This window comes from Amblyomma americanum, chromosome 11 (genome assembly GCF_052857255.1).
Source record: "Amblyomma americanum isolate KBUSLIRL-KWMA chromosome 11, ASM5285725v1, whole genome shotgun sequence".
Classification (NCBI taxonomy): domain Eukaryota; kingdom Metazoa; phylum Arthropoda; class Arachnida; order Ixodida; family Ixodidae; genus Amblyomma; species Amblyomma americanum.
In genome coordinates this window covers 117,580,644-117,648,512 of record NC_135507.1, presented here as the reverse complement: position 1 = coordinate 117,648,512, position 67,869 = coordinate 117,580,644, and the positions used below count along the sequence as shown (strand labels likewise).

Here is a 67,869-nt window from a genome sequence, read left to right as displayed (position 1 = left end):
GCTTTCCGCTGCAGTGAGGCCCTTCGCGGTCGCTTAAAATAAGAAATTATTGAGACCACTTGAAGATCAAACGGCTCGCTAAAATCCGCCATTTGGGCTGAATAATGGTATTCACTAACTCCCTGAGTCTGGAGCGAACGATTCATGTGGTTACCATTTTAGTGCTCTAGACAGACAACCGAAATGTGGTTGTCTGTCTGTCCGAAGCCTCCTTCTAGCTCGTGGGCCACATTGGTCACGTGACGTTGTGACGTCATCATAAGCTGCCCATCGGATTATGAGCAAACTGCAAACCATGTCAAATCAATTTAATGATCAGTCGCGAGATATTCCTCACGGTAAGAAGAAATTGGGCTTTCGCACTGTCTGTACCGATCGGCTATTTCTGTGCTTATATATGCTGTGTTTACCATCCCTTTTCACGCTGCCTGAAGATTTTTAAGAAGAAACTCTTGGAACGTTAGGAATTTTTGCACGTCCCTGACGGCAGGAAAAAAAAAGAAAATATTTGAATAGCGCACAAAAACGTCAACCGCTGTGGTGCAATGTGAAGAACAAAAGGCGCGTGGCCGTAATAGCGAAGTGCAACAATTGTAATTAAGAGTAGGTCCGACTGGCAAAAGTTAAATAAAAGAAAACAGAGAGCAATGTACATAGATCACTTAGAGGGTGACAGGTGACAAGGCTAGTATACAATACATTTTTTTATGCACTCATAGAATATTCCCGTAGTGCACCTTCAAAGCCCTTAGTCTCAGAATTTATAACTTCATTGGGTAGTTTGTTGCAGTCATCTATTGTCCTCACGAGAAAAGAATAATGAAAAGAGTCTGTCCTGTAAGTCAATGGTTTGATATGTTTACTGTGTTTTGTCCTTGACTGGATGGAACTGTCTGCTACAATGTACCTTTCGAGGTTTACTTCGTAATAGCCACGTAAAATATGATAAAAGAAAACAATCCTATTGTGTTCCATTTTCTTCTTAACAGGGGTTAATCCAGCCTTTATTCTTAGTTCTGAAACTGACTGCATTCTAGAATAAGCATTATAAATGAACCTAAGAGCTTTGTTCTAAACACGTTCACATTTCAAAATATTCTGCTCAGTGTATGGCTCCCAAATGGGGCTTGCATAAGTAAGTAGTGGCAGGACTGTCATTTTATATGCTAACAATTTGACATCTGGCGTGGCATCAGTTAGCTTCTTCCGCAGCGTCCAAAGCTTTCTGATCGCCTTATCACAAACTTGATCTACATGCGATGACCAATTTAGATCATAACTGAGACACAAGCCCAAGTACCTGAACTCAGCGACATCTTTTAGAATGACATCATGAATTTTATAAGAAAATACAAGGGGTTGTTTTTTACGCGTCATATGCATACAAACGGTCTTCTCTGTGTTCAAGATCCCAAGAACGCCACAAGATGTCGGGACGGACCCTCCGACACTGCCTTCACAAGGCCGACGTTCGTTCCATGAGGCGCGCAGGACTACCTCAACGTGTCCAACGGGCATGAACAGTAATTGTAACATGAAAACATCACATCCTGCTATCAATGCGTCTGCTCTTTCGCCTACCCTTCCACTTCAAAGATGTCTCCTAAACACCTCAGCTCCTCCTGCACCCGCTATTTCATCGCTGCTCAAGTCGCCGTCTTCACTTGCAGAGATGAATAATTGATCGTTACTCCTTACCGCCTTGATTAATCCTGTGCCTACCCTTATGCCGCTACTGCCCACTCCTGTGGGGCCTTTTTCTGATGCCAGCATTGAACCGGCTGCGAGAAAGGTAAAGGCCACTCCAACCGATCCTACCCCTTCAAAGACAACACCGTCGAACTATTCACTCCCGGAACTTAATCGCTCGTTCCGAGTGCACGTTGAGCCTAACTTGAAATACGGCATAATGTCAGTTACTTCAAGGTCGGTGCAGCAGCTGATTGACCGTGCACCGGGAATCTCAATGTATTCGCGGTTTTATTCACCATTGTTCCTCCAATGCTATCATTGTCCAAGAAGCGTCACTTGGTGATGCTGAAAAGATCTATCATATTAACAATTTCTATGTTAGCGAGTCACAGTATGTACCTGTGCAGGTCTATCTAGCATCTTTACCCGCTTGCAAAGATATGTCATTTATGACCTGGAACCTAATGCGCCTCCGAAGGAAGTGATGACGGATCTCTACTCCGACACCCACTCAGTGCTTAATGCCCGCCGACTAGGCAACCGAGGCACATTCCTTCTCCTGCTTGTGGGGCCGCTAGAACTTCCTACCTGATTCTTCTACAATGGACAAATCGTTCACCCGAAGCCTTTCCGTGCTGCACCTGTCTTCTGCTATCGGTGCCTGCGACAAGGTCACATCAAAAAGTTGTGCCTTGCATCCCAAGACACTCTGCCCAAACCACCAGCATATGGTCTTCCCTCATTCAGGCGTCCATTTTGTAAGACAAACGACCACGACATCACTTATTATCAATACCTTCGAAATAAACGTCGTCCGGTGGCTGCGCCTACTCAGGCTGGAGTCAATACCGCCAACATCTTTACCTTCGCCTTCTCGTATCCGCCCTTCCTAGGCCTGTGTTTTAAAGCCAGGTTCCCTACCTAAAGGAAAAAAGAAGATGAATTTCCTCTGATAATCTCCTCTATGCCTGATGAGATCTCAGCCATCGATGACGCGATCGCCAACGTTCGCCAACAACTTGATCAGCTTTGCCGACGTCGCTCTCTCTTACTACAACGTCCGCATCTACCGCCAGGTGAGCCTGTTTTCCAACTGCCTCCTTTATCTAATGTGCACAGTCGTTCAGAAATATGAACAATCCCAGCAATCTGTAACTACATCTTTAATGTCATCTCTGATTATCCTGTTGCAGCAACTCCCTCAGATGATTGCATCTGTTTTGCAAGCGATTGGCCACTAACGTATGCCACCTACCATGTCATACCATGGAACTGTCGGGGTCTTACTAATAAGCTCCCTGAATTGAAGCTGCGTATTCAAGAAGGCAAACTCTCTGCCTGGGCTTTCCTTCTACAGGAGCACAATGCCATATCCTTCCTCTCTCTGGTTATTGTGCATACCACTATCCATCAATACCGGACCGCCGCAGTGGTCTTGCTCCTGGTAAAGCAGCTATATATGTTCATTATTCGACACCACATTCTCCCGCCGACCTATCTCGCTGGTGTAACGCCCGTCAAGAAGCAATTGCCATTCTCACAAAGCTGCAGCACACTCCAGTAGTACTTTTTATGATAATAATAGAGCAGCGTTTAACAAAAAAGAACGAAAGGAGGAACACAGAACGACACGAGCGCTGTCAACTGTTTATTTCTTGCTGTTGCTACATAAAAATACATGAACTAGCGCATGAAATGGGTAAGAACGATCAGGTAAGCTGATATACAAGCTATACAACTCAGCCTTTCGCTGGTTGCCATCGATTTAGATAAGTGAGCTCTTTTGCTGATAGTGCCAGTGATGCCACGCTCACACACTTGTTGCCTGCACGTGAAATATTAAGAGCCTCTATATTCTCTCTAATAAGCTTATCATTGCGGCAGTTGAAAATTTGGCTCCTTTTAAAATGGGGCATGCACGGTTTTGGACAGCCCCGTTTCTTGGACTGGATCTTGCAGTCGCGACAGTGCTGGCTTAGGTGGCCCGATTTGCTCTCATTAACAATGTAGTCATGTTCTTTTAACCTGCTATTTACACATCTCCCTGTTAACCCAATACTTATGAAGAGGGCTTGTGAAGAGGGTGTTGGCTATCGTGTACCGTTGCCACAATGATAACCTTGTTAGAGAGATTATTGAGGCTCTTAATATTTAACGTGCAGGCAACAAGTGTGTGAGCGTAGAATCACTGGCACTATCAGCAAAAGAGCTCAGTTACTAAATCGATGGCAACCAGCGAAAGGCTGAGTGGTACAGCTTGTATATCAGCTGACCTGATCGCTCTTTCTCATTTCAGCTGTGGTTCATGTATTTATATGTAACAACGGCTAGAAATAAACAGTTGACAGTTAGCGCTCGTGTCATTCTGTGTTCCTCCTGTTGTCCTGTTTTGTTAAGCGCTGCTATATTATTATGGATCACCAACTCGCCCAACAAGTAACACCTCTATGGTCGGCCCCAAATCTCTGTACTCAACTTTGGATGGCGTTACACATCTGCGCACCTCTTACCCAGGTGTGCCTATACTAGCTGGAGGAGATTTTAATGGGCCACATACAGCCTGGGGATACATTCATAATTCTAAACGTGTAGATAAGATTTTCGACACGCGTTTCGACCAGTAGTTTGCACTTCTGAAGAATTCCTCTAATTATATCCGCCCGCGTGCTCCTCCTTCAACTCCGGGCCTTAAGTGGCGGCTGGGTCCCGGCAATCCTTGTTGGTCTTGTGAAGCAGACACGTAGGGCAGTGGTCACTCCCCCATTCTAATGGACTTTGCCTCAAACAGATTACGGAAAATAAGCCGCTAGATCCATGTCACTTCTTGGGACAGTCTTCGCACGGATGGCCACCTCGTCAAAATAACTCTTGCCTCAGCCCTTTCTACATCCATGCTTGTCTTAACTCAGAACACAATTTCTTCCACCGTCAAAGAAGACCAACCAAATCCTGGCTTTCACCTCCTTAATCGCTGGGCAATGCGCAAGCAGCTGGACGTATACGTCACTCAGCATCCGTCAGATTAGAATGCACGAAGGGAGCTTCATAGAGTCACTGCTAACGCCCGTTGGTATTCTAAACACCTTCTACACAAGCTCTGGACAGAGTGGTGTTCTCAACTCAATACTCGTGCTGGCAACCGCCACATTTGGCGTGTATTTCATTCCATGAAACGCAAGCCACCTGTCAAAAACTACGCCGAAAGTATTCGCCTTGCCCTTCGTCTTTCTCCAGATGAATTCGTTTCGAAAGCGGCCGTTCAGTTCTTTCCGAATTATGACTGCTCACCTGCACCTGTTCCAGTCAGGCAGAAACATGAGGCAGCTAGAAGATAAGATCACATGCTCGTTCACCATGGGTGAGCTTATAGCTGCCATTGAAGACATCCGCCCTAACACTGCACCTTGTCATGACGTAAGGTGTACCTTATGTCCTATTTCGGATTCTGGACGGTAAAGCTTTTACTTCACTTCTCAGAATTTTTAACGAAATCTGAACATCCAGTGAAATGCCATCCGATTGGAAATATTCTGTTGTAGTTCCGACACCTAAGCCCGGAAAATCACCCACAACTCTTGGGGCCCTACGACCGACTTCTCTAACACTAACTATTTGTAAGCTGTGTGAAAAACTGCAATTGCCACTCGACTTTCCTGGTGGCTAGACCATCATCAGAAATATTCGTCTTCCCAAATTTGTTTCCGACCAGGGAACGGAGCTGAGGACGGTCTTGACCACTTTGCCAACGACGTGATAAGTCGCTCACCTTACAGCCGTCTCTTACGCACAATTCTAGCAACAGATATCACGAATGTCTACGACAACATTCTCCACGTCTCAACACTATGTCATCCTTTGGCATGCCCTTGCAGCTATGTCGAGCAATTCATGCTTTTTTTTTACAACAGACATTTGATATCCGCGTTAATGGTAAACCCAAAGGACGCTTCATTTCTAATCGCGGAATACCGCAGGGCTCAGTTTTAGCCTCAACGCTATTTAACATCACATTCATTCCTATGACACACAGTCTCTCCACTCTTCCTAATGTTCAAGTTCCATATGCAGACGACATCACTCTCTGGTACACAAAGCACTGAGCTCAGCACTGCGAAATGCCCTCAATCTTCTTCACAACTTTCTTGCCAACATTGGCACATTGGCCTCACCCTCAGCCTCTTCAAATCCTGCTATGTCCATGTGGGCAATAAAGCTGGCCGCCGTATTTTCAAAGCCACTCCATTCGTGCTCACTATTGACAATGCACCACTTCCCGAAGTGGAGCATAGCAATTTTTCGGGCCTTCACGCTCATGCTTCAAGCAAAGGCACGGCTTGGTAGTCAGCTATGCTCAAGACTGCTATACACACACTTCGCCTCATCCGTAGAATAGCCAATCGCTCCGGAGGTGCCCGCTGTTGCATTTGGGTTGCAAGCCCCAAGGGTAGCGTTGGCCTGGCGGCCTGGGGCAAAGCTGGAAACATCCGAAGGTCCCGGCAAAGGATGAGTCGACTGGCAACAGAACAACTTGTTTATTTTGGCATCGCAAAAGAGCAGCCGGTCAGGGCGACCACGTTACTCGAAGGGCGAAATCGAAGTCTCTCTTGGCGTCCGGGGCAGCTCTCTTTATATACCCTCGGAGTCGAGGGCAAGAAGGAGCGGCTTGGGATGAGTCGCACAAGACGGCGACGCATGAACATGTTCAGGCGTGACGGGCGCGTCCGCCAGGCCGGCGCCGGTCAGACCTCCTCGCCTCCCAGTTGGGGGAGCTCCTCTCCCCGGCTGCCGCGCTTTGACAAGCGTGGGCAAAACATGCACACACACACACACGCACGCACGACGACACGTGGCACTGAAACCTGCCTGGACGCGCTTGGCGGGAGGCGTTGCGGCCGCGATGAACGAAGCCGCGGCGTCCGTTGCATCCGCGCCGGCTATACCGCGCGTCGAAGGCGAGACGTAACAGACCGCCCCGCCGGGAGAAGGAGATCCCGATGGTCAGGGGACTGCATCCGCTGTCCAGAGGGATGTCGCTCGATGATGCTCGTAATCGAAACCGATCGTCCCTCGACGTTGCTTGAGCGCAGCGCACAGAGAAGGCCTCGTTCTCGGGTTCAGGATCACATAGGACACTGCAAAGTCACTTCGGGAGAGTTGCCATTTTTGTGCTCGTTCCCAGCAAGCGTTAGAACTACGCCGAAACGCAACCGCTCAGTCAGCAAGCACGAGACAACCCTCACTAAGCTCTGCCAGGCTCTTTCCCCTTTTTTACTACTGCCTAGTTCCTTACAGTAGTCAAGCAGCACTCAGAACGCGTCCACAAATTGGAAAATTGCACTAGAAAGCACATAATCACTTTGAAACACTAAACAAAAGCAATATGTTAAAAATCCTGCCTCAGGAAGAAAACATCAGTAACCAACAACTTTGAGGCGGATTCCTACGTTAGGGGCTTCGACTTAAGCCATCGGCGTTACCGTTGAGACTCCCCTTTTTGTAACGCACCTCAAAGGAATATTGTTGCAAAGCGAGGCTCCAGCGCAGGAGGCGGCCATTTTTGGGAGATATGGTCTGCAGCCATTGGAGAGGGCAGTGATCCGTCTCAATGATAAACCTCGAGCCGGCTAGGTAGCATGACAATTTCTGAACGGCCCACACGAGACACGCACACTCTTTCTCGGTGGCGCTGTACGCCTGCTCACGACAGGTCAGCTTACGACTAGCATACAGGACGGGGTGTTCCACTTCTCCATTGTCCCTTTGGCACAGTACAACGCCCATGCCTCGCTCACTAGCATCGCACTGAACAACGAACCCTTTGGTATAGTCTGGCGATCGTAGCACAGGCTGGCTTGTTAGGGCGCTCTTTAGGGCGCTAAAAGCTCTTTCCTTTGTCTCGCTCCAGACGACTGTTTGGGGCTCTGTTTTTCTTAGAGCATCCGTCAGGGGAGCCGCGATATCGGAGTACCTGGGGATGTACCTCTGATAGTAGCCGGCGACACCCAAGAACGACCGAATATCGGTCTTCGTGCGCGGTTGCGGGAAGTCTCGCACAGCGGCCACCTTTATTTCAGAGGGGCGGCGACGTCCCTGTCCAATCACGTGACCGAGGTAGACAACCTCGGCCTGTGCTAATTGGCACTTGGGAGCCTTGACTGTCAAGCCCGCTTCGCGCAGGCGGGTTAGCACTGCCCGCAAGTGTGCCATATGCTCAGACCAGGATGCGGAGAATATCGCTACGTCGTCTAAATACGGTAAAGCAAATTCTTCCTGTCCCCGCAACACTTTGTCCATGAGGCTTGAAAAGCAGTATGGCGCGTTCTTCAAACCAAAACTCAAAACTTTAGGACGGAATGTTCCCATTGGTGAAATGAACGCCGCATACCTACTAGCCTCTTCTGTAAGTGGAACCTGCCAATAACCCCTGACAAGATCTAGGGTGGAAATAAACTGAGCGCTACTAACTTTCTCAAGGCGCTCCTCGATGTTAGGGATCGGATAAATTTGATCCTTAGTAATGGAATTAAGCCTGCGGTAGTCGACGCAAGGACGAGGTTCCTTGCCCGGTACCTCAACTAAAATCAAGGGGGAGGTATAATCACTCTCACCCGCCTCAATAACACCGAGCTGTAGCATTTTCTTTACCTCAGCCTCCATAATATCGCGCTGGCGGGGTGACACCCGGTACGCCTTGGATCGTACTGGCTCTGGCGAGGTAAGTTCTATATCATGAGTAAGGACAGAAGTCCTACCAGGCCTCTCAGAGAACTGACCTTGAAACTCTTGTAAGAGTTGGTGTAGTTCGGTTTTCTGCTCAGCTGACAGCGGTGCTTTAATGATTAAGTCACTAATGACCTGATCAGTGTCTTCCCTGTTCGTCACTGAGCCTAGTCCCGGAAGCTCGACCGGAAGCTCTTCGGGAACGTTTACCATCATACACACCACTGCTTCCCGTTGTCTATAGGGTTTGAGCAGATTACAGTGGTAAACTTGCTGTGCTTTCCGCTTTCCTGGCAGACTCACCACGTAGTTAACATCCGACAGTTTTTGAACAATCCGTGCTGGGCCCTCCCACTGCACGTCGAGTTTGTTTTTTAGCGATGTGCGCAATATCATCACCTCATCGCCCACCTCAAAACGACGGGCCCTGGCTGTCCGATCATAATAAACCTTGGCCCTCTGCTGGGCCTTTGCCATTGCTTCACCTGACAACTCCTGTGCCCTTCTTAAGCGTTCGAGGAGACTAAGCACGTACTCGACCACGACTGGGTCGTCGCCCCTGCCTTCCCACGAGTCTCGAAGCATGCGAAGCGGAGACCGCAGCGAGCGACCGTACACCAGCTCAGCTGGCGAAAACCCCGTAGCCGCATGCGGCGCGGTCCTTAATGCAAACATCACCCCAGGCAGACACAGCTCCCAATCACTTTGTTGCTCAAAACACAATGCTCTCAACACGCGCTTCATGACGGAGTGGAGCTTCTCAACGGAATTCGACTGTGGGTGGTACACTGAGCTGTGTAACAGCTTTACCCCACACCTTTCGAGAAAGGCTGTCGTCAAAGCGCTGGTAAACACTGTGCCCTGATCTGACTGGATTTCAGCAGGAAAACCAACTCGCGCAAATATGGACAGTAGTGCATTGACTATCTCAACTGAGCTGAGATCTTTAAGCGGCACTGCTTCAGGGAACTTTGTCGCTGGGCAGATCACAGTCAAAATGTGTCTGTACCCCGTGGCTGTTACCGGCAGAGGTCCCACTGTATCAATAACGAGCCGTCTAAAAGGCTCCGTAATGATAGGTACCAACTTCAACGGCGCCCTCGATTTGTCCCCTGGTTTGCCAACCCGCTGACAGGTGTCACATGTCCTCACAAAGGTTTCTACGTCACGAAAACACCCTGGCCAATAGTACTCTTGCAAGAGACGGTCCTTAGTCTTCTTAACTCCTAGGTGTCCGGACCACGAACCGCCATGCGACAAGCGCAACAGATCCTGACGGTAGCACTGAGGCACGATCAGCTGATCGAATTCGACTCCCCTGCGGTCTAGATACTTCCGGTACAAGACCCCACCTCTTTCCACAAAACGAACATTTTTCTTGGCGATACCTTCCTTGACATTGCAGCGCATGTTTTCTAGGCTGCCATCCTTTTTTTGCTCGGCTATCAAAGCCGACCGGCTGACTTTTAGCAACCTATTAAGTCCATCGGACGTAGGCGCGATGAGCAAATCTGCAGATAGCTCTTCTAACTTTCCCGTGTCGGGCGTTTCCTCTCCAGTACCTGGTGCCTTAAGCGCTACAGGCTCAATTTTATTCAGTTCGGACGTGCTCTGAATATCAGCTTGCTGCGCCTCCGACCCTTTCTCATTGTTCGACAACGTCGGCCCCGCAACTACCGCCTTTGCAGCGAGCTCCCGAACTCTCGATCTGGTTAAGGCCTGAACGCTAGCCTCACCAAACAAAAGACCCTTCTCGCGCAGGAGGTGATCGGACCGGTTCGAAAATAGGTATGGGTACTGGGGGGGCAGCATAGATGACACTGCGGCCTCCGTCTCAATTGCTCCGAAAGGTCCTTCAATAACCACTTTTGCTACGGGCAGACACACGCTGTGAGCTTCCACGGCTTGCTTGATCCATGCGCACTCGCCCGTGAACATATCGGGTTCTACGTAAGAGGGGTGAACTACATCCATTGTAGCTGCGGAATCCCGAAGCACTCGGCACTCTTTCCCGTTCACGAGGAAGTCTCGCATGTAAGGCTCGAGAAGCTTCATGTTCTCGTCAGTGCTGCATAATGACAAAAACACGACTTTTGTTTTTGTTTCTGGACACTGCGCCGAAAAGTGACCCGGCTTCTGGCACGTATAACACACGCGCGCTTGCCTCGCCTCGAACCGCTTTCTGCGTTCGGCTTCGGCTGCCGCCGTCTCCTTACGTTCGGTCGGACTGCTTTCACTCGCATCCGCACTACGCGTGTCCCCCCTTGCTCTCATGGGTGTGAACTTCGGCCTCTCAGACTTGGAGCCAAATTCACCCTTTTGACCGTCCTTAGCTCCGCGAGCCCGACGCGTCACAAACTCCTCGGCTAGCTCGGCGGCTTTAGCCACTGTACTAACGTCTGGCCTATCCAAGACCCAGTACCGCACGTTCTCAGGTAACCGACTATAAAACTGTTCCAGCCCGAAACACTGCAGAATTTTCTCGTGGTCACCAAACGCTTTCTCTTCTTTGAGCCACTCCTGCATGTTTGACATAAGCCTGTAGGCAAACTCTGTATATGACTCATTTCTGCCTTTTTCATTTTCCCGAAACTTCCGACGGAACGCCTCCGCTGACAGCCTGTACTTTTTTAGCAGACTCGATTTCACTTGGTCGAAATCCTCTGCCTCCTCTCTCTTCAAGCGAGCGACTACGTCGGCCGCCTCGCCGGGTAACAAAGTGAGCAAGCGCTGTGGCCACGTTTCCCGAGAGAACCCCTGCTTCTCGCACGTTCGCTCAAAGTTAACCAGGAACAAACCAATGTCCTCTCCAAGCTTAAACGGCCGCATCAGGTCAGTCATTTTGAACGATACCCGTTCTCCTGCACCGTGTGCCTGACTTCCATTACGAGCGCGTTCCATCTCTACCTCGAGACGCTTCATTTCTAAAGCGTGGTCGCGCTCTTCTTTCTCTTTTTGCTCTTTACGTTCGCGCTCCTCTTTCTCTTTTTGTTCTTTCCGTTCGCGCTCGTCTTTCTCTTTTTGCTCTTTACGTTCGCGCTCGTTTTTCTCTTTTTCTTTTTGTTCCCTCTCCTCAATGGTCTCAAGGCATTCCGACAGCTCGTCATCCTCAGCCTCCAACTCAAGAATAGCCCTTAGCAGTTCTGGTTTTCTGAGTTTGTCTGAGACATCCAGACCCAACTCTCTTGCAAGCTCCAGCAATTTCGGTTTGCGCAACGACTTCAAATCCATGGCTGCTCCGAATGCTGCTTTCTCTACTGCCTACTATTGTCTTGCCGCAAGCTAACCCGGCAGCAACGACAACACAATTACCAGCTCTGTTTCTGACACTAACAAAAGCCTGGCAAAACTCAGAAGAAGAAAGTCCCGCACTCACCAAACCTCGCAGCCAAGAATTCAGCGCAGTCGTTCCGCTGCAGGCAACCAGTCATCACACAGGGCTCGTTGCACTGCTCCCGGATGGTCGTTGTGCTGCTCAGCATACAGTTGACCGCATATCTTCGCCGCTGGCCTCCGTTGTCGGGATCCCACCGCTGGCAACCAGTTGTTGCATTTGGGTTGCAAGCCCCAAGGGTAGCGTTGGCCTGGCGGCCTGGGGCAAAGCTGGAAACATCCGAAGGTCCCGGCAAAGGATGAGTCGACTGGCAACAGAACAACTTGTTTATTTTGGCATCGCAAAAGAGCAGCCGGTCAGGGCGACCACGTTACTCGAAGGGCGAAATCGAAGTCTCTCTTGGCGTCCGGGGCAGCTCTCTTTATATACCCTCGGAGTCGAGGGCAAGAAGGAGCGGCTTGGGATGAGTCGCACAAGACGGCGACGCATGAACATGTTCAGGCGTGACGGGCGCGTCCGCCAGGCCGGCGCCGGTCAGACCTCCTCGCCTCCCAGTTGGGGGAGCTCCTCTCCCCGGCTGCCGCGCTTTGACAAGCGTGGGCAAAACATGCACACACACACACACGCACGCACGACGACACGTGGCACTGAAACCTGCCTGGACGCGCTTGGCGGGAGGCGTTGCGGCCGCGATGAACGAAGCCGCGGCGTCCGTTGCATCCGCGCCGGCTATACCGCGCGTCGAAGGCGAGACGTAACACCGCTCAGATACAGCTCGCCGACTTGTTCGTGCTGTCTTTCAACCTCAGCTCCTATACCAGGCTGTTTGAACGACATACGAAACGACAGTGGTCCCTACTTGAAGCACTCAACCACGAAGCCATGCGAGTCATCACTGATGATGATGATGATGATGATCATAGATTTTTATGGGGCAAGGCCATCTGTAGCCAGAGAGCCCCATGGCACAAGCTATTTTCGACTACTCACGGTGGGGTCAAAGACCTATTTTTTCATGCATTTCACCCCTCATAAGCCGAGCACCAGGCCAGGGAAAAGCTTGAACCTATTGTATCACCGGTGGGTGCCCGGCGGCACTGTGTATCGAACCCCGTACCTCCCGCATGCACGCATGCGAGGCGGATGCTCAACCACTTGGCCACCGCTGCGGTCGCGAGTCATTACTGGCCTACCCCGAGCAACCCCTGCTTGTCTGCTGCAGGAGTATACTCAGCTCAACACACTAGAAGATTTAATTACTCAGCGACAAACCAATAGAGCGCGGAAAGTTTCTCTTCGTCCAATGTTCGAGCCTCAACCACCTCCATGGGACCACTGTCACATTGCATGAAACGGCCGCCGCGGTGGCTCAGCGGTTATGGGGCTCGGCTGCTGACCCGAAAGACGCGGCTTCGATCCTGGCCGCGGCGGTCGAATTTCGATGGAGGCGAAATTCTAGAGGCCCGTGTACTGTGCGATGTCAGTGCACGTTGAAGAACCCAAGGTGGTCGAAATTTCCGGAGCCCGTCACTACGGCGTCCCTCATAGCCTTAGTCTCTTTGGGACATTAAATCTCCATAAACCAAACCGTAAACATTGCATGAAGCAAGCCTGTTCGTCATAAGAAGTCAGAGTCCTCTCCGCCGTTGCCACCAGCTTTTTCTACGAAACATGATGGCTGTATCCTTTACACAGATGTCGCCATAACCCCAACGGGGGGATCAACTGCTTTTATAAGCCCAACCAACCTCAACTATACAGCCGCCAAACCTACTGTACTGGCACTTCATTGTCTCTTCCCTTGGAACTGCAAGCGATTTTATATGCCATAGCAGCTTTACCTGACGACCCTCCTTATAAGCACGTGCACCTAATTACTCATTTACAAGAAGCCCTGAAGCATCTAAAGAAAGTCCGTAGTACCCTTCCGGTTTTCCAAGTCCATAAATGCTGCTTGTCAATCTTGCCCGGTGCCTACACTCATCCACTGGGTTCAAGCTCGCACAGATGTCCATAGCATCGCACCTGACATGATATCTCGTATAACGAATGTCCCACAAACCCCCTTCCCCTTTGCCGCCAATCCACTTCTGACAAATTTAACATCTTCATCCTCCCTCAGGCAGCGTACACGTGCTCTTATTCCCCCGTGTGCGTACCCCCTTCCCCCCAACCTATCACGGGTGGAGGAGGTCTCTCTGAGGCGGCTGCGGGTCGGAGTGGCCCTTACGCCTGCAGTGCGCAACCATTGGCAAAGCGAGAACGTTCCGGCGCGGGAAAAATGCCCTCACTGCGAAGCACCCGCTTCTGACACCACTGTCCACCACCTACTGTGGACATGCCCAGGAACTTCGCTGGTGCGCACTCGTGTTCTTCAAGAGGCAGGCCCGTCTTCAAACAATGACTCCAATTTCCACTTGCAGATAACGAAAAAAATTCACGTCCGAAGTTTATGCGACTTTTTATACATAACCGGACTTCATGCTTTTTTGTAACGTATTATAACGTTCATTACTGATATCACATTTTATGCTGCGCGGCACATTTAGCGTCACGAATAAATAAATAAACTCCCAAGGAACAACATTGGTCTCACAAGCCCCACCAATGGCAGCACCTGCCATCGCAGGGCAGTGGCGCGTAGCTTAACCGCTGCACCACGTCGCCTGGAACAGAATCAGGACTCCCAGGTATCTGTGAATGCAGATAATGAAGAATTCTACCACAGCACGTCTAAAGTCTAAAATGATGCAATAACACGCGAACTTGCATGATATGATATATCATAAAAAGTAAGCATGTTCAGGCCAAGCAACAACATAGAAAGTCAAGATAAAACGTGCGAAACAGGACTAAAGGTGCTAGCGCACGATAATTCATGGTTAACCCCAAGCTAAACCACCCGTGATTTTTTTGCTTGCACGCCTACGCATTACCCAAACGCTGAGCGTCAATACCCTACCATGCCTGCTAGAAATTTGATTCATAAAATCAAGCGCATGACTATGCGGTAAGAGGTCTTCCCAGGGACAGTAAGAAATCTAGAGATGTTCATGTTATTTGCTGAGCATTACAACTCTTTTCTTTTTTAGCACATCGTACAATGCAAGGCAGAGCGCGCGATGATTCAGACCAAGGTGGTTAAGGTGCTGCTTTATTTTCATGGTAAGACTACAGTGGCACCCTTTGCCCACCATGTTGCGACACCACTTTTCCTATACCGCAATTCCAGAGAAAATTGAAAAATAGAAGATATGACTGTACTGAACTACTCATACCATGAATGAAAAAAAATTCACATCAACGCCGCCAACAGGCTTTGATTTGACAATGGAATTTCGTAAAAGCATTTTTTTTGCGCAGCAGCATTTTCTGTGAAAAATCAGTGAGCTGGAATCGGACTTCGTTCCGGCAAAGAAGGCCTTGAACTTGGGTATTCAACAGCCTTACTAGGTATAATTTCTACATGTTTTACTCTACACTGATCATCCGACAGTCTCGGGGCGGATAATTGAAATGTGGACTGCGATACCACTGTTCCCGTTGGACTGGCGGCCACTCGCACAGCCCGACCAGTGGCCGCTCGTTAGCGCACTATACAGGGTGTTTCACTGAATACTTTACAGAATTTTTAAAAATAGGGTTTTTGAGTTAGAAGAGCGCTTTTTTCGGCGGTGAAGTACAACGCGGTTACGGAGGAGCTATGCTGCACTCGCGCTTCCTGTTCGCTTCGTGCCTCGTGCACCTCCTGAGTGCAGAAACCACATCTTCGGGAATCGACACCCTAAGAAGTAGCGCTTTGAAATGAAAATTCATAACGGGTGGCACAGACAAAAGCGTTAGGCCGGAGTACGGTTCGGGCCACCACCCTCACCTTCGAACAGTGAATTTTGCCCTCCCTCATCCTCACCTCATCATTTCTTCCCTCCCTCGCCCTTACCTCACCATGTATTTCGTCCCGCACCCTCGTCCTCACGAATTTTCTAACGCCCATCCTCCCTCACCCTCACCTCACCGAGTGAAATCCTCATGAAGTGAGGGTGAGGACGCCCTCATGGGGGTTCGCCCTCGTGAGGATGCCTACCTCTGTTCGTGATGCTTGGTGCAGTTGACTTTTTCTTGTTCTCCGTTCCTCTTTCTCGTCCACGATTTCCCTCGCGCTCTGCCCATCGAAAAAAGCACCCGCTACAGCATTCGTCTTCCTCGTCATTCGTTTCTCGCGTTGTGCAGCTGTCAAACATGGCTCTGGAGTTAGGCTTAGAGCACGTCCGGAAGGTAAATGACGCCCTAAAGCGATGAACATCACCCGCCATCGATGAGCCGAGACATAGGCACGGACTGAGGGGGAAGCTGAACGGCGTGAGCCCCCCCCCCCCCTCCCCCCCCCGGAGACTGGGCGGTGGGGTCAGGGGCAGCATATCTTCTGCTACAGTCTCGCACATTCACACGGGCGACGGGGAGTCGCCGCGAGCGATGGCGCTGTTTCCAGCCGCACGCTTCACGACAGGAATGGCGAAGTACACTGGAGCGAAAATAAGCGGGCCGCAAAAGTAAAATAAACAAACTCGTCCCGTGAGCCACTTTATACCAGCGCCAACGTATCGTAAGTCACTTGTTGATCAACAACACAAAGTTCACGTGATTCCCTGCCACACAAACAGTTTTTTTTTATTCGATCACGCCGCCTGCGTTAAATGACTAGAACCACCTTCCCGTAGGCATTTTGTACATAAGCGATTTTTTTCGCTAGGTACTGTCTGCATTTTTGTTTGCTGATTTAATTTACTAGTAGTTTTTTTCACAAGTACCCCGTTTTATTCTTATTTTTTGACATGGTACGTTTTGCTCGTGTTTGCGTGGTGTCAGGCTTGTTTATTCGTCGAAATTTAGTACTACTTCCCCAGGAAGCACAGGTCATCAGCCCAATATAGCAACAGGACGGCCCCATCCTGGTCCTTTGAAGGGCCGGATTTGCCAATACGGTACAAATGTCGGGCCAATTACCTGTGCTGCTTGGGTCCATTATGCTATGATCATCTTTGCTAATGTTTGTATTGTGTGCTTGTTCACTACTTTTAAATTTTGTGTCATATTGGATTTGTTGGCTGAAGTCTCCGCTGTTTAGTTTTTACGATTTATGTAAACCCGATCCCCTAGACTGCTTCAGCGACTGGGTGTATAGAAAATAAAAAAAAATAATATAAATTTCGCCGCAACAGCAAAGCACGTGAGCGCGGCACTGCACCAATTCGCCATTGTTAATTTCGGGTGCTTAGAAAAAAATTGCGGTAAAACCAATAGTCATCAGGAATGCCCGCCGCTGTCGGCAATTTTAAGCTGATAGCGAACTTTCGAGATAAAGCGTGCAAAGTTAATAGAACATTCTGGAACAACGTAGAATCAGCTCTGCATGGATGTGGTCGATAGAGATAAATCTGGTCGCGACTTGCATCGCAAACAAAGCAATAAAACGGCGTGCCGGCAGCTTTCAAAAATGAACAAACACTGCAAAAATTCTCGGCAATATAAAAATTGAAATAAATTTAAGTGATCGAGCAGCCACACTTTCTTCGATCTTACGTGTAATCCCCCTAGCCGTTTCTCCAGCGTATCTAGCTACCATGCGCCATCTGTCATATGTTAGGCAATATCAGCTATGCCAGATCGTCACACAATGTCTTAAACACACTATTTAAGATACCTAAAACCGGGGATCATTTTCTATGTCAGTTTGTGTTACGGCGCTATACAGTTTAAAAATCTGAAAAAAAGCCAAATTTTGCTGGCCTCCCGTAGGCAGCATCGCATAATACTCCAACGCTCTGGGAAGCTCCTGTATCACGAAAATCGGCGCCCATTTTTGTTAAGCCAGCGCGGCGCGAAGGAAGCGCGCGCGCGCCTCGCAGCACAGACTGTTCGAGAATCTTGGAGAAGTCTCCGCTCTTAACGCGTTGAGAGTGTGTAACCTTGAGCGCACTCCTCTCATCCTCTCCTCATCGCTCGGAGAAGCCCCTAGAAGGTTCCAGACGTTTCCGCCGCAATTGACCAATGACGACGCACGTCTCGACGGGAAGGAGAGAGGACACTTGTGCTGTAGAAGCTACGAGTATGTGCGCGCCTGCTTTCGAGCATTGTGGTTGGATGGATGGATTGAAGGTAGGAGCTTGCCCTTTGAAATGTTGATGGCAGTTGCCACCATACCCAGCTTTTTTTTCTTTTCTTGTTTAAATGTGTTGTAAGTTATTAAAATTCGCCATTATCTTCAAATACGTTTTACTACAGTTTTATTTTTCTTTTCTTCTTTTATTTTTGTACTAATGAGTAGTTCTGACTGATTATAATCCCACTTTTCCATAGGATGTTTCTCTATTGCTTGCTCTATGCCGGCCGCTACTTGCGCTATTTGCTCGTCATTTAATTTTTCGTACTCTTTTTGACTTCCCTGCATTTCTCCTTTGAGCTGGGCTCCCAACCGTAGACTAAAACGCTTATGATCACTTCCGAGGCTGCATTTCCCCTCTTCGTCTATTTCCAGTATTGCGAACTTGCTATACATCCCGTACGACATTAAGCAGTAGTCAATGTTTGTTTGCCTGTTATCGGATTCCCACGTGATTTGTCCCTCACGCTTACTTTCTCTATTTACAATAACTAGGTTATGTCACTCACAGAAGTCTGGCATCAACTTGCCGTTACAATCTATGTATCCATCCAGATCCTCGATGTGGTCATTCATGTCACCCAGCAGAATAGTATCGGCGCCTTTTCCAAACTGCTTTATATCGTCATTGAGATACTTAACTAGATCCTTGTTCTCTTGCCTGCATTTGTACCCTGTCCCTAAATAAACTACTCCCAGCCTTGTCCTTTTTTTATTTATTTATCACTATACCCAGAGCGCCGTGAGGCATTACAGTGGGGGAAGGGGGGGGGGGGGGGGTAAGACAACTCAAACACAATCGAAAAAGCAGGAAATGCAGATAAAAAGCAAATAGGCAAGCAACTAAATCAAACAAGCATACAGGCAACACTTTAACAAAAACAAGAAGAGAAAAAACAACGGCTTAATTACAATCCATATTTCGCAAAGAGGGAAAAATACATCAGGGGAGGTAATGGTAGGAATATCATGTGGGAGTTTATTCCATTCGCGAATTGTTTGGGGGAAGAAGGACATCTTGAAGAAGTTCGTTTTACACCTGATCTCTTTAATTTTGAAGGCATGATCAAGACGCGATGAGACATAGTCGGGATGACGCAGATAATGCTCCCGGTTAATGCCAGTTTTATTATGAAAGATATTGTGGAGAAATTTTAGTCTAAGTAGTTTCCTTCGTTGCTGGAGTGATTCCCATCCAAGGTTATTCTTTGCAGCGGAGACGCTAAAATTCCTAGAAAAATTGGCATTAACAAATCGCACAGCCAAATTCTGGATCCTTTCAACCTTGTGAATATCTGCCTGCAGCCAAGGGTCCCAGACACAGCAAGCATATTCAAGTACTGGTCTAATGTTAGTTTTTATACAGGAGCTCTTTGGCATTGGGCGGTAAATTCTTGGCATTTCTGCGAAGAAAACTCAGTACTCTGGAAGCCTTGCTTGTAATGTAATCTATATGGGGACGCCAGGATAAATTTGCAGTAAAGTATACACCAAGATATTTATGCTTGGAAACTTTTGACAATGTTTCTGTGTTAATACAGTATGTAGAAAAAACGGTTTGCATGACAGTAACAAATAAGAGAGCGGCAATAAATCTCCCTTATTATCTACAAGGACAGATGTTAAGGAAAGTAGAAGAATATAAATATTTAGGAGTAATAATTTCCTCGGATCTTAAATGGAACAAGCAGGTAGCCTATATTACTAATAAAGCACTGGCAGCTCTCTACTCGATTAAACGATTCCATAATGGACTATGGAATAATATGTTGGCTCCCCTTCCGCAAACAATACATAGAAAGATTAGAGGGCGTACAACGAAAAGCGGTCAGATTTATTTAACAAATATCGCCGTCATGACTCCCCTACACAGCTCTTAAGACAAGCCGACCTTCCCACTATACATAATCGAGCCAGACTACTGCGCCTCAAGTTTCTTTTCCTTCTGCTTAATGGCGGTATGAAAATCGATACGAGTAAGTACTTAATAAAGTCAAACACGCGCACTACCAGAACAAAACACCAACAGCACTTAACCGAGTACAGATTTCACAACGATATATTCAGGTACTCTTTCTTCCCACAAGCAATCCGTGAGTGGAATAGTCTGCCTTGCGATGCTGTCAACTGCGCATCACTCAAAGATTTCATCGCCAACATATCACGCTTTATTTTGCAATAACGACTACGATGCTGGTGCGCTAACTCTTGCACTCTTTTTTCCTTGCTGACGATGACATCCCGACTTTCTTATCTGACTCTCGCTTATTATATTTTTTTAACCATGTTGCTCGTTTCTCATGACAGTATCATTCTTCAGCAGCTATTGTTTCATTTCTTGCTCCTTAAAAACTTGTCTGCATTTTTGTTACTGTTTTTTACCGTGCCGAAGTCCTCAAATATGCTACTTGCTCCTGTATTGCTATTTTGTTTTACCTTTTGTATAATGCATATTGCCTTGTTGGACTACGATCGCCTTTGTGTTGGCACTTACTTGACCTGTGTTATTTTAGTGTATGTGATGTCCCACTCCTGCGACGGCCTCAAATGTGAGGCCAGCAGTATGTTCAAATAAATAAATAAATAAAAGTCATGAGAATATTTTTTTTCTAGTAAAACACATGTACACAGATTTTTTCACGTTAATATCCATGCGACAAGTATTGCACCAGTTGGTAATCAAGGATAAATCATTCCTTTCAACAGCAATTGTACCTGATACTATACACTTGACTTGCAAGGATCATGTATGGTATCAGGTACAATTGCCAGTGAAAGGACATGGCTGGGACAGCTTGCAAGTTTAAGGTTTACAGTTTTTAACTTTAAAGTTAAAATTTTTGGCTGCAGATGTGCAGTTTATCATAAGTCTTCAAACCCAACCAGACAGGCAAATCTGTCAAAATGTTTAGTTTTCAGGCAAGAGAACAACGATGTTGGTGCTAAAGCTTCTCAACAGACTGCTTTAGTTGGTGCGTATGTGTAGCGCCATCTTTTCGGGCTAACCTGAGCAATTCATGTTTGTTGCTGTCGCAGTCGATAGATGGCATTACATGTAAAAAATACAGAGGGAGATAGATTAGGTTTCAAGTTTAGTAAGGAAAAATCTGCAGTCATGATATTTAGTGATGAGGGTGGCGAGCATAGAATACAGGAGTTCATGCTAGAGTAGTGGATGAGAACCAGTATCTTGGGGTGTGGATAAATAACGGTGCTGAGTATCTGACAGAGCATGAAAGATATGTAATGAATAAAGCTAGTAGGAATGCAGCTGTCATGAAAAATAGGGCACTGTGGAATTAAAATAGGTATGAAGTGGTAAAAGAGATCTGGAAAGGGGTGATGGTTCCTAGCCTGACTTTCGGTAATGCGGTCCTGTGCATGAGACCAGATGTTCAAGCAAGGTTAGAAATCAAAGAACGCGGCGTAGGGAGGCTAGATTTGTTAGCGCATGGCAATACACCAAATAAGGGGGTACAGGGTGATATCGGGTGGGCGTCGTTCGAGAGCAGAGTAGCTAGCAGTAAGATAGCATTTGAGGAGCGAGTGAGATAAATGGGGCAAAAAGCAGTGGTCTAGGGAAGTTTTCAGATACCTGTACAAAAGGAATGTTGACATGAAATGGAGAAAGCGAACTAGAAAATTGACAAGCAAATATCTGGACAAAAGTAGACTGCGGGGGGGGGGGCAAGCCAGCAATTATCGGTTAAGAAAAAGCTTCAATAAACAGAGGGCTTTGTGGGAAAGCAGGGATGCTGACGAAATCGGCACTGGGAACATACAGGATCTTTAAGCAGGAAATTGCCAAAGAAAATATCTATGATAATTGTAGGGGAAGCTCTTTGTCGTTTGAGGCCAGGACAGGAGTTTTGCGGACTAAGACATATACAGCCAGGTACCACGAGATAGACACGTTGTGCGTTGCGTGCGGAGAGGAGGGGGAAACGGCTGAACGCTTGATACTTTTCTGTAAAGGGCTTCACCCTACAGTGGAAAGCAGCGGGGCTGATTTATCCAAGGCATTGGGGTTTAAGGACAGAGAAGGCAAAGTAGATTTTAAGCGGGTAGAAGTAACCAAGCGAAGGTTATCTGACTGGTGGATAAAATCAAGACTAGTATAATTTCATGTCATGGCTAGGTGGCTTGAGCCACCGCCCGATTTAAAGAGTTCAGCCTTATCCATCCATCCATCCATCCATCCATCCATCCATCCATCCATCCATCCATCCATCCATCCATCCATCCATCCATCCATCCATCCATCCATCCATCCATCCACCGATCCATCCATCCATCCATCCATCCATCCATCCATCCATCCATCCATCCATCCATCCATCCATCCATCCATCCATCAATCAATCAATCAATCAATCAATCAATCAATCAATCAATCAATCAATCAATCAATCCATCTATCCATACATCCATTTTATCCATCCATCCGTCCGTCCGTCCGTCCGTCCGTCCGTCCATCCATCCATCCATTTTCACATCCATCCATCCATCCATCCATCCATCCATCCATCCATCCATCCGTCCGTCCGTCCGTCCGTCCGTCCGTCCGTCCGTCCATCCATCCATCCATCCATCCATCCATCCATCCATCCATCCATCCATCCATCCATCCATCCATCCATCCATCCATCCATCCATTCATCCGTCCGTCCGTCCGTCCGTCCGTCCGCCCGCCCAACGTTGTCAATAGTCGTCTGCGCTTTTGCTATGAGTAAACGTGGAGAGATGGACGCCCACCTCGAACAGCGTGCAAATATAAAATTCTGTGTGAAGCTTGGCAAGACAGCCACACAGACGTATGAGCTCCTTCGTGACGCTTACGGCAACGAGACATTATCGCGGCCGCGAGTTTTCGAGTGGCACAAGAGGTTCGTTTCGGGGATAACGTCGGTAGAAGACGACACAAGGCAGGGACGCCCTTCAACCTCACGGAATGAAAACAACGTGGCTCGGATCAGGGAAATTGTGCATCAAGGCCGCACCATTACAGTCCGCATGTATCAGATGCTTTTGGCATTAGTGAAACAAAATGCCACCAAATTTTGCGTGAGAACTTGGGGAAACGAAAGCTGAATGCCAGACTTGTGCCGCACTCTCTCACACAGGACCAGAAGGGCAAGCTAGCATCAGTGAGCGCTGATTTGCTCTCCGAGGCAGAGAAGGAGGCTGCATTCGTCGACAGCCTCATTACTGAAGACGAAACATGGTGTTTTCAATACGATCCTCAAACAAAAAGGGAGAGCGCCAAATGGCGGTCCACAAACTCTCCGGTGTCGAGAAAGGTGCTGCGACAGAAGGCCAAAACAAAAACGATGCTGATAGTTTTTTCGATGCTAGAGGTGTCATAAACAACACGTTCGTCCCACAAGGGCATACGGTGAATCAGGAGTTTTATATTCGCGTGCTCCAACACATGCGTGATGCACTGCGACGCCGTCACCCTGACTTATGGGCATCTGGACAATCGAGCCTTCTCCACGATAACGCAAGGCCGCACACTGCTCTCAGCGTGACAAAATTTCTCGCCAAGCACAGCATTACGGTACTTCCCCATCCGCCATACTCGCCTGACCTCTCCCCATGTGATTTGTTCCTGTTTCCTCGCGTGAAGAGTGTGCGAAAAGGTCGCTGAATCGGGTGCGTGGGGGCCATTCAAGACGCCACGACAAAGGAGCTGACAGCCTGCTATAAGAAGCGTTTTCCAACTGTTTCCAAGACCTCAAGAAGCGTTGGAAGCTGTGTATAGACTGCAAGGGAGACTATTTCGAAGGGGTGCTGCACAAATTATTTCAATGTTAAACGCATTTTTTAATGGACTCAGTCTCAGGACTTTACGGACAAAGGTTGTATGTCGTGATTTCCGGGGCACGGTAAAAGAAATGATAAACTTTGTTACGTGCTCCCCAACACGTCTAAATTTGTTCGAGGCATTTCAGAAAGAAGATCAAAGCATAAACTTGCGAAACTTTGTCCCATGAGGTGGACGCTCAGGGCCACTTCACTGAGGTCGGTTGTTCAGAATTGTAGCCACCTCATCTCGTTTCTTCATGGCCTAGTATCACACTTTGAGGAACAGGCTAGACAACTTTTTCGGGACACTATGTACTTTATTGCCATGGTGCTCACCAGCGACCTGCCCTCCGCTCTCCTCGTTCGTGCCAAAACCTCGCCCTTAAATCCTATTTCCCAGTGTTCTGGGGACCATTTCTGTAACCAATAGGAAATGCGCTTGTCACACATAAACAATCAGGAGAATTTCGTTCAAACTGAAGGAGCCAATAGCACGCCAGTGCTCACGGGGCTGTTGTCTCCCGAGCTTCGCGCGAATTCCACAAATATGTTACGCATTTCCGCTTGGTTACAGCACAGAGACAAACAAGAACGCCAGCGGGAGCACAGGGAAGGCGAACACCCAGTCCGAACCACTCGCGCTGCCCTGGTCGTGCTTAGCCCCCCCTCCCTCTGCTGCCCGCTCTGAGGCATCCGGTCCGTTACGCGCGGTCCGCCGTTAAAAGTGATGAATTTACACGCGACCCTCTCTCGAAACCCCAGGTCTTGCGGCCTGAACGGGACCTTGCAAGGCCAGGTCTTCTCACTGCCTGTTAACCGTCGTTGGCGCCATCGCGCATTTGATTCAAAACAAAACCCATTTCGGCGGCGCCGGGATGGCGGTTTGTCGAAGAACCCCGACAAAAAGCCATCACACACAAAACCAAAGGGGCCAAGCTACCGTCTTCGGGTTGCGTGCGTGATGGGTCCCCCAGCAACAGCCCAGCATCTCAACTTTCTCGAAGACCATTAGCGACTATAACAAAACTCGTTATAGCCCCTGATAACTGGGCTCCTTTTTAGATATTTTCTTACCAGGTTATCTCGAGCGCTCAGTAGAGAAAAACTGGTGCATGTACCAAAATAAAGTGTGTTAACTTATTCATAGTTTTATCCTTCTTCGGCGTATGCACTCCAAAGCTCCATGCTATAACAGATATTTAAAGCGATTTTCTAACCAAAAGTAAAGACTTTTTCGAACTGCTGTGTACTTATTAATGCCCCATTGGACAGCATAGAAGACAGCTGCTCCAGCATATTAACGAGCACTGAAGTCTACTAAATACACCTTCTTTAAAGTAACTCTCCTGAACATTCTGAAGACTAATACAAAATGCTTCTGGAACATAAAACCTGGAAACACCAATAAAGTGTCCTTATTGAGCACACCGGCGAACCTGCTCCCGGCCACCTCTGTGCCACTATACTAAATTATAGTTTCGTTAAGTCATTTCCTTTTTCATCCAACGTTATCTATCGTCCCGATATCCAACTGTGCGATCATTTCGCGATGGATCCCACCATGTTCGAGTTGCAAGGCATCATACCGATTATCGATTTGAAACTAACGTCTTCTAGTGGAATTGATTGTATATTTATTTATTTATTCAAATACCCTAAAGGCCCTCCGGGGAGGGCATTACATAGGGGGGACACACGAAGCACTTTGACACACTTTGCTCGAAACAGAAAATAGAGAGAAAAAAATACAGACATCATTTTGAAGTACAGTTATAAATAATAACAACAACACGATAGTGCAAATAGAAAGCGTAAAAATTCAAACAGCTGGGATTAATAATACAAAAACAACGCAGAACGAAAAAAAAGAAAAGAACAGCTGAAATAAGGCAGTGGTATTCAATGGAACACAAAAGAAGGATTACTAATTCTACAAAAGTACAGTGGTGCCCAGGTGCGTCACATTCTGATGCAGCATTTTGTGAAATTTTTCCGGGTGAACTTCGGTAGCAATATCTGATGGTAGGTTATTCCAGTCACTTATGGTTCTAGGTATGAACGATTGCACGTAAAGTGATGACTGACAGACTGGGCGATTGACTTTGTAAGGATGATAACGGCGAGGGAAGATGTGGCAAGGTGGCTGAAAGAAGTCGTCATGCAAAACGTTGTGATAAAGCTTGTGAAACAGAACTAGCCGAGCGTGTTTTCGTCGTAGTGATAGTGGATCTAATCAGGAACAACTTTTTAAAGATGTGACACTGATGTACGGGGAACAGTCCGAAAAAAATGAAGCGAACAGCACGGCTTTGCAGGAATTCAAGGTTACTTATGATGTAATCCTGGCTCGGATCACAGATTGCACATGCATATTCAATTTTAGGACGGATTAAGGTGGTGTATGCGAGCTTTTTTAAGTGTGACGGTGCTTGCCTTAGTCTCTGTTTGATGATTCCGAGTGAGCGATTAGCAGTTGCAAGAGTAACGTTGATGTGATGATGCCATGTTAGATCGGTTTGAAAATTTCCTCCTAGGTATTTGTATGTGGTAGTAAGCTCGACAATATTGTTATTGTAGAGCGGTTTATTGGCACGTTGGAAGCGCCGGCGACGAAGACCTTAGCACACGTAATCTACGAGCCAGCGAGGCGAGAGACTGCGACACAAGCGGCAGCGTTCCAGCATGAGCATACGACGGGCTTCTTTTCCTCAGTAAACGGGGGCACAAGCGCTTCGTCGTCGTTGGCGTCGGTGCTGGATCATCATCTTCGTTCCAACTGCCCGGGCGGAAAGAGAGCCATCCTGGCGACTCAAGGCGAGGAGACGACGAGGGGGCTGTATTAAGGCTTCAAACGACTGACATGAACGACGTCGCGGCCATGGCGGCGATGGTCCGAAGAAGGTGTCACCGCTTCGATAATGTACTTGACAGGTGACGTACGCCCTAAGATGCGGTAAGGGCCGAGGTGCTTGGCCGAAAATTTGGACGTAGCCGGACCAGAGAGCCATACCAGTGACCCAGTGGAGAAATGAACAGCGGGCGTGTCTTGATCGGAATCATGGTAGCAGAGGCCTTGACGTTCGGCGGTGAAGGAGCGAGCCAACTGGCGGCACTGCTCAGCATGGCGGGTAATATCAGAAAGGGAAGTATATTCCGAGCTGTCGGGATTGTAGGGAAGGATTGTATCTAACATACAAGAAGGTTCGCGTCCGAATAAAAGAAAGGGGAAAAGCCCGTGGTTGCTTAAGAGGCGGTGTTATATACATAGGTGACGAACGGAAGAACCTGATCCCAATTAGAGTTGTCGGAGCGAATGTACATGGTGATCATGTCCTCAAGATTCTGGTTGAATCGTTCGGTGAGGCCATTGGCTTGAGAGTGGTAAGCAGTAGTCATGCGGTGGACTGTGTGGCACCCAGTGAGAAGCTCGCGAAGAACTTCAGACAAGAAAACACTCTGGAAAAATTGCAGCGCAGCAGTAACAAATACGAGACGAGAAGGACGCAAACACAAGCGCTGACTAACAACTGTGTTTTATTGCTCTGAGCCAGCCTATATAAGAACTGGGTACAAAACAACAAAACAGAAACCAACACATCACCTCACGCATTCGTGGCACGATTATCGGAATTGTCTCCCGTTCCTCCAATCTTTCGTCCTATCATTGGTGTTCAGAAATGACATTTCTTTTTCACTAAGGCACACGGAGGGGTTGCTGACACACTTATCTGCGCATTTTGATATCGCCAGAGCTTCTGCTATCAACCTCGTGGTGGTGTCCCGACACTTACGAAGAATAACTGTGCTTTCAAGGGCAGGGGTGCAGCCTTTGCACTGGCTACAGTGTAAGGCGAGTTCCCCTGAGTTTGGGTTCCTTAGGTTCCTTTTGTGCTCTTGTAGCCTTGTGTTCAGACATCTCCCTGTTTGGCCTATATAGATGCTGCCGCACGACAGGGGAATTGAATATACGACATCTTTTTCGCAATCGACGAGACGCGGACGGTGCCTCGTCATGCAGTCGGGCTCACGTTCGGTGTCAGAATTTACTCCTCTGCACAACTGATGCAGTTTCTTCGGGGCCGAGAAGAAAATATCAATTCCCGCTCTGTTTCCTATCCTTTTCAGTTTGTGTGATACTGCATGTAGGTATGGTATCACAGCTGCCTTTGTTCGACGTTCATTTGTGGTGGGCCCATTTCGCGATTGTTTCAGTATGCCCTCTGCAACAGCAATTAGGAGATGCGCTGGATATCCGGCTTGCTCAAGACGACCCACTTGGCTTCGAAAGGCTTCCTCTTCCTCTTCCTCTTGTGTCGCGCCCGTACTAAGCGATATATGCCTTGGTGTCCGGGACCGCAAGATACGGGAACGATGCGCTGAGTTTGGCATAGACGAAGTGTTTAGGTTTGTAGACGATTTTCTTGTAATCTTGAACGACGAAAACGGTTGTGCGAATACGCGAGTGCCCGAAGTTTTGACAATGTTTTCAGAGTGTCTTCGACCGTTGGAGGTGACTCATGAGCGGCCAGCCAACGGCCACATTAGGTTCTTAGATTTAGGACTGTACTTTGGCTCTGATCACGTTTGCTGGGCCTGTGAGCCGAGGGGTAAAAAACCAGTCCTCCCGTATGCCTCAGCGCACTCAAAGCTTGTGAAGAGGGCCATTGTGAAGTCGTGCTTTGTGAGCGCTCTTGAGAAAACATGTGGGCACCGTAAAGAGGAAGCCTTTCGAAGCCAAGTGGGTCGTCTTGAGCAAGCCGGATATCCAGCGCATCTCCTAATTGCTGTTGCAGAGGGCATACTGAAACAATCGCGAAATGGGCCCACCACAAATGAACGTCGAACAAAGGCAGCTGTGATACCATACCTACATGCAGTATCACACAAACTGAAAAGGATAGGAAACAGAGCGGGAATTGATATTTTCTTCTCGGCCCCGAAGAAACTGCATCAGTTGTGCAGAGGAGTAAATTCTGACACCGAACGTGAGCCCGACTGCATGACGAGGCACCGTCCGCGTCTCGTCGATTGCGAAAAAGATGTCGTATATTCAATTCCCCTGTCGTGCGGCAGCATCTATATAGGCCAAACAGGGAGATGTCTGAACACAAGGCTACAAGAGCACAAAAGGAACCTAAGGAACCCAAACTCAGGGGAACTCGCCTTACACTGTAGCCAGTGCAAAGGCTGCACCCCTGCCCTTGAAAGCACAGTTATTCTTCGTAAGTGTCGGGACACCACCACGAGGTTGATAGCAGAAGCTCTGGCGATATCAAAATGCGCAGATAAGTGTGTCAGCAACCCCTCCGTGTGCCTTAGTGAAAAAGAAATGTCATTTCTGAACACCAATGATAGGACGAAAGATTGGAGGAACGGGAGACAATTCCGATAATCGTGCCACGAATGCGTGAGGTGATGTGTTGGTTTCTGTTTTGTTGTTTTGTACCCAGTTCTTATATAGGCTGGCTCAGAGCAATAAAACACAGTTGTTAGTCAGCGCTTGTGTTTGCGTCCTTCTCGTCTCGTATTTGTTACTGCTGCGCTGCAATTTTTCCAGTATGCAGAACCAACTAGCCAGTCACTATGTTTTAAGCAAGAAAACACTGTCGCGGTCAGTGAGAAGTTCTCCAGGAGCGCCGTGACGCTGGACAAAGTGATGAAGACGGAAGAAGGCTACATCGCGAGCAGTAGCCGCAGGTAGGGCAGCGGTCAGAGCATACCGAGTGAGGTGGTCCACGGCGACTATGATCCAGCGATTCCCAGCGGTCGCGAAGGGCAGTGGCCCGTATAGTTCGATGCCCACAGGATCGAAAGGGCGAGCCGGACACGGTATTGGCTGTAACGGGGCAGTCGAAGGGCGAGGTGTCGACTTCCGCTGCTGACAGGCCGTTCAGGAGCGAACGTAGCGACGAACGAAGTTTTACATGCCCCGCCAATAGTACCTCTGGCGTAGTCGCTCGTACCTTTTCAGCGAGCCAGCGTGAGCGCTCTGAGGATCGGCATGGTGGTGTTCACAAAGCTCAGTGCGGAGATGTCGGGGAATCACGAGAAGCCACTTGCGGCCATCTGGACGATAGTTGCGCCGGTACAGAAGACCGTCGCGAAGGGCAAAATGGGAAGCCTGGCGACGAAGTTCTCGAGGGAAGGAGGCCGTAGAGGGTGCACGAAGTACGTCGAGCAACGATGAAATCCATGGATCTTGGCGTTGTTGATGGGGCATGTCCATGGTAGTGAGCGCTGCGAGTAGGGATGCAGATATTGGCGAAGAGGGCGCAGGAGAGGGCAGTGGGGAGCGGGACAAGGCGTCGGCGTCGGAGTGCTTGCGGCCCGATCGGTAAACTACGGTGATATCGAATTCCTGAAGACGGAGGGCCCAGCGGCTTAGGCGCCCTGAGGGATCTTTGAGTGAAGCCAACCAGCACAAAGCGTGATGATCGGTGACGACGGTGAACGGACGGCCATATAAGTATGGGCGGAATTTTGTCAGAGCCCACACTAGGGCGAGACACTCCTTTTCCGTCGCGGAGTAGTTCGACCCAGCTTTGCTGAGGGCACGTCTGGCGTACGCAACGACGCATTCAGCAAATTCGGGCTTGCGCTGGGAAAGGACAGCACCGAGGCCGATTCCGCTTGCGTCGGTGTGCACCTCAGTAGGAGCACTGGGGTCGTAGTGTCGAAGGATAGGTGGTGAGGTTAGAAAACGACGGAGCGCAGCATAAGCGTCGTCGCAGGCCGAGTCCCACATAGACAGGTCAGCGGGACCATTAAGGAGTTTCGTAAGGGGCACGACGGTAGATGCGAAATTGGGGACGAATCGCCGAAAATAGCAGCAGAGACCCACAAATCGGCGCAGCTCTTTTATAGAAGTTTTTTTATGGAAGTCAGCCACAGCATAAAGTTTGTCAGGATCTGGCAGGACGCCGTCTTTGGAGACGAGGTGGCCGACTACTGTCTACTGCCGGGCGCCAAAGTGACATTTTTTGAGATTAAGTTGAAGACCAGCACCGGTGAGGCAGCTCAGTACATGGCGCAAGCGTTTGAGATGCGTCGGAAAATCGAGCGAAAACACGACATCATCAAAATAGAAGAGACAAATGTTCCACTTGGGGCCGCGCAAGATGCCCATCAGTCATTCAAACGTTGCGGGAGCGTTACACAGGCTGAATGGCATCACATTGAACTCATAGAGTCCGTCAGGGGTGACGAACGCCGTTTTAGGACGGTCGGACTCAGCCATCGGGACTTGCCAATAGCCGGAACGGAGATCGAGGGAGGATTAGAACTCGGCGCCTTGCAAGCAGTCAAGGGCGTCATCAATACGTGGTAGCGGATAGACGTCTTTGCGCGTAATTTTGTTAAGCCGGCGATAGTCCATGCAAAATCGTTTCGAGCCATCCTTATTTTTCACCAGGACGACTGGGGATGACCAACGACTGGCAGATGGTTGAATAATGCCGCGTTGTAGCATGTCGTCAATTGCTCAGTTATGGCGCGGCGCTCAGGAGGCGACACACGGTAGGGGCGCTGGCGGAGAGGAGCATGGGTGCCGGTGTCAATGTGGTGCTCGACAGTGGTCGCACAGCCCAAAGAAGTGGACTGGTAGTCAAACGATGAGCGAAACTGGCTGAGGGGGCAAGGAGCGGCGCGCGGTGAGCCGTATCGAGAGTGCGGTCAATGGAGCAGTCGAAAATGTCCGAAGACTGCGGGTGATCTGGAGTAGCGCGACATAGGGTGAGGGCAAAGACGTCCGCACTGGAGGAGGTCACATAAGTGTCCAAGGAAGAGATCAAGTCAGCGGTTTCAAATTGGCCGAGGCACTCGCCACGGAGCAGGGAGAGCGCGGAGAATGAGGTGTTAGAGACGAGGATGGCGGCAGCACCGTGGTGAATGTCGATGACGGCGAAGGGAAGAGATATGTGTCGGCGAGAGGCAAGGACGGGCGAAGTCGTGAAGAGAATAGTGGCGTCAAAAACAGAGGCGGCGCAAACAGGGACGAGCACGGCATTGGGGGGGGGGGGGGGGTGAGGTATGTCAGTGCCCTCAGTTACAACAAGCTTAGCAGCACGGCGAATCGGAGGCTTGTCGAAGGGCGCATCGCAGAGCGGAGGGAAGACGACGCGCGCACGGACACAGTCAATAACGGCACTGTGGAGGGATAGAAAATCCTATCCAAGGATGACGTCATGGGAGCTTGCAGGGAGGACTAAAAGTTCGACAACATATAAAAGATCGGCGATGAACACGCGGGCTGTGCAAGCGGCAGAAGGATGAACGGGCTCGGCGCTGGCTGTACGGAGTGAGAGTCCAGAAGATAGGGGGGGGGGGGTACTTTGCGAAGCGAGCGGCAGAAGTTTTGGTGAATTACAGAAACGGTGGCCCCAGTGTCCATAAGCGCAAGTGTCTTGACACAGTCTACAAACACATCAAGAAGATTCGGCGGAGAAAGGCGAGGACTTAAGCGGGACGATGAGTGCGCAGTTCTTGCCCCAGGAACTGCGGCTGCTAGTTTTCCGAACCGGTGGGGACGTTGCGACGCCTCATGTGTGACAGTGAGCGGCGGCGAGGGGAAGGCGAGCGGTGGGAAACGTAGGGCTGGCGACCGAGCTCGCGGTCAGGAGAGGTCCCCTGAGGTGGTGGTCCGAAAGGTGGGCGAAGGGTGCGGTCTACATCGGGGTAGTCCGGCAGAGGGTGGATAGGCGCATGAAGAGTGCGTCGACAGAGGCGCGCGACGTGACCCGGGCGACCGCAGGTGTAGCATATCGGTCTAAGTCAGCTGGGCGCCAAGGGTTGTAGGTGGCGGGTGTGAAGCGGTTTCGTGGAGCAACAGGCGCAGGCACCGCTGGAGGAACGTACGCATAAGCCTGCGGTCGCGGTGGTCGTGTGACAGCTTCGACATACGTGAGAGGGGCGGGAGCGGGGGCAGGCGGCACGGCACCTGGAGGACCGTAGCTCAACGGGGCAGCAACAGGGGTTGGCGGGATCGGGGGAAGGCCGACCTGGGGAGCCAAGGAAGCTGGTTGCCGAAAAGTAGGGAGTGCATCGGCGACCTCCTGCGTGATAGCGTGCCGGATCTCAGCGCTTAGGGCGGGCGGTGACTGGTTCATTAAAACTTCCTGTTGGGCGAGTTGGTTGTTCATCTTGATCTAGAAATGTTCTTTTGCGCAAATAAAACGACACACGAGAAAGGCGACACGCACACACAAGCGCAAACTGTCAACTGGCTTTATTGGCGGAAGGCCACACCTTATAAAGGCCGAAGGGTGGGGTGATATACCATGAAAAAAGAAAAAAAGAAAAAGAAAGAAAGAATGAGATAACAAAACAAGGTGCGAAAAAGCCACTAAAGCAGAACGCATGCGCGGGCAGACATGCGTAGGACATGAAAAGAAACATTTGTGAAAATTAACAGTTAGCCGCTTTAAAAAAGGCGATCTCAGCCGCGAACAGAGATAAAGAAGGTTCGCTGATGCACTCGCCACCAAGTTTCTTTATATGATAGGCTTCTAGGCTAATCCGTGCCGTCTTATCTCTACTCTTGCCAAGAGCCTTCGTCTCTTCAAACCGGGCCACACATTCTTCACAGTTACTAACGTGCGCAACCAAATGCACGTATTTGTCCTCTCGGTTTTCTAAATTTTGGGCGTGTTCCCTCAGACGGTCATTCAGACAACGTCCAGTTTGGCCGACATAAAACTTTCCACAAGACATCGGAATGGAGTAAACCACTCCAGTGGAACACCGAACGAACGGTTTCTGGTGCTTCTTCAGACACCCACGTTTTTTTGCGTCACAAATGCGTGGGCAGAGCTTTCCCAATTTGTTGGGAGCCGAGAACACGACAGGTACACCGTGTCTGCTTGCAACTTTTTGAGGTTGTGCGAAATTTTGTGGATATACGGCACGACCTCAGGCCTTGGGGCCTTTTGTTGAGTTTCAACAATTTTTGGCCCTGCTCCACGTTTGGACTTCTGAAGAATGGCCTCGGAAACGGCAGTCAGAACCGACCAGGGGAACCCTGCAGCCAAAAGCCGGCTTATCTGATGATTAAAACTGTCAAACATTTGATGTGGACACGATTTTTGGAGAGAAGATTCCATACAAAGCGAAGCTATTCCTCGTTTTATAGTCTTGGAGTGCGCCGAGTCATACGGCAACAACTCCTTTTTTGCACGTGGATAATAGCCCCAGCAGTCGTGTCCTTCAGAGAACGTTAATCTGAGGTCTAAAAACTGTAAAACCGAAACGTCGGGCAGTTCATGGGTAAAAGTCAAACCAAGACCATGTCCGTTAAAAGTATCTAAAACTTCACCTACTGTAGAGGGGTAGGTGAAGGTCTTCTGCTTTTTTAAAAGTACTAAAAAATCGTCTACATACCTAACAACCTTTAAAACTGTCCCGCTCTCCTTAAAAGTCTGCTCCAGCCGCTTATCTACCTTAGCTAAAAGAATATCGCACAGAATAGGAGCTACGCAAGACCCTATACAGATGCCATTTCGCTGCAAGAAAGGCTGGTCGTTAAAAACAATAAAAGTAGCATTCAAGTAAAACTGCAAAAGTGCTAAAAAGTTATCTACAGACAAGCCTGCTGAGTTCTGGAACGACACGTCGCCGTTTTCTTCAATGCATTCCTTAACAGACAGTAGAATTTGATCTTTAGGCACGGAATAAAAAAGGTCTTGTATGTCTATGGAAAAACCAAAGCCAATGTCTTCATTAGACTTAACAAACTCTGCTACATCGACTGACTTTTTGGTAAGAAAGGGATCGTCCAAGACAAGGCATTTTAGTTTCTTTAGCAAGAACTGGCTGACGTTTACCTGCCACGATCCCTCTTCACTGACAATTGTCCTGAACGGAATCTCCGGTTTGTGGGTCTTAGCTGTGAAAAGTGTTTAGGCTGTTTCCCCTGCTATTAGTAATGTCCCTGGCGAGTGCATTCAGATTTAACCTCTTACAAAGTTCGGTGAACTTCGTCGTAATTCTCACTTCCCTTTTTTTGACTGGGACAAAGTTCTTATGTACTGCTACCTGCGCTTTCTCATTGTAAAGTCCCTGCGCTAAAACCACAAACCCGCCCTACTTATCCGCTTGTACAAGCATCAGGTTCTTGCTCTTAAAGAAAGACACCACGCCACTAAAGACATTGTCACTGTGCAAGTCCGGATCTTTTGGAGGAAACTTCCGCAAGCAGTCCACACCTTCAAGAAGGCAGCGGTCGCGGTCCTCATCTTTCGCCTTCAGTGCCACTTTTCGGTTGAGTGCAATCAGTTCATGCGCTGGAACATCGTGTTGCAATCCGAATTTGGGACCCTTCTGCAGAAGATGCAGTATATTCTCGGGAATAGACACACCCCCCAGGACTACTACATTTCTTTTCTCTTGTGTCTTTTTCTTCTGTCCCAAGCACAAAAGCAACTGGTTCAACATCCACTTCCACGTGCACTCCGTGAGTCGTGCAGCTTGCCGCCTAAGAGATGTTAACTTCCTCATTGCGAGCCATTCTGGGTGATCTTTTAGACAAACCAAGCGCAGCCAGTCTTGAAAAAGACGAACTTGCCGCCAGAGTTCCGAGCACAGTAACCTGCACAGTCGTTTAACATGCCCCCACGAAGGTTTCACTGGGCCGAAGAGGAACAAGTCCCTTCCGGATGCAGAAGGCGTAGCGTCTTGCCCGGCATGTCGCGTTCACGATGTGACTCAGTAGACGGTCAGTGATACAAGAAGAGGTAGAAACACAGAAAGGAGGGCCCACTGTATAAGAAATAAACTTCATTAAAACTTCCTGTTGGGCGAGTTGGTTGTTCATCTTGATCTAGAAATGTTCTTTTGCGCAAATAAAACGGCACACGAGAAAGGCGACACACACACACACACAAGTGTGTGTGTCGCCTTTCTCGTGTGTCGTTTTATTTGCGCAAAAGAACATTTCTAGATCAAGAAAGCGGTGGCTGGTGTTGGCGAGATAGGAGCGAGAGCTGCCGGGCGACCTCGTCCCACAGGAAGTCTGATGGTAGCAAGTTAATCGGGGTTGATGGCCAGGCCGGAGATGTCGGCAGGCGGGGGAGGCCTACGAGCGCAAAGACGTTGCTTGCGCAACTCGTCGAAACTTTGGCACAGGGTATACATCGAGGCAACGGTGGTGGGAATCTTCGCCAACAACATCTGAAAAGCATCGTCGTCGATACCCTTCATGACGTGCTTGATCTTGGCAGCCTCTGACATAGCCGGATCAACACGCTTGCAGAGGTCAGCTACATCTTCAATGTAGCTGGTGAAAGTCTCGTCCGTGTGCTGAGCTCGGGCGCGCAAGCTTTGCTCAGCGCGCAGTTACCGCACGGCGGGACGGCCGAAAGCCTCCGCAAGTGTGTTCTTTAGAACGGCCCAAGTAGGAATGTCGGCCTCGTGGTTGCGGAACCAGAGGTTCGCGACATCGCTGAGGTAGAAGATGACATTGGTAAGCTTGACGCGGTCGTCCCAGTTGTTATGACGGCTCACCCTTTCGTACGATTCCAGCCAATCTTCCGCATCATGGTCGCTGTGGGCACTGAAAACAGCGGGGTCCCGCTACCGGATGGCACCGGAGCAGGTGACTGGCTGCGATGGGGCGGCGGGATGTTGACTGGCCTTGGTAGTTGACATCGGGATGGTGCGGCTGCGAAGGTCCACGGTGACGGGGAAAAGGGGAACGCAGCAACCTCCACCAAATGTAGAAGTGTTTATTGGCACGTCGGAAGCACCGGCGACGAAGACTTAGCACATGCAATCTACGAGCCAGCGAGACAAGAGACTGGGACACAAGCGGCAGCGTTCCAGCACGAGCATACGACGGGGTTCTTCTTTTTTTCCTCAGTAAGGAAGGAAGGAAGGCCCCAGAAGGAAGGAAGGAAGGAAGGAAGGAAGGAAGGAAGGAAGGAAGGAAGGAAGGAAGGAAGGAAGGAAGGAAGGAAGGAAGGAAGGAAGGCCTCAGACGTTGCTGGCACATACCCACTACGGGGGAGTGGCCAAGACACAGGCGGTTAATTACTGGATACAGGAAAGTTTTGACGGGAAAAGCAGTGGCAATAGTATGTAGTCTGATAGATTGGAAGAGGGAAGGAAAGGGGTCCAGTTAACTTGGAGATCGAAGACGGGACAATTGCTTAATGTGCATAATAGTACACAATGCCTGTAATATTGCAATGTCGTACTGACTGAGAGCGGGAAAAATAAATTAGAATGGGAGTCGCTGCGTTTCTTGAAGAAAATTTTGCACAGCAGAGCGCACACTCCTGTCGCTTCGTCCAAGCAAAGAAGCGCCAATGGAAAGAACAACCGCGGAAGACACAGGCAAGCCCACTTGATGAAATGGAATTTGCAAAAGACGCTTCCTCAAATGAGAAAAGCGGCGGCAGAACAGCAGGAAGTGATTTATTGTCTCAGGTTCGGCACAAAAAGGGCACAGTGGGGAAGCTGCCAGGCCAGATCTGTGAAGGTAGAAATTTAGAAAGGGAACCCGGCAACGCAAGCGCGTGAAAGAGACCTCTAGTCTGCGTGAGCACCAGTCTTTACTACTCCAAGGATGCAGAAGATGCTGATATTAGGGAGATGATGTAAGAGCCGAGGCAGCAAATTCCTGAAATATTGTGTAGCTGCGAAACCTCACCGCAGCTGTATATGCACATGATGGTAGGACAGCAATAATTGGGCCGCTGAGAGAGGCTCTTGCTAAGGAATCTGCAACCTCATTTAAGTGAAAGCCCATGTGACCTGGTATCCAAAGCAACCTTACCGAATTTAGATGGAGCGGAATCAGGAACTTAAAGAGGCGCAATGGCCGAGGGTCAGTGGGTGAGGATAAGGAAGGGCAAATGGACAGAGAGTCTGTCATAACCACGACCTGGGAAACGGTAGATTCTAATTTTCGTAAGGCTAAGACTACTGCTCATAATTCAGCCAGAAAAATTGGAGAGAAGTCAGGAAGACGGATAGAAAAAGACCAATCCAGTGAAGGTGAAAAAATTCCCACACCTGCCTTTTCGCGATCCTGCGAGGCATCGGTAGCAATAAGAACATGAGAGGGAAAGGACCTTAGGTGGTCCTGCAATAGACCCTGAAGAAGCGGGAAGGGCTGCAGCTTTGCATTCGATGAGAAAATGTCATCGAATTCAATCTGGACAGATGAGGAGTTGTTATATATTTGGCGGACATCTGTGAAATGAATATTTATGCGATCAAGGAGGGACTGCACGTAACATATCTGCGGGGTATGAAATCGAGACCAGGTAGCACTAAAAAAGGCGGAAGGTTGACTGAAAAATATTATACTGGAAGCGTGAAGAGGTGAGTCGCACAATATTAAAAATGTTTGAACTGTTAAAAGGCGAAACCTAGCTGATAACTAAGGCATTTGCGCCTCAAGGTGCAGAACAGCATTGGCGACATATTTTGGAAGCCCCAGACAAAGGCGCAACGCCTCACGCTCCAAAGGCACAAGAGGGCGAAGTTTATAGGCAGGAGCTCCTGCGAAAAAAACACACCCGAACTCCAAAACTGGGCGGACGTACATTTTATAAATCATCAGAAGCGTATGCCTTCTCATGCCTGACCTAGCACTAGAAAGCCTACGGAGGATGCCAATGGCCCGAACTCCTTTTGCAGAAACTTGCTCAATGTGTGGCCGCCAGGAGAGAGTAGAGTCGTATATTACACCGAGATACTTCACCGTCTGAACTTGAGGTATTATGTTATTTCTATAGACCAGGCAGATATTTACAGGAACAGAAACTGGAAATACTCACAATGCGCAATTCTTCACATTAAGGGACAGATGAATTCTTCCTAGCCAGTTGTCAAGAACATTGAGGTAATTTTGCAGGGTTCGATAAAGAGTGTGAATGTCATCTGCTGATGCAAAAAATGCAATATAGTCGGCGTACACTTAAGTTTTCACATTTTGAATGCATGGAATTGAGCTTAGAAAAATGTTAAAAAGAACAGGTCAGAGAACTGATCCTTGCGGAACACCTCTTGTCTGTGGAAATCTCCTTGAGGAAACACCATTTTGGCCTCAGAAAAATTCTCTATTTTCCAAAAAAACAGAAATCCAGGCTACAAAATAGCTTGGGAAGTTGAGTTCCTGTTATCTTTTTTTTTTATTCGAGAAGTGTGCCATGAGGCATAAGTTGAAAAAAGGAAAGGGGGGAAGGAATGCACGGGATTGAAAGTTAAAAGAAGGAGTGAAGAACCGTTGCACTGAGGTATTCGCAGAGGTTAATAGTTGCGGGCACATACCGAATAAACGAGGGCGCAAGCGCTTCGTCGTCGTTGGCGTCGGTGCTGGATCATCTTCTTCGTTCCATTATCTATAAAATATGAGGTTAGAATGCGGGAATAGGAACGCGTAAATGACATTCACTTAGATTTGGTATAGTTTAGGGTCATTTGCCAGTCAGAACTCCACATATTAATGCTTGTTGGTCAGTTTCAGTAGCAATTTTACGGTAAATAACACAGTCATCGGCGAACAGTCTTACACGGGACGAGATGCAGTTAGGCAAATCATTAATATATATTAGAAAAAGCAATGGACCAAGCACCCTCCCTTGTGGAACGCCGGACGTGACTGGAATAAAAGAGGAATTGTAGTGGTTTATATTCGTAAACTGTGTTCGGAATGACAAAAAATCTTTTATCCATAAAATGACTTGTGTGTCAATGTTAAGATGTTCTAGTTTCGTTAGTAGCCTGTGGTGAGGAACGCGGTCAAAAGCTTTGGAAAAGTCCAGGAATATGGCATCCACCTGGTTGCCGACGTCAATACAGGATAGCCAGTCATTAGTAAATTCCGCTAACTGCACATCGCATGAATATCTCTTGCAAAAGCCGTGCTGGTATTTGTAGATTATGTCATGTTCTTCTAGGTGTGTTATGATTTGCGAATGTATGATGTGCTCCAGTAGTTTACAGACGGTACTAGTTAATGAAATGGGTCGGTAGTTAAAAGGGGATGTGCGATCGACAGATTTAAAAATTGGCATTACCTTGGCTAGGCGCCAATCATTAGGCGCACAGCCGTATAAATGGCAAATTTAGGCGGAATGCTAAATAGTATTGTTCTATCATCATAAAATGCATATTCTCATAATAGTATCACATCAAGGTGTACTACTGAAGACTGGATGAATGCTCTGGTCATACCAGTACTTAAAGCTGAAAACTGAAAGGGTTTTCCAAACAGGGTTCTGGCGAGAAATGTGAGCGTTGTCTGGAGAACCCTGTAATTTCAGAGAAACCGAAGAAAACAGGCATGCAGGTCTCACCCTGTCGCGGCAAAGCTTTACGTACATCAGTAATGAATTTGTCCCCGAATGGAAAACTCTCCAAGGTGTTGCCCTATCAGAAGCAGGGCAGGATACTATTCGCCGCCTTGAATTGAATTTCCGCGAGCGATTCAGACAGATTGAGTGGAATGAGAAAGAAGAGCTAAGAAAGCTTGAGATGAGGTATATGGGCGGCGGGCAGGATGGCTCTACGTCCGAGTTAAAGGACAGAGACCATGCAGACCTAGGCCCTGATGATCAGAGCACTGGAGAGGTTGACAACAACTTCCCTGAAAATGTGACAGAGGTAGTAGGCCAGAATAACAAGCAGGTCAGTGAGATCCAGATAGCAGAATCCTCAGAGGCCCTATCAATTCAGATTGAAAAACAATTGTCAGGGAAAGCAGCGCTCGAGATTGATCTATTGAAGGATACTGAGAATGAAATGGGGAGAGAGAAAAGTTGCGAAAACACGAACGGTACATCCAGCGCACTTTCAGAGCGCTGCCGAAAACAAAGTTGCATCAGTTGTTTCTGGACAAAGCTAATTTTGAGCTGGTACTGGGGACATAAAATGTCCACCAATCAAGTGAGACCAGGTGTGCTCAAGACGAGGTCCTCATGGAGAGCTTGGGTCACATATTGCCCGCCAATGGGGCGTTTGTTCCGAAGTACAGCGGTAGCGATTCCACAGTCAACCTTAATGACCTTGAAGAGTGGGCCGCTTCGGCGACAGGGTTTGTAACACAGAGTGTCTCAGCACAAATGCTGAAATGCGCCACAAAGAAATCCTGCAGTCGCGGCTCGTTTTTCGGTGGTAATTAGGATCACTTGAGGATAAAAAATGGCAGTCTGCCAATCACCGCCAAACTGGATCAAATAGGCTTCGTGCCATCTCCGCCTCCTAAGCAGCCATGGAGGGTAAGGCCGATATTGTGGCAGCGAGTGCCCAACGGTCAGCTTTTGTGGCAGGTCGAGTGACGCAACCAGGCCGGCCTCGGCAGGCGTGAATGTTCCCGTTCAGCCTACGTGGTTTGTGCACGGAAGCGTTCGATGATGTCAAGACTTGTGCAAGAGACTATGAGGACACTCAGCCTGTGTTCGTGAGTGTTGTGTGCGGACTTGCGAACCGCTGTGAACAATGTAATAGTTGTGTGTGCTTCTAATGTGGACTCTGCGCAGTGCGTGATGTTGCTGCCCGTTCAGTGAACTATACAGCAGCATGCGCCAATGCTGTGCTTTAGTTTTTTTTTATTTGTTGCTTTGCTTGGTTCTCGAAGGGTCGAGTATCCAGGAGAAACTGTGCCCCGGGAGGGCTGACATTGGTGAATTGAAAGTGTTGCGGCCTCTTTGTTAGTAAGCATAAACGAGCTGATAGCAAGCTCGGTTTATACTCTTAAGGGGGGGGGGGGGGGGCTTGTAAGGCCGCCGCTCTTTTCCAGCTGCGTAGCTTTGCAGGAAGCAGGACGCCGGCACACGCGGAAGCCGCTCCACAGTACAAGCGAGAGCCCCCGAGTGCATACGAGGAACGAAAATGGTCGCTTGACGCACAGACCCCCCCTAACGACGTAGGCTAGCATCGGAGAGGCACCCGCAGAGTCCCGCCGTGCCTCGTGAACAAAACCGTATTTCCAGGAGGGCAGTGACAGGCACCTGTCATGGCGGACCAGCCGTAACCAACCAAACCATGGAAAAACAGGGACGATCCTTATCTGGTTTCCCGGAGCGGCAGACAAACCCCTTCATGCTTATTAGCTGTGTCCCGCCCTAGGTAAGGCGGCAGCTTCTTGGCCCTTTCGCTCCCTCTTCTGTTGCTGACGGGCGACGCGAACCGATGATGGGTGGCGGTGTGCCTGAGGCAAGTCGGATGAGCTCCGAAGGGAGAGCGTGTGGATACTCTCACTTGAGAGAGAGTGATGGCGTATTTGTTTTTGATTTAGTTTGTGTTGTTAACGAGACCCTGGGTTTGAGGCTAAGCCCAACCCACTGGGTAGTCCCTACTCGCATGTTATTGTTGATTGGAGAATTGATGCTTAGGGCGGGCCACTGAAAATGACCGCCCTTAGTACTTTGTTAAATAAGTGCTTAAAAGCGCATGTGAACGGAGGCAGTCCAGTCCAGTCTGAGCTGGGGCTCCATGCTTAGCATGTAACGTGATGCTACTTAGGCTCCAACCTGCCGGGTCGATGAGTAAAGTAGCGCAATGCTTGTTCTTTTGTAAATTCAGTTCTGCTTTTTCCAGTTTAACTCTCTGTATATGTATGCTGTAAATATATGCTCTGCTGTCATCATCTACAAGCTCGCCTACTGTCTATCTTCCAAGCCGAATGACACTAGAGGAAGGGTTCGTAAACCTTCCTCGAAGAAACGAACGACCGTTGAAATTCTACTAACACTATACGTTCTTTTCTGGACCTTGTCTTCCTAGCGTAAAGGAGCCCTGGTGAAATGACTATGACTCTAAGCTCATCTAAAGCCGAATTTTCGCATAGCAAAGAAAATGCGAACAGGGTTACAGTGTTCTGCAAACAATGCTCACATTTCTCGCGTTCAGCTTGTTTATTTCTTTCATATAACAGCAGACACCACACGAGAAAAACGCAAGAAACTATGAATGAAAAGACGAAAGACGCGACTTTTTGCATTTTGAAATACACAGCAGACAACGGAGTTTGGTGAAGTGGTTCTGGTTGGTGGAAAAAATTTGTGTGCAGGGCGTGCAACTGTCTCTTTGGGAGAACACCTTCGCTGCGCTGCACGGGAGTGGGAAGAAGAATTAAAGAGATAAGATAGAGTACGGGTCCGGATGCGGAAACGGCGGCAAGTGCACGGCACAATGCGGCAGAAAGAGCGCGGTAGACGGGAACGAGTTACTGCGGGCACGCACCGTGGAGCGCGCGCTGGTGAAGTCACAAGACGCACATGCACGCACTGCGCACAATAAGTCTTAATGCAGGAGGAGACGAGGTGTGGACACACAACGAGTCTTTGTAGAGGCTCTGCGGGCACTCACAGTGGAGCGCGCGCTGGTGGAAGTCGGAGGCACACATGGGCACAATGCACGCAAAGTGTGTGTTCACAGCACAAAACGGTGGGGCGACACTAGATGCGCCTGTGGATGCCCGCCTGACCGACCAAGGACACGAGAGCGGACAGGGCGGTTTTCCCGACCGGTGTTTTGGGACATGGCGTCCGTGCTTCCGGTGCCGTCACTAGCGCGTAGTTCGGAAAAGGGGCATCCAGTTACCCAATGGAGATCGGTGGGCGTGCTTTCGGTAGCTAGAACAGCTGTACCACAGACTCCTGGAAGCATGCTAAGGACATATTCATTCACAAAACGGGCAAAAAACGAGGCCTTCAAAATCTTAGATGGCTCCAGACTCCTGGAAGCATGCTAAGGACATATTCATTCACAAAACGGGCAAAAAACAAGAGCTTCAAAATCTTAGATGGCTCTATACCCCAGACTCCTGGAAGCATGCTAAGGACATATTCATTCCCAAAACGGGCAAAAAACACGATTGAAATCTTAAACCTTTTGTAGTGCAGCGGTAAATTCCAAGGTACTCGATTACTGCTTGACGAAACGGACGCTGCTCTAACGCTGCCACTTGAACATACGACTTGAAAACTCTGTTGAAGCGTTCAACTTCCCCGTTCGCTTGAGGATGATACAAGGATGAGTGCAGAAGGCGGATGCCACGATCTTTTAGAAATTGCTCAAACTCTCTAGACGTGAACTGTGGCCCATTCTCACAAACGACTTCATCCGGGTAACCTTCACGGGAAAATACAGAAAGCAAAAACTTTGTGACTGTAGTGGTGGAGACGTCGGAGCTGAAGTGTACCTCGGGCCACTTCGAAAAATAGTCCACCAGAGTAATCGCAAACCGACAGTCATGCGGAGCTCGCTCCAGGGGTCCCACGATGTCGAGTGCTATCTTTTGCCATGGACCGTCTGGGAATGGCACTGGCTGCAGTGGTGTAGCAGATACTTTGGCGCTCTTGTCTGCTCCCTGGCAGATGCTGCAGGTCTGGATAGCGAGCTCGACTTGCCGATCCATGCCCGGCCACCAAAACCGCTCTCGTAGACGCGCCTTCGTCCTGACAATTCCGGGATGGGCCTCATGTGCTGTGGCGATCACTTGCGGAGTCAGTGCTTCTGGAACAATAAGACGCTCTCCGTGGAGCAACAAGTTATCAACAACGGACAATTCTTGCTGTACCTTGCCATATGGCTTAAGTTCAACCGGAAGCAATTTGTGCGAAGACCACGACGACTGGACGTAAGAAATGACTTGTTGTAACGTGTTGTCTTCAGCTAGACTCTGCTGGAATTGCTCTTTGGTGATGCACGATGGCGCTTGAATGAATGCTACCACTTCGTCTATAGACGTGTCGTCCTGCTGTAACGCGACTGGAAGACGGGACAGAGCGTCTGCAACTTGGTTTTCCAATCCCTTCCGGTATTGCACCGTATAGTTATACCGAAGAAGTCGCTCTGCCCAGCGTGCTATGCGCAGCGGCCGTCTACCAGTACCTTGACTTGACAAGAGAGATACCAAAGCCTGGTGATCTGTGTACAGCGTGAAGTGGCGCCCCCAAAGATACGTGTGCCAATGCTCGATAGCCCAGACACACGCGAGCGCTTCGCGTTCTCCCACGGCGTACCTTCTTTCTGCAGGCGTCAGAGTCCTTGACGCAAACGCTACTGTGAATAACTTGTGCCCATGCATCTGTTGAAGAACTGCTCCGAGGCCGCAGTCGGATGCATCTGTGGCGACAACGACTGGAAGAGATGCGTCGAACATCCGGAGCACTGTCCCGGAATCGAGCATGGACTTAACCTTTTGATAGCTGGCATCAACATTCTCAGACCAAAATTCTTGCGAAGAAGGGCCCGCATAGGCTCGACAACATGTGCTAAATTTGGAACGAACTTTGCGTAATATTCCACTAAGCCAAGGAAGGATCGAAAACCAGCAGCATCCGTGGGAGCAGGGATGTTTTTGATGGATTCTACCTTCTCAGGTTGTGGAATGATGCCATCGGGCGTGACTTTGTAACCCAAGAATGAAACTTCATTTGTGCAAAATACACACTTGTCATTTAGCTTGAGCCCTGCTTCTTTTATACGCCTGAGAACGGTCGCAAGGTTTGCCCAGTGGTCTTTTTCACTCTTTACAAAAACGATGATGTCGTCGATGTAAAACAAGACACCAGAACATCCTTGAAGAATTTGCGACATCATGCGTTGGAAGGCCGAGGGGGCGGAAGCTAATCCAAAGCACACACGCTTGAAGCGATAAAGTCCGTCGTGTGTTACGAAGGCTGTTAAATCACGGCTCTCTGGATGTAGCAAAACTTGGTGATAAGCAGATGCCAGATCTAACTTGGAAAAGTGTGTTGCACCCACAAGGCTGTGCAGAAGTTCTTCAGTGTGGGGAAGAGGAAAATTGTCCGGCACGACGGCCTTGTTGGCTTCTCGAAGGTCGACACAGAGGCGAATCCCCCCATCTTTTTTTTTTTACCACGACGATAGGGGAGACCCATTCTGATGCGTTGACGCGCTCAATCACATCCGTCTCTTCCAGCCGACGAAGTTCTTCTGAGACCAAAGGTCGTAATGACAGTGGTAGGCGGCGAAGCTTAGACGCAGTGGGTTGGACGGATGGACGCGTTTTGACCTGGTGAACAAAAGTCTTAGCCAGACCAATGCCCTCTCCAAACAGACAATGGAACTCTTTTCTTAACTAGCTGGGGAGCCCAGCATAACACGGATGCGTTTCTTTTACAGAACATCGTTCTTGGCTACCAGCTGCAGTGGCAGTTGTCTCAAGGTAACAAAGGGATGAGCCCTCAATTCATAGATTAAGAGCTCTAATCGCATCGATACCGAGAAGCGAAGTGCCCCGATACACGACATAAAACAAAATGGATGCTGTACGAGCCATGTACGTAACCTCAGAGAGAAAACATCCATGCACCGGTATGGGCTGTCTTGAATAGTCCAATAATTTAACTAGCGGGGCAGTACAGTGTGCTTTACTGGAGAAATGCCGGTTGAAGAGGCTGTACGACATAATGGAAACTGCTGATCCCGAATCCACTAAGAATGCTACGCTGGTGTTTCCTACTAAGACATCAATATGAACACCAGGGTGAGTGGATGCGGCCACTACCAGAATGTTTGCAACGTCACTGCGTTCTTCGCTGCTTAGTTCCCGAACAGAAGCAACGCGTCGATCCTTATTGCACATTGACTTGAAATGACCGACCCGACCGCAGCAATGGCAGCGTTTCCCTTTAGACGGGCAGTGGAACGACGCAGCCGAGTGCTGATTAGAACCGCAACGAAAGCCGTGGACGGGGGCGTTGTTCTTAGTTGCAACATGCTGTACATTTGTAGACGCAAACGCTTGGACGTCTTGAGTTGTCTGTTCTAGCTGAGTGGCCACAAGCACAGCACGCGAAATAGAAATACTCGAGCCATCGAGCAACAGACGGTCACGGACATGTTGCGAAGAAATGCCTGTCAGGAACTGATCACGGAGCGCATCCTCAAGCACGGCGAACGAACAAGCAGCTGCATGCTCACGTAATGCAACAACATACTCGTTGATAGATTCACCTGGCTGCTGGACGCGTTTGGAAAACGGTGACGTTCTACGACGATATTAGTTCGGGTGGTAAAATGGTTCCCCAAGGCTGTAACAGGCAGAAATGGGGGCGGTGGCGCGAGTCCGGAAAAGCTCATGACTGGAAGCGAAAAGGTTGATACGCCCGCTCTTCCGTTCATCCTCGTCGCCAATGTAGTGTAGGCGTGAACCGCCCTTGAAGACCGTGAACCATGACAGCAAACGCATGGAACGAAACCCAGTTTATTCAGTGACGCACGCACATATATATGCACACAACTGTAGCCCTCTGGCGGTGTTCACATTGAAAAGGAAACAAGAACTAACTATACAACACCTTTCACACAAACTTCCTGGCTAGGTAAGGTCCTAGAGCACGTCATTCACAGCTGACTCAACGCCCATGACGATGCCACTAGTCCAGGACGTAAGTAAAAAAACCAGGGAGGCGTACGTCTTCCAAAACAAGGTTTACTAAAAAAACAACTACAAAACTAAAAGAAAAGGGTTTACGTCACATAGATAAACATGCAAAAATCAGAGTTCCCGCAAGCATGTGGTGTTAAAGGAGTATAGGCACCTAATTTTGGTGGCATGTTTTCTTTTATACCATGATGTGGAAGACATTACTACGCATGAATCACCAAGTGATATTCCCCTACGACCCCTAAATAACTTATAATCGAATTTTTTTTCTGTCATGCTGTTCCGGTTTAAACCGCCGACGACGGCTGTGACGTCAGAGTGTGCTTTTGTGTCGCGTGAGGCATGGAAAAAAACGTCCATACAATCGCTGCTTCATCGTCTTAATTCCCTACAGTGCTGAAGCCAGCCTTCCTCAAGAGCCGGAATGACAATGAATGTGCAAGCACCGATTATATTGCAGTTTTTCATGTATCACGTGACCTGTAAGCACACGTCGACGTCACAGTCCTCATTCAGCTGTTGAAACCGAAACCATAACAGCACAAGAATGAAATGCGATTATAAATTATTTAGCGGTTGTAGGAGAATACCAGGGGGTAATGCCTTACGCATCATTACAAACAAGAAAACACGCACCCAAAAGTTAGGTGCCTATACTCCTTTAAGAATAACGCCAAACAGTTCTATTTAGAGTCTTTTGAGCCCGTGTAGCAATCGAATGAAGAGTAATGAAAGGTGAGGAATGTCGCTAGAGGCGACCTCGCCGGGGCCTCAGGAGCGTACGTAGCCAAAAGAGCGTCCCGACGGCCCGGATCGTTGCCGGGATTCGTCGGCCTCAGTGCGGGTCGGCCTCAGCAGCCTCAGTGCGGGTTACCGGCGTCGAAACTCGAGACCCTTTGTTTCGCCTCGGGGAGAACGCACGGAGGGGACGCCGTTGCGCCCATGTTTCCTCACGTCCGTGGATTCCCATACACTTGCGGTAACCGGAGCCTCGCACCCACGCCGTCAGCCGCCGCGGTGGCTGAGTGGTTATGGCGCTCTGCTGCTGGCCCGAAAAACGCGGGTTCGATCCCGGCCGCGGCGGTCGAATTTCGATGGAGGCGAAATTCTAGAGGCCCGGGTGCTGTGCGATGTCAGTGCACGTTAAAGAACCTCAGGTGGCCGAAATTTCCGGAGCCCTTCACTACGGCGTCTATCAAAGCCTGAGTCGCTTTGGAACGTTAAACCCCCATAAACCTAAACCTAAACCCACGCCGTCTGGTTTTATTCTGTCTCCGTGTAAACGATTATTGCTTCCGCACAGACGCGCGCACTTTGCATCGTCTGCTTCGCTTCTTCCCAGTGGCTATGCCGGTTTTGTCCGCTGCGTGACAGTTTTTTTCTTCGTTTCCCTCCTTGACGCGGCGTCTCGCACACACTCGTAACAGCCGAGAAGGAAAAACTCTTCCCTAGTAATCAAATTGGCTTCAGGCCGAGCCTCTAGACTGATTCAAAACGACGTCTTTCCTCAGAAAATAAGAGAGCATACCATCCAGAGCTTATATCTGAGCAAGGCTTTTGAACAACTTATCTCATGAATTCATTCTTAAAGGGGTCATGACACTATATACCAACAAATCGTGCTTTCATGTTGAAGCTACAAGCCACGGCGTTATTATACGTATTTAACAAACAAGTATAGGGATCTGCGCGTGCATTTCAGCACGAAATTGGAGTTTGAAGTTAGTACGCCCCTCCCCCTGGCAGCGACGGCCATTTTGAAGCAGCTTGAGTGTATTGTCATAGAGCGGCAGCGTCGTCTGTTACAAAACTGAGTGCGCGCCTACTCGAGTCTGGCCGTGGCATATTGTGGTGAAGTCTCCTAGACAGGGCAGAAACTGCACAGAAACGGAAGGACACAGGTCTTTGCTGACTTTGCCCCCCCCCCCCCCACTCCCCCCTTCGCCTCTCCGCACCCCAAGCATGAACAAAGAGCAACTCACTTCCCTATGCACATTACGCGCAATTCAGTCGCTCAGCTGCGAGCAAGCACGTGACTGTCGGTTTATATAGTCATTACAAATTACTCCCTGCACCAAATGAGCTCATATTTTCTCCAGTTTTTTCGAGATGGACGGCGAAAAACATGTAATAAACAGCTTCAGTCTGAAAAATTGTGTCTACGAGATGAACGAAGGGACCAGGACATACATTTACGTCAGAAACTTCCGTAGTTACACAACGGCTTTAATTAATTTACAAGGGCAGCTACAAGGATTGGCGATTCAAATGGGCCCCCGCGGCACGCCACAAGGGCGGTCCTTTCCCCCTTCCTCTTTAAAGCAGCCATGAGATACCTCTCCAAGCTTCTGCGCAAAATCCCACACGTCAAACACGTGCTACATGCTGATGATATTACTACCTAGGCCAATACGGGTACCAAGCAACGGGTAGAAGAGGCCCTATGTAAGGCTGCAGACACAGTCAGCTCATACGCCACTGGCATCGGGCTAAAGTGCTCCCCAACAAAGCCCGAAGTCCTTGCAGTGGAGATCAGATCATGCGCTGGATACGTTGTCTTAAACCTCAAACTAGCAGGAAACGATATCGCCGAATTGGCTAGCCTCAAGGTTCTTGGCCTCAGCTTCCACAAAGATGGGGGGGGGGGGGGGGTCCAGATTCCCTTAGGACCATTCGGGTCACAAGTAAACAATAAGTACTAGGACTTAATTAGGGCCGGTAGTCACAGCTGATCCGGATCATGAGAGGGAAATAACTAGAAGGATAAGAATAGGGTGGAGCACATATGGCAGGTTCTCTCAGATTATGAATAGCAGGTTACCAATATCCCTCAAGAGAAAAGCGTACAACAGCTGTATCTTACCAGTACTCACATACGGGGCAGAAACATGGAGGCTAAGGAAAAGGGTTCAGCTAAGTTAAGGACAACACAGCGAGCCATGGAAAGGAAAATGATAGGTGTAACGTTAAAAGACCGCGAGCGGGCAGAGTGGGTGAGGGAACGCGAATTAATGACATCCTAGTCGAAATAAAGAGGAAGAATGGGCTTAGGCAGGGCATGTACTGCGAAGGCAAGATAACCGCTGGTCCTTAAATGGGCTGCGAAACACCGCTTGAACGGATGCCGGTTACACTTCAGATGGATTCCTTATGTCACACAGATGCTGACTCAAAAAGAATAATGAGAATCGATGCGTAGGAACGGGAGTTGTTCAATAAAGAAATTTCAAAATACAAGCAAACAAAATGCTGCCCTCAACTCGATTTTCTCGCTGCTTCCCATTCCCATTTCACTCTCCCAATGACGACACTTTGCGCGACCAATCAAAACAGCCTATCTGAGCACGTGGCGGAAGTTCGCACTCTATGGTTGCCTGTCCTCTAACTCGTTCATGCCAAGGCTGGCAGCGCCGTTTGCATGGTTACAACAACCATGTGAACGCCCAGCTGACCCAGCGATGCTTCATCGTCACGTCGACGGCGCAACACTGATCAGTGACGTTCCCTTACTTATGGATCCGAACTCGAGCGCGAGATACTGTGACGGTGTGACAGCCTGCGAAAGATAGCAGACACATTTAGCATAGCGCGTACCACTACTGCTTACCGCCAACCATCGCCCGTCGCTCCTAGCGCGCTGGTTGGTCACGGCGAGCAAGGAGCGCGCGCTGTTGACGGGAACGTGGCGCCATCTGGCGCCGCCGCCCGGTGATCGTCCACAAGCTGACGATGCGCACTGCCTGCTAAATGTGAAACGATCGCATCCTTCCTTGGGACCGAAACGAACGCTTATAGAGTGAAATGGCTCGATCGCATCGATTCCGCAAAGTCGCTCTCAGATAGAGAGAGTAGCCATCAGTGTTGAATGCTAGGTCGCAGGATGTTTACAGAGAGGAGCAAAATCCTTCGATGCAAAAAGTAGCCAGAGCCTCTGGTGGTGTATTTTTGTTTTACTTGGTTTACAGCGCTTTTATCTAAGGCAAAAAAGTTGGTTTTGTTAATGTAATATAAAACACAAAAACTTGACAAGATGTATCTCTTGTTATTAACACAATTTGCAGTATATTTGTTCTTTGTCCAACCGTGAAGCTCGCCCTAAGTGATGTCATATCCGCTGCTAAAAACCTCCACTGTATGGTGACACCGTCAGCGCCACGAATTTGTTTTTGGGAGCTAATTAAAATATTAAAAACCGCAGTATACGTGGTACGACCGATGCTAATAGCATCACTATTACTTATTCTATGCTACCAACAGGCAAAACAATGCACTGAAATTGTGTTTTGGGGCCGCTTTAAGGGTAACGGAGAGGATTCCAAGAGATGGCAAGCGTCTTAGACATAGTAGCAGGGCAAAAAGACACACAAAAGAACTAGACACCGAGAGCTCGTTTTACTGAAGGCAAGCGTAGCAGGGGGCAGCAGAGGGTTAGGTGGGCGGATGAGATTAGGGAGTTTGCAGGCATAGGGTGGGTGCAGCTGGCAAAGAACAAGGTTAATTGGAGAGACATGTCAGAGGCCTTTGCCTTGCAGTGGGTGTAGTCAGGCTGATGATGATGACTAGGACTGATCAGAAGAGTAGCTAATAAAAACAGGGATGAAGGAGCAAGACCTATGCCGAGTAGTACAAGCCTTCAAGATCAGCCGCATTACATCCCAGGAAACACAAACCTCCTCAAAATCTCCCAAAAATAGCCCAGCGGGACATTTACGCCATGGCGATCACGATCAACTCGTAGCTGAATTAAGACATCTTCAACACCAGGCGCAGGAAGAGGGTCATGACATCGTCTTACAATGGATACCGGGACACAGTGGCATTGTCGGAAACGACGCAGCGGACGCTGCTGCTCGGGCGGCTCACGGCAGTGCCAAGATTGTCCAGATACCGTTGACAAGAGCCGACACAGCAAGAAGCAAGACATCTGCGAATGCTTGGTCTAAAAGAGATTTTAGTGTCATGGTCTTCTTCTGGCAACTCCACATGCCGTCTGCAGAGCCTAGACCCCCTTACTTTAACTCGGTCCTCCGTCCGGCCTCTCCCGCTGCGATGCTACGCTGTTGTGTCGCCTGTGGCTGGGAGTTGCGTTCACTAATGCCTACTCCCACTTAATCCCAATGGCAGATTCTCCTGCGTGTGAGATCGGTGGGTGCGACGAACCTATACAACACCTTCTTTGTAACTGCCCTCGGTTTCAGCGTGAGCGTGCACTCCTGGCTGCAACACTCCGCCGTTTAGATCCTCGGCCTCTTACTGAAGCCAAGGATCCTGGGTCGTTGGAGTAAGCCTTGATTGCAGGGGACAGCTTTGAAAGCACTTTTCAAGTTCTTGAAGGACTCAGGACTGAGTGCATGGTTGTAAACTATCAGTGTGTGCCCTGTGTACCCTGCAAGTAATTGCCAACGGACACGTGGAAAAGTGATCATCTCCCTTTGTTCTCTCCCCTTTCGATCTCTTTCTCCGTTCCCCTTCCCACGTGTAGGGTAGCATACCAGGCGCTGCCTAGTTAACTTCCCTGCCTTTCCGTTTCTCTCTCTCTCTCTCCCCAGGAGGTGCTCATTTTCCAGAACACATCCAAAAAACGTCCCCTCAACTAGCAGTGTCCAAAAAGTTGTGCGTCCCAGGGAAAGCCCTAAAAGGTTAATGCTCGATTTCTCGGATCTGGCTCAATAAAATTATTTCTCCTTTTTCATGCAGCCTTCAGGCATCTAAGCGCACATATGTGCCAAATTTCAGGCACATGCTTACGTTAGAGGTGGTGTAATACATCTGTCCACTTGTGTGAATGCATGCTGGCTCGGCCGTCCTGGACGTACCTGTTTACATGGAATGTCCTAGAATATTACACACAAAGTATGAATTCAAAATTCGCCCGATCCCGCCCATATAACAGGAAATGGCAGCGCAATATAGGTGTCATTTCAGTTTATTAGATGTGCTCTCTGCATTTAAATGAATACAAATAGCAGGCGCATATGTATGCACTTTTTAACACACAACGGACGCAGCACTACGGCACCTGCAGCATATAATAATGGCCACTTTTTTGTATAGCTCTGAGAAATCTGAAAAAATGAAGAAAAACATAATACAGGATAAAAGTTGATGCACCTTAAGCAAACATTCTAAGGGCTACAAAAGCATATATGCACACGCAAAAGCAAACGCATGTAAAGAGCAACCATGTCAAAAGAAAAGACAAGATGGGCGTACGCTACAGATACACGGTTTCATGTCACGGATTTTCTGCAGGTTGAAACCTCCCTCTCGCTTAGCCTCTCGCACGTGCCTCGGAGTAAGCTTCAGCGAGGTCTTATCAAAACAGGAAAAAAATAATTTAAATTCTACTCGGCGAAAATAAAAAAATGAGCATAAACCAAGATACCTTGAAGACGTTGCGAACGGAAAACCAGGGATGAAACAAAAGGCTGCAACAGCTGCAACTACGAATTCAACGCAGCCTTCTGTCCTGCGCGCCTTCTCAAAGCACAGCGAACGCTCGAACATACGCGTTACATTCTCGTTAACCCCCCTCCCCACGTTTTATTTTCTTGTGACTAAGTGTGGGGATAAGACTGCTTGGAGCCAGACGAGAAGGGGGGACGTCTTGAGGTAGGAACCCTGGCGCGCCGCACCATTGGTACAGCAGACCGCGCGTGCGGCACAATACTCCGTGGGAGGCGAGATCAAGGTCATCAAGGAACAAGTAATCCGGTGGGGGTGGGTTGGGGGTCACTAGCGAAGCGAACACAACACAAACTATACTGCTGCGACAGGACGGAAATGCAGGTAGCGCAGGTTAATTCATGGGCACTCGCAGCAAGAGTGTGGTGAGCCTCCGAAGATCTCTCCCGCCTATGACCGCAGTGGACGGCGACGCTGCCAACAACAACGCGCTACAGTCGCCGGAAGCGCTGAGGAATGCAGTGTGCGTGCTAGGAGTGGCCCATTGCCTTGAACTCCGCCGCCTTGAACAGCAGCATCATGAAGTAGGGCCGGGAAGCTGCACAAAGGACTTGCGAGGCGCGGCCGCTGCATCAGTTCCAAAAGGAATTATGTGAGCACGCCGGGGGGGCGCGGGAAAGCTGCCGTGAATCCGTAGCTACGAATTTTACGACAGCCCAGTGATGAGAGCAAGAGCTGCCGCGCGCTGAGACTTGCGCGCGAGCGGCTAGGGGCTGCGCAAATACGTCTGCGCAAGATGGCTTCCGTCCAGCGAGGAAGGCGGGCGAGCGACGGGAGGCCCATTACTGCGCCTCTGCTGGACAGCGGCGCAGTGAGGACTGCTGGTGGTTGGAGATGCCTGCAGGGACTACCGCATCGTCTTGAATCTGGAAACACTATAGAAGACGGGCACGTTGCTGACCGCCGCTTCCGGCGGCGCGATGAAAAGGCGGGCCGCCGTCGCCTGCCCGCAGCATGCAGCCGACGGCCCGCGTGCACGAGAAACGCGTGCGCCGAGAGAGATGCGGGGTTAACTGTTTCCTTCGGCTGTTCGAGCGAAACTGTTGGATCTCTCGAAACGGTGAGTGCAAGAGCAGAACCTTCTCTCCGTGCAGCTTGTGGCTCAAGGGAGAGAGAAAAGAGAACGAGGAGTAGATTTTTATTTTTTGTTGAAAAGCATTGGTCCCGAAACGTTCTCCCCGGTTACCTTTCTGGGACCAAAATGCTATTATTCGTTTTTGTTTCTACTTAACACTGTCGAAAAAACGTTTCTAGACTCTTAGTGGAAGCACTGCCCTTTTGCTTGTGTTTCTATGTCCTGCCTCTACGGCCTGGAAATGTTTGAAAAATGTACTGGGACTGGGACATTCCATCTTTTCTGTGCGCACATGGGGAGGTAGGTTGCTTGCTGGGATGTTCCCCTACTGCAACCACAAGGCAAGAGAGGTACAACAGGTTGATGCGACCATTAGAACGGTCTCCGAAGTAGCTCTAGGGCTACACAAAAACTAACAAGCTGCTCGAAATAGGCATCTTCAATACACTGGAAGAGCTGATAAAGGCGCATAAGGAAGCAAAAATATTAAGGCTCTCAGCCTCCAGCGCAGGCAGTATGGTACTATACAGGCTACGAATAGAGCCGGTGTTTAACTCTAGCTGCAGGGAAATGCTGCCGATCGCAATCAGCGAGCACATCAAAATCCTATCCCTTCCCAAAAATATGACAGTAGAAAGGCATGGTGCCAGGGGAGTGAACCGTGCTCAAACAATTGAAGAAAGTTAGGTGGGCGGATGAGATTAAGAATTTTGTCGGCATACGGTGGGCGCAGCTGGCAAAGGACAGGGTTAATTGGAGAGACATGGGAGAAGCCTTTGCCCTGTAATGGGCATAGTCAGGCTGCTGATGCTGCTGCTGATGATGATGATGCTGACAGTAGCGCCCCAGCTGCAGTTATGACGACGCGGCCAGATCGAAAGAAGACAAATACTTCACCACCTTGGAGCGAGCGACAGAACACCAGCCCAGGTTCTTTGCAGTAGCGACAGTCACCTTCGCAACAAAGGCTGGAGAAGTAGTCATTGCCTTAATTACCTCTCAGGGACGGCAGCATAGGCACAATTAGGCAAGCGGCTCCAAGATTGCAGGCCTTGATTTGCTCTGCAGTAATCCATAACAGCCAGAGAGTAAGCCAAGTAGAAATTCTTTGGAACCGCTCCGGTGGCCTAGTCGTTTGAGAATCTGACTCGCGTGCGGGTGGTGCGGGGTTCGATCCCCAGTGACGCCGGGTTACCACTGGCGATAAAATAGGTACAAGCTTTCTCCTGACCTGGTGGTAGGCTTCTTTAGGGTGGAATGCTTCGGAATAGGCCTTTGAGCCCAATTTGAGTAGAAGGAAAAAACCATGTGCCATGGTGCTCTTTGGCCCATAAAAATTCATCATCATCATCAGAAATTATTTGGGTCCCTGCACACGAGGGACATGCATGCATGAAACGAAAAGATGGACCAATATTTCCGAGCTTACAGCAACCCGGGGAGCTTTACCTTGCACCTCATCCTGACCTTACTAGAAAACAGGCCAGAAATCTACGTAGAGCCCGAACTGGGACAGCCACGACTCACATCCTTCAGTCTAGAATTACCAAACAACCCATCGTTCCCAACTGCGTACATTGTGGTCACACAGAAAGCGAACACATCCTACAGGACGGAAAGGAAGATTCACCTCCAAAAGACCTTCTACCGGCTCTCTCACAGGAGGCCTCCTGAGTATAGTGAACTAGAATACTGCCAGAACACGCAAGCCAAGAGCGGACTGGGTGGGAGAGGTTGTAGTTCTTGTTGTTGCCTCAAAAGCGATGGCACATACCCAGGGTGGGGGACTGGCCAGGATTTGGTGCGGGTCCGAACAGGAGAAAGTTAATCGAAGTTTATTTCAAGTGGCTCATAAATATAAACAGGGGAATCTGTGAATATAAATAACGAATTTTGAGAGATATTGAGAAAATTGGATTGCAAATCGAGGAACCAAAGCGGAAACAAATTTTAAAGGAATAACCATAAATAAATTAATTTTGAGAGAAAAGTAAAGGCATCGTCATCATCATCAGTCTTACTACACCCACTGCAGGCAAAGGCCTCTCCCATGTCTCTCCAATCAACCCTGTCATTTGCCAGCTGCATCCACCCTTTGCATGCAAACTTCCTAATTTCATCCGCCCACCTAATCTTCTGCCGCCCTCTGCTACGCTTACTTTCCCTTGGAATCCACTCCGTTACCCTTAAGACCAGCGGTAATCTTGCGTTCGCTGTACATGCCCTGCCCAAGCCCATTTCTTCCTCTTGATTTCGACTAGCATGTCATTAACACGCGTTTGTTCCATTAGCCACTCTGCCCACTTCCGGTCTCTTAACGTTACACGTATCATTTTCCTTTCCGTGGCTTTTACATGGCTCGCTGTGTTGTCCTTAACTTAAGCTGAACTCTTTTCGTTAGCCTCCACATTTCTGCCGCGTAGGTGAGTACCGGTAAAATACAGCTGTTGTACAGTTTTCTCCCGAGGGAAATTGGTAAACTGCCACTCATGATCTACTAGAACCTGCCATATGCGCTCCACCCCATTCTTATCCTTCTAGTTATTTCCCTCTCATGATCCAGATCAGCTGTCCCTACCTGCCCTAAGTAGACGTATTCCTTTACAACTTCCAGCACCTCGCTGCCAACTGTGAACTGCTGTTCCCTTGCTAAACTCTTCAACATTACTTTGGTTTTCTGCATGTTAATTTTAGACCCTCCGTTCTGCTCTGTCTATCTAACTCATTGATCATGCACTGCAGTTCATCTCCTGAGTGACTCAGCAAGGCAATGTCATCAGCGAATCGCAGATTATTTAGGTATTCTCCATTTACTTTTATTCCCAACTGTTCCCAATTCAGGCCTCGGAATACCTCCTGTAAACAGGCAGTGAACAGCATTGGCGAGATCGTGTCTCCTTGCCTGACGCCCTTCCTTATTGGAATTTTATTGCTGACATTGTGGGGGACTATGGTAGCTGTAGAGTTGCTATATATATCTTCCAGTATTTTGACATTAGGCTCTTCTACACCCTGATTACGCAATGCCTGTATGACTGCTGAGGTTTCCACCGAGTCGAATGTTTTCTCGTAATCGATGAAGGCTACATACAGAGGTTGGTTATATTCTGTGCATTTCTCGATCGCCTGATTGATAGTGTGAATATGATCTATTGTGGAATATCCTTTACGAAAGCCTGCTTGATCATTTGGTTGATTAATGTCTAAGGTTGCCCTGACTCTATTAGCGATTACCTCAGCAAATACCTTGTAGGCAATGGATAGTAAGCTGATCGGTCTGTAATTTTTCAAGTCCTTGGCATCTCGCTTCTTATGAATTAAGATAATATTTGCATTTTTCCAAGATTATGGTACGGTCGAGGTCATAAGGCATTGCGTATACAGGGTATACAGGGCATTGCGTATGCAGGGCCCTCATTCTTTGGCGTTTCTTAATCAGATCTTTCGTCACCTGAGATAGATTTCCGGTATCCTGTCGAACTGTCCTACCGCCTACTTCTACTGCGCACACCGTAATGATGGCTGTCAGATTATCGCTCATTGTATGAACATCAAGATCGGCTTCCTCACTTAAAGCCGAATATCTGTTTTGCAGCGACATCCTGAATTCCTGCACTTTCCCTCTTACCGCTAACTCGTTAACGAACTCCCCGTTCCCTAGCTTCTTCCGTTCTCTCTTCAAGTCTAAGCTAATTCGAGACCTTACCATTCTGTGGTCGCTACAGCGCACCTTTCCGAGCACGGCCACATCCTCACCATTGGGGTTCTTCCAGGTCTTTTTCCTGTTCTCTCGTTTGCGGAAAAATGTATTAATGATGGTAAGTTATTTATATATGAGAATTCGACTAATAACTCTCCCCTGCTATTTCTAGATCCTATCCCATAGTCGCCTACCGCGTGGTCGCCAGCCTGCTTCTTGCCCACCTATTTCTTCTATTTCTTCTCCTATGGTTCCATCGTCCCTTTGATCGTGATTCTTCCTCCTCTGCACTGGTTCCGTCAGAGCTCTGGGTCCCCCCAAAAAAGCTGTTGCCTGCCGACCTATCCTACTACCCACCTTCTTGCCAGTGGCACCACCCTAATGAATGCCATCCTGCGCAAAAGGGTGGGGCCTAACCTCGTACACTTCCCTGTTAACTTCCATTACCCCGTATCCTAGTCACCGACTCATTAACCTAATTACACGGTTAGCCTCAACGACCCTCCTTTCCGTTTCGCTAGCCTGCCTCTGGACCTCTGGGATTGTGCATAAGGTCACATGCACACTCTCAGAGGCCTCACTAAGCCTACGCATCCCCACTTCGAACTGCTTCTCGAGATTCTGGCTCCTCCCCTTCAGTACATCGTTGACCAGCATGGATAACTACAAGGTGTTCGCCATCCATGTTGTACCCTACCATCTCCTGGGCTTTGACCATTGCATCTACCAAGCACTTCCCTATGACTGGGCCTCTACTTGCACCCGCCTGTCCGCCTTCACTGTAGTCAAAACGCCTCCCTCAACCCTCGCTACGTTCGAGTCACTGACTACCAGAACCCTCCTGCGCTCTAACCGTTCGCTTCCTGACTGCGACTGTTGCCCTCCGGATCACGCTAGCTCTCTCGTCCGCCGGCATAGGCTACTGTCGCGAATCTAAGTGCCCGTTTTTGTCTCTGTCTTCCCCACTCAAAGCCTACTGCGCTACAGCCCTGTAGGATCGACGAGCCTCGTCCCCCACCTGACACTGCTCCAAACCGGGATGCCCTGCCGGCCGCGACCTGAGCGCTTCTACCTGCTCTTCTAGCTGGGCCGCTTTTCCCGCTCCTCCTTCAGCTCGCCTACAATTCGCTCCAATAGGTCGGCATTAGCCTCCTCCCTCTTAAGCGACTCGGTGACCTGAGTTTCTAGCTTAATCCGTTCCCCTCGTTCCACCTTCAGGTCCCCTTTGAGTTCCTGAACCCTAGCTGCCCATTCCCCTTTCAACGTCTGAACGGCCTCCTCAAAACGCTTACATATCTTGCACGCTAAGCTAGCCCCCTCTGCCTCGGCTAAGTTCCTGAACTTGGTCTCGTCTAAATGGCACCAACGATGGCACTCCTGGCACTGCACTAACTCCCCGTCCCCGTCCACCTTGACTTTCCTAGCTTGCCGACCCATCGTCCGGCCGACTACGCAACTTAAAAGCCCGCCAAAATTCCTACACAAAACCCTTCGGCACTACGCAACGTAAAAGCCCGCAAATATTCCTACAGAAAAGCCTTCGGCACTATACGCAACGTAAAATTCATATTTGAACAGCGCAATAAAACAACGGAACACAACGAAGAACGGACCATTCTTGTTGACAGCGCGTTAAAGCACAGGGACAGAAGAAACACAGAGGACGACGTCACAGGCGCTGTGTTTCTTCTGTCCCTGTGGTTTAACGCGCTGTCAACAAGAATGGATCATTACCAACTAGCCCGGCAATTTGTCCTATTGAAGAACGGACACCACAAGCGCTGACTCGCTGTCCATTCTTCGTTGTGTCCCGTTGTTTTATTGCGCTGTTCAGATATGAACCAGTACCAACTCGCCCAGTTCGCAGCCTTAATGAAAGCAACGTAAAAGCCCGCCAAAACTGACCATTTTCGGAAAAGTTTATGCGCATGCGCGGTGAAGGCGCAGCTAGCGCCCTCTGTAGGCGATTTGGTTTGGTTGGAAAATATGTGCCTGTCGTGTAGTGCGGCGGCTGATATGAGCTGTAAATGCTACGCGTTTCTAACTTATCTAACTACACGTTTTGCAACATCTAGACTTGTACGAGATACAAGGCGCAAAAGACGAAGCCGTTAATGGGGACAGCAATGTGCGCATCCAGCACGTTTCGAAACAAGTGTTCCTGCTACATTTCGCGCTTCTGCTAAGTGCACACAGCTCAGTCGTTCTAGCAGAGCTTTGCCTTCGACGCATGTGCAAATTCGGTGACAGCCGAATTTCTTATACTAGAATGAATATTCACTATAAATGCTACAATGTCAAGCTGGCTATCTGAACAGCGGAAGTACGCGTCAGAGCGCAGCGTCGCGTATATCCGCGCATTCTATAACACTCCTGCGGCCCGTTACCACGCAAAGCAATACTCTTCCGTTTCAGCACGAGCCGTGGTTGAGATAGTACAACGGGTCGTTTGCTAATCAGTTAAGTGCGGCCTGCGGCAAAAGGTGCTGCATGAAGTTGGCAGAAACTCCCGCCCTGTCAAGGAAACGCGGAAATAAACGCCTGTGCGAATTAGGAAAGTGCATCCCATTATACGGTAACACTCGGCCGCGCATAGGCGCACATTCACGCACATTTTCATGTGGTCATTCGGCGTTCCGATGAGGTAGTATACTCAGTTTCACACATCATGTGCAACGCTGTCAAAGCTAGCGCTCTTGTTTGCGCTGCCTGCATCCGCGGCCAAAAAATAGTGCGTTATTTCTGGTGAGCGAAACATAGTAACTGTTTTGCCTATAGGCTGACCACATAAGACATTTGTCATGACCTATGAATGAACTTTATTTCCTCGTAATAGCGAGTGGAGACTGGGACTAAAGGTACCAATGACCTGACGGAAGGTCCCAGCCCCCTACAGCAAACTGTTTCGACAGCAGTGATAAAATAAGGAAATACATATAAAAGGCAAAAGTACAGAATTTACACGAGTACAAACATATTACACTTGTAATACGCACTACACAGCCACAATGCACACATATCACAACTGCACTGTATATATTCATTTTGTGACGGGATGTATGTACATACAAACAAGCAGAAATGGAACAGAATGACATTGATCACGAAAAGGAAACATCGGCTAGTAGCAGTGCGGTTAACGCTTTTTTGAAAGTACCCAATAGAGCGCTAAAGTCTAACAGTTCCTCAACCTTGTTTAATATTTCAGTTGACTGATATAAAAATGTTTGCTTTCCATTTGTTCTTGTTTTCGGCTTGTGTCGGATGTTTCGCCGTAGAAGGTGCCGAGATGTATATGTATTGAATGTTTTAGAGAATAATTTCTGTTTGTGTACTGTATGCAGAAGCTTCTTATAATAAATTTTGTCTGCGCGAAGAAGTTAATAACGCTAGAATAATGGAGCGGTTTCAAGATCTGCATAACGACCATGGTAATTGCTGTATATACGAAGAATGCGTTTTTGTAAAAGAATTAGCTTGTTGTTCGTGGTTGGTGTTGTTCCCCATACCAAGATCCCATAGCAGAGCTTTGAATAAAAAAGGGCATTGTATAACTGTTGTTTGAGCCAAAGAGGAATTAGGTGAGCTATTCTTTTAAAGGAAAATGTGGTCTCATAATCCATGCAGTTGAAGGTGCATATGCCATTACTCCTCAACGCCCGTCGCTAGCTAGCCTCCAAGTGACTAAAACATGAAAGTTATATGCAAAGATAAATAGTATGACACCACCCGCAACGCTGTACGACGAGCGGTTGCTCAAAATTGTGGTGAATGAATTCTGGAATATTGACACCACATTGAGGCCAACCAGTGACGACATCGCTGGGATTTCGATTGCACCTCGTATATCTGTTGCTCAATAGGGGACACAACCTGGGCCACAGGGTGCTGTGGACGCCAGTGAACAGCGCCCTCTCCGAGCGACTCCTCGTAATAGATCAGGCAGCACGACGAGCATCGCCACTGAGTTGTTTGCGTCTGCGGCGGCCGCACGTGAAGGAAACCAACTTTGCGCGCAATTGTTCTTTCTGGCCCGCGCTTCGGCGCCCTTACGAGAGGAGCTTGCTTCGCGCACGGTTCGCTCTCTGCGCTCGTGCATGGACGCCACTGTGTGAGAAGAGCGCGCCCGCTGAAGGGTTGTCTTCGCGCTTTGACACTGTTGCGAATATATCGTTAGGTTCGGTTAGGTTAGGTTGGGTTGGGCTGGGCTGGGTTGGGTTGGGTTAGGGTAGGTTAGGTTGGGGTGGGCTGGGTTGGCTTATGCTGGGTTAGGTTAAGTTAGGTTGGGCTGGGTTAGGTTAGGTTGGGTTGGGTTAGGTTGGGTTGGGTTAGGTTATGCTGGATTAGGTTGGGTTGGGTTAGGTTGGGTTAGCTTAGGTTAGGTTAGGTTGGGTTAGGTTAGGTTAGGTTAGATTGGGTTGGGTTGGGTTGGGTTGAGTTAGGTTGGGTTAGGTTAGGTTAGGTTGGGTTGGGTTGCGTTATGTTAGGTTAGGTTAGGTTGGGTTGGGTTGGGTTAAGTTAGATAAGGTTGGGTTAGGTTAGGTTGAGTTAGGTTGGGTTAGGTTGGGCTGGGTCAGGTTAGGTTAGGTTAGGTTAGGTTGGGTTAGGTTAGGTTAGGTTGGGTTAGGTCAGGTTAGGTTGGGTCAGGTTGGTTTAGGTTAGGTTAAGTTGAGTTAGGTTAGGTTAGGTTAGGTTGGTTTGAGTTAGGTTAGGTTGGGTTAGGTTAGGTTAATTTGGGTTGAGTTAGGTTAGGTTGGGTTAGGTTAGGTTAAGCTGGGGTAGGTTAGGTTGGGTTGCGTTATGTTAGGTTAGGTTGGGTTAGGTTATGTTGGGTTAGGTTAGGTTGGGTTAGGTTAGGTTGGGCTAGGTTAGGTTAGGTTGGGTTAGGTTAGTTTAGGTTAGGTTAGGTTAGGGTGGGTTAGGTCAGGTTAGGATGGGTTAGGTAGGTTGGGTAAGGTTGGATTGGATTGGGTTGGGTTAGGTTAGGTTGGATTGGGTTACGTTGGGTTCGGTTAGGTTGGGTTGGGTTGGGCTAGGTTTGGTTAGGTTAGGCTTGGTTAGGTTAGGTTAGATAAGGTTAGGTTAGGTTGGGTTGCGTTGGTTGTGGTTGGGTTAGGTTAGGTTAGGTTGGTCTGGGTTGGGTTAGGTTAGGTTGGGCTAGATTGGGTTCGGTTAGGTTAGGTTAGGTTGGGTTAGGTTAGGTTAAGTAGGGTTAGGTTGGGTTAGGTTGGGTTATGTTAGGTTAGGTTAGGTTAGGTTGGGCTGGATTGTGTTCGGTTAGGTTAGGTTAGGTTGGGTTAGGTTAGATTAGGTAGTGTAGGGTTAGGTTGGGTTCTGTTAGGTTAGGTTGGGTTGGGTTGAGTTAGGTTAGGTTGGGTTAGGTTGGGTTAGGTTAGGTTAGGTTGGGTTAGGTTAGGTTAGGTTGGGCTAGGTCAGGTTAGGTTGGGTCAGGTTGGTTTAGGTTAGGTTAAGTTGAGTTAGGTTAGGTTAGGTTAGGTTGGTTTGAGTTAGGTTAGGTTGGGTTAGGTTAGGTTAATTTGGGTTGAGTTAGGTTAGGTTGGGTTAGGTTAGGTTAAGCTGGGGTAGGTTAGGTTGGGTTGCGTTATGTTAGGTTAGGTTGGGTTAGGTTATGTTGGGTTAGGTTAGGTTGGGTTAGGTTAGGTTGGGCTAGGTTAGGTTAGGTTGGGTTAGGTTAGTTTAGGTTAGGTTAGGTTAGGGTGGGTTAGGTCAGGTTAGGATGGGTTAGGTAGGTTGGGTAAGGTTGGATTGGATTGGGTTGGGTTAGGTTAGGTTGGATTGGGTTACGTTGGGTTCGGTTAGGTTGGGTTGGGTTGGGGTAGGTTTGGTTAGGTTAGGTTTGGTTAGGTTAGGTTAGATAAGGTTAGGTTAGGTTGGGTTGCGTTGGTTGTGGTTGGGTTAGGTTAGGTTAGGTTGGTCTGGGTTGGGTTAGGTTAGGTTGGGCTAGATTGGGTTCGGTTAGGTTAGGTTAGGTTGGGTTAGGTTAGGTTAAGTAGGGTTAGGTTGGGTTAGGTTGGGTTATGTTAGGTTAGGTTAGGTTAGGTTGGGCTGGATTGTGTTCGGTTAGGTTAGGTTAGGTTGGGTTAGGTTAGATTAGGTAGTGTAGGGTTAGGTTGGGTTCTGTTAGGTTAGGTTGGGTTGGGTTGAGTTAGGTTAGGTTGGGTTAGGTTAGGTGAGGCTGGGATAGGTTAGGTTGGGTTGCGTTATGTTAGGTTAGGTTGGGTTGGGTTGCGTTGGGTTAGGTTGGGTTGGGTTAAGTTAGATAAGGTTGGGTTAGGTTAGGTTGAGTTAGGTTGGGTTAGGTTGGGCTGGGTTAGGTTAGGTTAGGTTGTGTCAGGTCGGGTCAGGTTGGGTTAGGTTAGGTTGGGTTGGGTTAGGTTAGGTTAGGTTAGGTTGGGTCAGGTTGGGTTAGGTTGGGTTAGGTTAGGTTAGGTTAGGTTGGGTTAGGTCAGGTTAGGTTGGGTCAGGTTGTTTTAGGTTAGGTTAGGTTGGGTTAGGTTAGGTTAGGGTGGGTTGAGTTAGGTTAGGTTGGGTTAGGTTAGGTTGGGTTAGGTTAGGTTAGGTTGGGTTGAGTTAGGTTAGGTTGGGTTAGGTTAGGTTAGGTTAATTTGGGTTCAGTTAGGTTAGGTTGGGTTAGGTTAGGTTAAGCTGGGGTAGGTTAGGTTGGGTTGCGTTATGTTAGGTTAGGTTGGGTTAGGTTGGGTTAGGTTAGGTTATGTTGGGTTAGGTTAGGTTGGGTTAGGTTAGGTTGGGTTGGCTTGGGTTAGGTTAGGTTGGGCTAGGTTAGGTTAGGTTGGGTTAGGTTAGTTTAGGTTAGGTTAGGTTATGGTGGGTTAGGTCAGGTTAGGATGGGTTAGGTTAGGTTGGGTAAGGTTGGATTGGATTGGGTTGGGTTAGGTTAGGTTGGGTTGGGTTACGTTGGGTTCGGTTAGGTTGGGTTGGGTTGGGCTAGGTTTGGTTAGGTTAGGTTTGGTTAGGTTAGGTTAGATAAGGTTAGGTTAGGTTGGGTTGCGTTGGTTGTGGTTGGGTTAGGTTAGGTTAGGTTGGTCTGGGTTGGGTTAGGTTAGGTTGGGCTAGATTGGGTTCGGTTAGGTTAGGTTAGGTTGGGTTAGGTTAGGTTAAGTAGGGTTAGGTTGGGTTAGGTTGGGTTATGTTAGGTTAGGTTAGGTTGGGCTGGATTGTGTTCGGTTAGGTTAGGTTAGGTTGGGTTAGGTTAGGTTAGGTAAGGTAGGGTTAGGTTGGGTTCTGTTAGGTTAGGTTGGGTCAGGTTGGGATAGGTTAGGTTGGGTTAGGTTAGGTTGGGTTGGCTTGGGTTAGGTTAGGTTGGGCTAGGTTAGGTTAGGTTGGGTTAGGTTAGTTTAGGTTAGGTTAGGTTAGGGTGGGTTAGGTCAGGTTAGGATGGGTTAGGTTAGGTTGGGTAAGGTTGGATTGGATTGGGTTGGGTTAGGTTAGGTTGGGTTGGGTTACGTTGGGTTCGGTTAGGTTGGGTTGGGTTGGGCTAGGTTTGGTTAGGTTAGGTTTGGTTAGGTTAGGTTAGATAAGGTTAGGTTAGGTTGGGTTGCGTTGGTTGTGGTTGGGTTAGGTTAGGTTAGGTTGGTCTGGGTTGGGTTAGGTTAGGTTGGGCTAGATTGGGTTCGGTTAGGTTAGGTTAGGTTGGGTTAGGTTAGGTTAAGTAGGGTTAGGTTGGGTTAGGTTGGGTTATGTTAGGTTAGGTTAGGTTGGGCTGGATTGTGTTCGGTTAGGTTAGGTTAGGTTGGGTTAGGTTAGGTTAGGTAAGGTAGGGTTAGGTTGGGTTCTGTTAGGTTAGGTTGGGTCAGGTTGGGATAGGTTAGGTTGGGTTAGGTTGGGTTGGGTTGGGTTAGGTTAGGTTAGGCTGGGTTAGGTTGGTTTAGGCTGGGTTGGTTTGGGTTAGGTTTGTTAGGTTAGGTTGGTTGGGTTGGGTTCGTTTGGGTTGGGTAAAGTTTGGTTGGGTTAGGTTGGGTTAGGTTTGGTTGGGTTAATAATGCCTACGGATTTCGAAAGATCATTGCATAACCTGCTTATATGTGAACTCCACGATAAATGTTCATCAAACCATACACCTAAGAATTTCTGTTCCTTAACGCGAGTAATTTCCTTGTCATTAAAATATAAGTTAATGTCACATATGCATGTTTTTGTTACGAGGCCTGAATAAAATGCATGTTGTTCTTGCTGTATTGAGTTCGAGGCTGTTTTTGCTCAGCCATTCTGACAGACGATTTAGATAAGTATTTGCGCTGAAAGGAAGTTCGGAAATGTCACTGGATGTAAAAATACATTGGCATTGCCGCGAATATTTGCAGTGTTTGCTCTTTTTTCAAGTCTGCCCCGACACCACTTTATCGCTTTGTTTGCGACGCAAGACGCGACTAGATTTATCTCGATTGATCGCAGCCAGGCAGAGCTGATTCTACGTTGTTACGGAATGTTCTAGTAAGTTTGCACGCTTTATCACGAAAGTTCGCTATCAGCTTTAAATTGAGCACGGCCGACAGCGGCGGGCATTCTGTTCGACGACCGCCGAGCACGCTTGTCTCTTCGCCGCCGCCGAGTGATTCTGTCCATTTTGGGTTCAAGTCAGCCCCATAAACAGTTTTCTTTTAGAAGACCCTTTCGTCCGTCTTCATCGCTGCTTCGACTGCCGTCACCACTACGTGACATCTGGTGGAGGTGCGGGGTAGCCTTCCATGTTCCGGACGCCCCCTTCAAGTCGTGAAGCGAGCCCTAAGCGCTTTGCACCCGAGGACGAACCAGCAGCTCAGCGAGCCACCCGACGTCTCCAGGGAGAAAAGCCTGAGTTCGAGAAACTGCCGGACCGCACTAGACAGCGAAAAGACGCTGCTACGAGCACCGCAACCTCGCCAAAGATGTCGTCACCGACCATACTGCAGCAGCCGCGGGTGCCGCCAACTTTCAATGGATCTCTAGGCGAAGACCCTGAAGAATGGTTTGACCAATTTGAGCTCGTGGCGTCATTTAACAAGTGGGATGATGCGGCAAAATTTTACACGTGTTTTTCTCATTGGATGGCTCTACACGCACGTGGTACGAAAACTACGAGTCGTCCCTTACGACATGGGAGCTATTCAAGAGAGAACTATTGAAGGTATCCACCAGTGTCGTGAGGAAAGAAAGAGCCGAACGACTCCTCGAGTCCAGTATCCAGCTTCCGAATGAGCCCGTCCGCGGTTACGTCGAGGAGATGAAGCGCCTATTTCGGCGCGCCCACCCCGGGATGACCGAGGAAAATAAAGTTCAGTTTTTGATGCGCGGCGTAAAAGAACAACCCTTTGCAAGCCTCGTCTGCCAGCCGCCAAAAACAGTCGAGGAATTCATGCAAGAAGCCTGCACGATTGACAAGACCCGCGACGTCCGAGCTCGGCATTACAGCCGCCCTTCCTCTGCCTGTGCAATCCTTTCGGACACGCCGGCCACCACCAGCGACAGCTTGCGGTAAGTTATCCGCGAAATCGTCCGAGAGGAGCTACGCCGATTACTGCCATCCTCCTCACAG

At 48.8% G+C, this 67,869-nt stretch overlaps 1 pseudogene; it reads right to left on the bottom strand.

The window, feature by feature from the left end:
* Positions 1-35,647: 35,647 nt before the first annotated feature.
* LOC144109866 (uncharacterized) lies at positions 35,648-44,076 on the bottom strand (annotated as a pseudogene).
* Between the last annotated feature and the right edge of the window lie 23,793 nt (positions 44,077-67,869).